At 37.0% G+C, this 72,089-nt stretch overlaps 5 protein-coding genes and 1 long non-coding RNA gene across 10 annotated transcripts; 4 read left to right on the top strand and 2 right to left on the bottom strand.

The window, feature by feature from the left end:
• Positions 1-3,834: 3,834 nt before the first annotated feature.
• On the bottom strand, positions 3,835-25,905 carry LOC129247965 (uncharacterized). 5 transcript variants are annotated; one of them, XM_054887353.1, is made up of 5 exons: positions 25,341-25,905; positions 25,181-25,286; positions 23,039-23,900; positions 4,516-4,809; positions 3,835-4,452 (listed from the first exon to the last, which is right to left on the bottom strand). In XM_054887353.1, the coding sequence occupies exons 3-5, from the start codon at positions 23,885-23,887 to the stop codon at positions 4,090-4,092; spliced, it is 1,506 nt and encodes a 501-aa protein (XP_054743328.1). In that variant the 5' UTR covers positions 23,888-23,900; positions 25,181-25,286; positions 25,341-25,905; the 3' UTR covers positions 3,835-4,089. The 5 variants fall into 5 exon arrangements, with proteins under 5 accessions (XP_054743328.1, XP_054743329.1, XP_054743326.1 ...); XM_054887354.1 differs by adding an exon at positions 25,019-25,124 and having other exon boundaries at positions 25,181-25,905; XM_054887351.1 differs by having other exon boundaries at positions 25,181-25,905.
• A 2,298-nt stretch (positions 25,906-28,203) lies between these two features.
• LOC129247968 (uncharacterized) lies at positions 28,204-29,698 on the top strand. Its single transcript, XM_054887358.1, has 3 exons — positions 28,204-28,440; positions 28,495-29,022; positions 29,090-29,698. Exons 1-3 carry the CDS (start codon positions 28,360-28,362, stop codon positions 29,555-29,557), a joined length of 1,077 nt encoding a protein of 358 aa, XP_054743333.1. The 5' UTR covers positions 28,204-28,359; the 3' UTR covers positions 29,558-29,698.
• A 10,879-nt stretch (positions 29,699-40,577) lies between these two features.
• LOC129247966 (X-ray repair cross-complementing protein 5-like) lies at positions 40,578-43,736 on the top strand. The gene is made up of 6 exons (XM_054887356.1): positions 40,578-41,032; positions 41,100-41,195; positions 41,246-41,454; positions 41,523-41,648; positions 41,707-42,388; positions 42,455-43,736. Exons 1-6 carry the CDS (start codon positions 41,018-41,020, stop codon positions 43,403-43,405), a joined length of 2,079 nt encoding a protein of 692 aa, XP_054743331.1. The 5' UTR covers positions 40,578-41,017; the 3' UTR covers positions 43,406-43,736.
• Positions 42,385-44,764, bottom strand: LOC129247969 (uncharacterized). The gene is made up of 2 exons (XR_008582587.1): positions 44,012-44,764; positions 42,385-42,715 (listed from the first exon to the last, which is right to left on the bottom strand). It is a non-coding gene; the product is annotated as an uncharacterized LOC129247969 (long non-coding RNA).
• A 2,155-nt stretch (positions 44,765-46,919) lies between these two features.
• Positions 46,920-48,401, top strand: LOC129247967 (uncharacterized). The gene is made up of 3 exons (XM_054887357.1): positions 46,920-47,143; positions 47,198-47,725; positions 47,793-48,401. The coding sequence occupies exons 1-3, from the start codon at positions 47,063-47,065 to the stop codon at positions 48,258-48,260; spliced, it is 1,077 nt and encodes a 358-aa protein (XP_054743332.1). The 5' UTR covers positions 46,920-47,062; the 3' UTR covers positions 48,261-48,401.
• Positions 48,402-51,814: 3,413 nt separating this feature from the next.
• Positions 51,815-54,547, top strand: LOC129248377 (X-ray repair cross-complementing protein 5-like). Its single transcript, XM_054887903.1, has 6 exons — positions 51,815-51,921; positions 51,989-52,084; positions 52,135-52,343; positions 52,412-52,537; positions 52,596-53,277; positions 53,344-54,547. Exons 1-6 carry the CDS (start codon positions 51,907-51,909, stop codon positions 54,292-54,294), a joined length of 2,079 nt encoding a protein of 692 aa, XP_054743878.1. The 5' UTR covers positions 51,815-51,906; the 3' UTR covers positions 54,295-54,547.
• Positions 54,548-72,089: the final 17,542 nt, after the last annotated feature.

The raw sequence follows: 72,089 nt of genomic DNA on the forward strand, positions 1-72,089 counted from the left end.
ATTTTCCAAACTAAATTAATGGCCTTTTTAATTGGTTACACTTCGAGTGCCGAACCCTGTAAAAACATGTGGAGTAATTCTTATATGGGAAAAAATCCGTAATACCGTCAAAACATCAAAAAAAGTGTCAGAAATCAGCGCAAAATTTGAACTAAAAATGTGGTGCAATGTTTAAAACTCTGCAAAAAATTAAATACAAAATAAGAAAACAAAACTTTAAAATAGGATAATGCACCTGTAAGCACTTCAAGTGTGGTCAAAACTTGGATTGGGTCCCACAACGTTGAAACTTTAGCATGGCCACCAAATTCCCCAGATCTGAACATTATTGAAAATCTGTGGGGATGGCTTGCTCGTAAGGTTTAAGAGAATGGGCAACAATTTGTAGACAAAAATGCTTCAATTCGAATCATTAAAATGGGCTGGTCTGAAATTTCATTGGGCTATCTGCAGAATTTGTACAAATCCATTCATCAACGTATTTACGGAGTAATTTATAAACAAGGTGGCAGCACAAACTATTCAACTTTAAATAATAAGAGTAAAAGAAACAAAATTTCCTAAATTTGTTATTATTTTTCCTTATTTGGTTAGTGCCTCTATTCAAGTGCTGAAGTTTTACTGCTGCGAAGTAACGTTAGATGGAATAATTTTATAATTTGATGCATGTTCATTTTCGAGCAAAGTACAGTCTTCACTTGAACTATTGCTTTGATAACCGGACTGAATATGTATTACCTTTTCCTTGTTTATTCCTAGCGTACAATTGGATTTTAAATCATTTTATATTAATAAAAATGTGAATCGGTCTGAGATAACGAGTGAGTATTTAAATTTTTACCAGTTTTATGGGTATTTTTTCGCATTTTTCATAAGTTGATAATATTCGGATGCTGGGTTAGAGAAATTATTTCCACGCTGGTGATGACACATTTTTCATCTCTCCATGTCGATGTTGATGAATGTTTTCCCTCTAGTTTGATAGTTACTATTAAGAGTACAACGTCTACTAATAAAATCTCCACACATCGCTCTCGTTAAATATTGTTACCTCAAAATGTTTAATTTATGTAAGACACATTTTCATTTTTATATAATTTCATCTTAGAACCGTCAGTGTAGATTTCAATATCGCATCTTCCAATCACATTCCCATTGCCCCATTCGGCTCTCGGTGGAAAACGTACCGTAAGGTCTTTCTTGAAGTTAAGATCGGAGACTGTGTAGTCCGATTTGTGTTTGAGCAGCGAGGGTCTCTGTAGGAGGATCTTGCTGTGACCGTACGATCTTGTTGTCCAGCTTCCTATGCCTCTGAGTTTCACCACGATGCATGTAGCGACTTTTTTTATATGTAAGTCTAATGGTAATAGATGAGTTAGTACATCGAGCATTTCAGTAGGACTGGTGCTAAGCGCTCCTATAGTTAAGATACACGCTGTTCTTTGTATCATGTTCAGCTTGGTTTGGTTGTATTTCTTTTCTATTGCGGGCCACCAGAATAGTGCCGCATATGTTAGTATTGGGCTTACAATGGCTATGTAGTTATGTAGTACCAATTGGATACTTTTTTTTGGAGACCCCATTTTTTATCCAACATTCTGTTACACGTGTAAAGTGCTATCATCGCTTTCTTTACCCTGTACTCTACGTTGGACCTCCAGCTGAGTTTTGGATCTAAGATATATATTTATATAATTGGTCCGTTTTTGGGTGGTTGGCCGAGCTCCTCCTCCTATTTGTGGGGTGCGTCTTGATGTTGTTGCACAAATGGAGGGACCTACAGTTTCAAGCCGACTCCGAACGGCAGATATTTTTATGAGGAGCTTTTTTCATGGCAGAAGTACACTCGGAGGTTTGTCATTGCCTGCCGAGGGGCGACCGCTATTAGAAAAATATTTTTCTTAATTTTGGTGTTTCACGGAGATTCGAACCAACGTTTTCTCTGCGAATTCCGAATGGTAGTCACGCACCAACCTATTCAGCTACGACGGCCGCCCGATCTAAGATAACCCGCAAGTATTTTGCCTGTTTTGTTAGCATAAGATTAACGCCATTTAATTTTGGAGGATTAAAGTTTGGTATCTTGGTTCTCTTGGTGAATAGCATCAGTTCAGTTTTGCTCGGGTTTCCACTTAAACCACAGTCTGTGGCCCAATTGCTGAGTAATCCCAGAGCTCCTTCCATAATCTCACTGATTATGCTTGGAAACATTTCTGTAACCATAAGCACTATGTTATCCGCGTACGCCACTGCTTTAATTCCCTTTCGGTTGCATTTGGTAAGGATATTGTTGACAACTAATAACCACAGCAAAGGGGATAAGACCCCTCCCTGAGCGGTTCCCTGTGGACAGAGTGTTTTACTGTGTTGCTGCCTATCTCACCGAGGTACTTTATTTGTTAACCTTCTTTACCTCCATGCCATCCTATAGCACCTTACTGATTAAATGAAAGCAGAAACACGGTTTTGGATTCTGTTTTGTAGAATTTAGATTTTTAAGAGTTTGATTATCCATATAATTCTTCGCTTTACAATTTGATTATCAAAAAGTTGTATTTGACAAAATCAGGAAGCTTTAATTTTAAAATGTTAACAAATTTGTAGTTGGGTAAAATGAAGTTTCAAGTTTTAAAGTTAAAATTTAAATAACAATTTAGATATCGTGTATATCTTTGAAGCCCGAGACAAGAAAAATAACGTTTTTAAACAATATTTTTTTTAGATTTGTTATCGGAATCATTAACTCCTACGGCACTACCTCAACGTAGGAGGCGTTGGTCGCTTTCATAAAATACTATTTTTTCGATTACAAGTATGAATGCGTGTATGTTTTATGCTTATTTAAAATGTGTTTAACTTGCGTTCAATTTAATTTACATACGTATGCTATGTTCCACACACTTAAGTTAAAATCAAAACAATACAGCGCTTAAATTATAAGGCAAATAATAGTTCAATTAAGTGATGGTCCTTTATAAATAAAAAAAAAAACAATGAGAAAAAAATATGGTGTATTTGTACAATGCTTAGTTTCTATTTCTAATTCAGAATAGCTTCTTTACATTGCTCAACTATAATGTGAATAATTACAGTTGTTTATGCTCTACTACAGTCTACCAAATTACGACTCCTCCGCTTATCTTTTTAGCTAATTATGTCGAATTATGAAATATTATTTAGCTAAAATGGTCAATCGGTCTCTTTCTTTCTGCGGTTACATATCACAACTAAATCACTTCCCTTATGAAAATAAAGTTTTAAATTAAAATATTATGAAAGTATGGCATTAATCACGCGGTCTATATAAAATAAAATAAAATTAAAAAATTTGAAGTTTGAAATTAATTTGAAAGTGAATGAACGCTAAAATCTGTTAGTTTATATAATATACGCATTATATGTTAAGTCTAAATCATTTATCATAAATAATAAAATTGGCTTAACTAAAACCTCTTGACGTGAATCGCCAAATACAAATATGGTTTTCTTCATAGCAGATTTTTCGTACATATTCTGCATTACTTTTTCGCTAGCGTAGAAAAAAAATTCTTAGCATGGAAATGATTTAGTTGTTGAGTCTACAAATTGTGAGCCTTATTTTTAGCTAGAGTAGCTTTCTATGTCAGCTTAATTGGTTTATACAGTTATGTGCAATTTTCTATCTGCAGTATGGAACATCGAGATACTTATATCGCTAAATAAATGTATAATATTAAACTGTATTCACGCTAAAAACAAAACAAAAACAACTTTCCGATTTCTTGCTTTACAACCGTTTGTCTTAGCGTACAGGTAATTTAGTGGTCAATAAAATATTTGTTTACCACCTAAAAAAACAAACATATTTGTTCTAAAAATTAAGTTTGATTTGGTTTCTGTAGTGCAAAGCAAAAATGAACTGTTCTACACAGACTAAATTATTAGTTATATGCGCTTAAAGTTATAATGATTTTTACTTCTTTAACTTAGGACAGAATTAATTTTTATTAATTCATGACAAACACCTCCGTGGCTGACATTTTCTATAACTTATATGCTGGCCGATCTTTGTTTGTTCCACATTTGCATGCACTTTTACACACAGTGCAATCAACTCGTGGTGGTGCTAGTCTTGTTTTTTGGAGATTCCACAGTTGGCGCTTCTGCCGCCGCCCCGTCATGTTCATTATTTTGGCCATTGGTGCTGGGCAGTGCATCCATGTCGGGCACATGTACTGGCGGCGGTGGCGTAGCACCTTCGGCGCGCGCCAAATTCTGGCGCTGTTCGTAGATCTCATCGACCAGCTTCTTAATGAATGGATGATTGAATTTGCCCTTGGTGGAATCGAAGAACTCTTGGTGTTTTAATAAACAATTATCACGTTTCTCATATTCAAATGCCTGCATTATCATATCAAGTCGGTCAAGGTCCTTAACGAATTTTGATTCGGCGCTCTCGCCTCTTTCATACTCCTATGAATGGTAAATAGTTAATAATAAATAACTGTTACATTCTATATTAATATGTGATTTTACCTCAAATAATTCCATAATACGCTTGCCGCGTGGTTCAATCAACTTGCAAATATCTTCCATTGCTTTGAATTCCATAGCGCGTTTGTCCGTTCTAGAGACACCACAGAACGGCGTGAGATCACCCACAACACTCTCAGCCAGATCGTGCACTAACGCCAACTCCATACAACGTATCTGATTCAGACCTTCGCTACCATCCAGTAGAAACGTCATCATGCTCATCCGATACATATGACCCGAGATGGATTCGGGGTCGCTGACGTTGCGCAGCACCCAGCCCGTACGTTTGGTATGCTAAAATTATAGAGGATAGATTGAAATTGAATGTAATTAGTAAGTATATCACAATTGGAATATAATCTACGTTCGCTTTACATAATTATGTACGCAAATGAACTGAATTAAGAAAAAAAACCAGTAACATACAGATGGTAAATTATTTTGTTATTGGCGAACAAATTATAGCTCGCATAGTAATATACATATGTATGTACATATAATATGTTGATCCTACAACGCCTGAATATCAGCATAAGGTACTCGAAGAGGCAAATTGCATCAGTTGGAGAATTATGCCAAATAATAATTATCTAATATACACAAGCCTTAAGGGCGCCGGAAATTTTTTCACGCCCACATTTATACACTAATATTTGGTATGCACAGATGTATGTGGGCATGTACCCCTACGTATAGGTGCATGTAACAGAGTCGATAATATTCTACTTTTATTAACCTTATCAATTGTAACTTTACTCTGCTTAAAACTGACATTTATTAAAGCTACCTGTTCATCGGTTTGGCGAAATAATTCAATAAGCACACACGTAGACATGTGCACGTGCATACTTATATTTGCTTTTACTTAGTCTGGGCAAATAATTTTATTATTATACTCAGTTAAGTAATAAATGGTTTTCATTTATCAGTATATAAAGTGCATATACAGCCGTTGTAAAATACTTAAGAACGATGCGACGCGCATTTTACGGCACTTTTGCGCCTGCATTTATTTGCTGTGATCACATTCATTGAAATGCGTGCATTTATCTACATATTTTTCTTGAAGGGTTTGCATTGGTTTTTTGCTTTTTAGTAGGAGCACTGATATTTTTGTGAGAAATAAACTTAAGAACGATTCGATCTTCGTCCAAAATTTTGTGAATTTTTTTTCTGTTTTATATTGTAGCTGGTAAGTATGTGGAGTATTCCTAGAGCACTTTATTTTAGTTGAAACGATTCAATAATGTGAAAGGGGAAAACTGCATCGCAGCTCTTCGAAAAGCAAACATAGAGTTGCAAAAGACTGGATTATCCTACAGCGTTATTTCAACACAACTAAACGATTTAAAAACGATGGCTCTTAATGCTTTGAAATTGCTTTGAAATACTTTTCTGAATATAAAATAGCAGAAAACGTTCCCAGAACAAAAAAAATTCGAAAGACTGCTAGCCGGTTTGATAGGATGATCGATAGATTGTCAAAACAGAATCCCAGAAAGAGTGCTACTGACATCCATCGAGCAATTTTTGTTCACCTTGAAAAGCCAAAAACGAAAATAACAGTTGCGCTTCGATTTTCAGAAGCAGGGCTTCACGGTCGACTGGCACGGAAGAAGCCAGTGGTAACAGCAACGCAATGACAATGCCGAATTGAGTTTGATCGAGAGCACACGTCCTGTACTTAAAATCAGTGGCGCTATATTTCATTCAGCGATGAAACGAAAATAGAGTTGGTCAGGATAATAGAAACTACATACGTGCGACGGCGAGAACGTGCAGAGTTCGACCCCAAGCTCAAGGCTCAATAACGGTGTGGGGCTGCTTTTCGTGAAATGGTGTCGAGCCAATTCATCAGAAGGTAATATGGATGCAAACAAGTGCGTTCAAATACTTTAAAATGTAATTCTACCTTATGCGGAAGAGAATTTACCGGTGATTAGGAAATTTCAACAAGACATTGACCCAAAGCATACTATACTTCTCGTGTTGCAAAAAAGTTTTTCGCAGGCAATTTGATCAGTATTCTGGATTGGGCATCTACGAGTGCCGACTTAGATCTAATAGAACATCTGTGGAACGACGCAAAAAATGCACTCAGTACGCAGAGTATCAAAAATTTGGATAAGTTATTTGAAAAGGCCACGGCAGCAGCATGGGAGTCCATTCCTGTTGAACGTTGTAGAGGTTTATTAATGTCAATGCAAAGGTGCTGTGCAGCACCAATAAAGCAAAAACGATTTTCAACAAAATATTAAAGTATTTTTTTTTTTAATAGCTTACAGGATAATAAAACTGATAATAAAAAGCAGCGCTAGCAGCAGAGGATTTCGGCTGATATTAATGTAAACTTTTCCCTTATGCCTGTATTTTTTGTGATTTGAATATTATTTTGCTTCGTTCTTAAGTATTTTTCGCGAAGGATTTTCGAATTATATTCACTTTTGTACCTGAAGTAAAAAAATTTATATTTTTCTTAGATAAAAAAACCGATACAGATTGAAAATATTTTAAATTTATAAAATAAAACCTAATGTGCAAAACATTTAAGTGATTTTATTGCAAAAAGTCTCAAATGGAAATAACAGGGTATCGTTCTTAAGTATTTTCCAGCGGCTGTATACAAGTAGTTATATGCTATAGATTTCGCAACAATTGCGCGTGCCAAGTGCAGTCTGATGCAATATGTGTTGAAATAAGGTAATTGTAGTATATACATATAGAGTAGGCCATCAAACGCTTTAATCTTGAACTACTGATTTAACGTGTCAACTAAAATACATTGGTGTTAAGACAGAAATTTAGATTAACATCTGCGGTTTACGAAAAGTGCCGATTTACGTTTCAACAATGTTAGGAAGTATTCAAAATTTACTTGCAAAATGATGGATCATCTTCCGAAACTGCAAGAAAATCCGTCGAAGAGAAACACATATCTACCAATTTATGTATCAATTTGAAAATTGTGCGTTAAACTCGATTTCAATTGGATATAACAATACGTTCCCGTGCTCGTATAGTGCGTACATCGCAAAAAATCGCTACTGCTGCTGAAAGTGAACAATCGAGCACATCAACTCGTCGTCGATCTCAGAAATTGAACATTTGACGCATATATTTGCTTTGGTTTTACGTTTTGCCAACTGCAAGACTAGTCATGGAATGAAATAATATTACATAATTAACCGTAAGGATTTTGCTTTCAAATAAAACAACTCACATTGAAAAAATATTCGCTTCTTACTTACAGTCGTTTCAAGTTTTAAACGTTAGGTGATCCACCCTGTTTGTTGGGACAAACTGAGCAAGACAATAAGTAGTAATTAAAAATTGTGGTTTTTGAGTTAAGAATGACATTTTTGAGAATTTCATTCGGAATATTTATATGCTACGTATATACAGTTGCGGGTAATGGGATCAGGGCAGGTAGAACTGCAAGTGGCAGGTGTAGCAGAGAACGTCTAAAACAGAGAAAGTGAAGCTCACGTACTAAAATTCTCGAAGGCCATGACAAAGCAATAGGCCCAAATAGAAACAGCATGGGATTCAATTAATTTTTAGGATTGCAACACCGTTCATACAGACGACTGCCGTAGCCGAATGGGTTCGTGCGTGATTACCACTCGGAAGTACACGGATTCGAAACATCGGGCACGAAATACCTAATGCTAAAAAAGTTGGTCCTCGGCAGGCAATGGCAAACCTCCGAGTGTATGTCTGTCTTGAAAAATCTCCTCAAAAAACATTTGAGGTTCGGACTCGGTCTAAAGCTGTAGGTCTCTCCATTTGTGAAAAAATATCTAGACGCACACCACAAATATCAGGAGGAGCTCGGTCACACACTCAATCAAATAACTAACCGAATGGTAATCACACACCAACTCATTCGGCTACGGCGGCCAGCATAGATATAGTGCAGCGAATAAAGATCCAGCGGCTTCGTTGGCTGGGCATGTCGTTCGAATGGATACAAACGCTCCGGCTCCGAAATTATTCGATGCGGCACCAGCTGGTGGTAGCAGAGGAAGAGGAAGGCCTCCTCTACGTTGGAAAGATCAGGTGGGGAAAGACTTGGCTTCACCTGTTGTTGCCAACTGGCGCCGGTTACCACGAAAAAGAAACGACTTGTTAAACTCGGTCAAAAACGCGTAAGGGGTTAGCGCACATACTTGCAGAAGAAATCAGTTTTTTGCGTTCCAGCACTTTCTCCCAATTCCTCTCCCGTTACTCCCTCTTATAAGAGTTACTCAGCTCTACAGGTGGTGCACCGAAGAAGATCGCTGGAACGTAGCTTATGTGATGAACAATGAATATCAAACATTTTTGAATTTAAAAGCGTCAGAACCATGATAAGCTATCCCACTTCTTTTATATGCACTGCAAAATTCTGGTCTCTCCTACTTTTCTAGTATCGGAAAGAGCTATCAATTCCAATTATTGACAGCGCTGCATCGAATAACGTTATAAATACATACACATGTTATTTACTAGATACTACAACAGTGCTACGTACATATGCACATACATACATAAGTCTATGAAGAAGTATTACATGATTTGTTTATCTTATCGCGCTCCAAGAATTATAAAGATAAGTCATAACAACAAAAAAGTGCAATTACAAATGTATGACAAAAGGAAATGAAGTCTCATTTTCGCGTAAAAAAATAGAGGTATCCAATTACTGAACGCTCAATAATCGACTGTCGTCATTCAATAAATCTAAAGTGGTTTATGTGAAAAGTCGGGGATATTTATTTGTTTAAAAAATTAAGTTTTCTTTACTCATAGTCATATTACACTTAAATCGAAATTGCCATAGCAATTTATTTATCAACAATATGAATTAATGAATGACATTTTTAAAAGCGATTCGAATTTCATTTTTGTTAAATTGCAAATGACTTTGCCGTAGCCGAATGAGTTGGTGCATGACTATCACTCGCTAGTGATATAAAATATAGAGTGATGGCCAAATCATATGAAATTATTTCCCTATTATGAAATAATTACATATGTACATACATATTTATAATATTATACAATATATACAAGCCTTGAAGACGCATCTCCAAGGCATCTCATCGGGTAGTGTCAGCAATATTTTACAAATCTGTGTGCACAATAGGGGCCGCAACCTCTAACAATGAAACAAACACATTCAAATGCGACTTTCTCAGCAACCTTTAGAGTGTTTTAGAAAGGATAAAGCGGATGTTGTGAGTCGATTCATCACTATGAATGAGACTTGGGTCTATCACCATGATTCTAAATCAACACAAGAGACTAAAGTGTAGTGTGAACCTGGTTCTTCGGTTTCGAAACGAGTTCAGAAATCGGCCAAGAAGGTGTTAGTATCAGTTTGGATTACTTGCAAACTGGTGTATTACTTGAAAACTAGTAACCGTGTCAGCATAGCAGAAGAGCATTTTGACAATGACTAAAATCCATGAATGAAAGTTCGAATTGTTGGAGCAGTCCCAGTCTTCGCCAGATTTGACCCCCAGCGACTTCCATCGGTTTCCAGACCTAAGAAAATTCATGCGTGGAAAGCATTTTTCATCAAATGATGAGGTCATAACTGCTGTGAAAGCATATTTTGCAGCACTTCCAGATTCTTATAAATTGGAATCTCGTTGGTGGAAGAGTAGTAGAAACTTAAGGGAGATAATACTGAATAATAAAGTGTATTTTAAATCATAAAATTGTGTTTTTCTTATCGAAACGCAAAACTTATTGAACAACCCAGTATATACAAAATAATGTTATCAATTAGTTTTGTCTCCGATCTATGTATGTATGTATATGTAAACGCTGCATTTAGCAGTTACGTATTGAAAATTCTGTTGACGCAACAAAAATAATTAGCGAGAACACTTACATGCATACTGAAAGCGCACAGTACATTCTTATGTATGTAAATATCGTTTGTGCATATCCATGTGTACACGTAAACACTTTTGTTCGAAATAAGAGGATTGTGGAATATTGGGAAGTGTTGGCAATCTTTCGTTTGTTTTTTTATTTTAACTAATTTTAATATGAATATATGCCATTCTACCATCAAAACTACAATATATAAATCAAACTTGGGAAATTTGTATAAAATTAAAAAAAAAATTAACAAATTTAAATAAAAATGTTAAGCTTTTTATTTAGAATGTGCAGTTTTAAGCTCCTTCATTTCTAGTATTATGTTTAAAGTGGCTACAATTTTTTGATTGATTTTTATAATTTTTTTGCTGTTAGGTTTGAGCATTTTCCTATGTATAAAAAAGATTTCAAGCATTCGTTACATAATTAATTGTCAAATTGTCAAATCTTCTTAATATATATACAACAATCATATTATTTTGAGCACAGGCGTACATAATCAAATTTTGCCAAAAGTTCGCTCCTCATATCCCGTTTAAGAACTTCTTCCAATTCAATAAAAATAAGTTATTGTAAGAAATTTGAGTTTTAATACAACAGAGCACTTCACAATTAAGTGCAAACAAGTACTTGCCAGGGCAGTTTTAAATTTTTAAATTGAAGTTCATACAACTATTTACAAAAAAAAGGATAAATGTGGTTAATTCGCCAATGCTCTACTCTATCAATTACTGCAAGCAAACACGTTTCGTTTATCATTTGTAGACATATTTTTTCTACTTAACCCCTTTTGAATTATCACTGAATTATAAAAAATGGATGCAACGCTTCCTATACGAGTATCATAGCCCTTTAAATTCACCAATTGATTATCCAATTGTACTTTATATGGAAAAGAAAAGTTACGTGAACTCGTCATAGTTATAAATTTACGAGAAGCACACTGGGATTTTAATCAATAAATTATTATTTTTTTTATTTCAGACTCCGTTAAACGATTTTGACAACCGAACATACCTATTCACAATATTGCGAAATATAGTTTTTCAGATCCACCATTTTCATAGCGGATTTAATAACTTGTTTTTCCGAAAGAAATCAAACTCATTTTAATATTGGAGGTTGAATTAGTTTTAAAGGTGACACACAGATGGCGCTATTTATAACTTTATCGTGTTGGTAATACTGAATATATATTCATGACAAAGCCTCATCCCTAGGCTTTGTTTATCGGTATCTGTCATTTCGCTGAAGTATAAACAACGCAGTGTTTTCGTGCTCCGAGTATGTTAACTTTCCTGCCGTCGAAACGCAATTTGCGGGAAGCTTTGCTTTTCTGCTTCAATTTAAAAAAAAATACAGCCCAAGCCCGTAAATTGCTGCAGGAGGCCTACCCAGACCATACTCCGTCGATTTCAACATGTGAGTACTGGTTTCGACGATTCAAAAGTGGTGATTTTCACACCGAAGACAAGGAGCGTCTTGGCCAGCCCAAAAAGTTCGAGGACGCGGAATTGGGGGAATTGGTAAACGAGGACTCGTGCCAAACCCAAGAAGAGCTTGCTGAATCATTGGGCGTTGATAAATCAACCGTTTGCAAGCGTCTAAAAGCGATGGGAATGATCCAAAAGCAAGGACATTGGGTCCCGTACGAGTTGAAGCTGCGCGACGTCGAACGGCGATTTTTTACGTGCGAATTGCTGATCGAGCGACAAAATCGGAAGGGTTTTTTGCATCGGGTGGTGACTGGCGACGAAAAATGGATCCACTACGATAACCCAAAACGCAAAAAATCATGGGGTTTGCCCGGCCACGCATCAACGTCGACGGCCAAGCAGAATATTCACGGCAAGAAAATCATGCTCTGCATTTGGTGGGATCAGGTCGGCGTCGTATATTTTGAACTGCTCCAACCGGGCGAAACAATCACGGGGGATCGTTACCGACTGCAATTGATGCGTTTAAGCCGGGCATTGAAAGAAAAACGGCCGGAAACGGTAAAAAGGCACGACAAGGTTATTTTGCAACATGACAACGCTCGGCCGCATGTTGCTCAACCTGTGAAAAAATACCTTGGAACGCTTGGCTGGGAAGTGTTACCCCACCCGCCGTATAGTCCAGGCATAGCTCCCTCCGATTATCATTTGTTCCGGCATATGAGTCTCGATTTGGCGGACCAGCGGTTCTCCTCGTACGAGGCTACCAAAATATGGGTTGAGTCATGGATAGCCAAGCAGCGGCCAGAATTTTGGAGAAACGGCATCCGGAAATTGCCCGAAAGATGGGCGAAAGTTGTAGCTAGCGATGGCCAATACTTCGAATAAAATATTTTGTACCGTTTTTTCACAATAAATCCCCAAATCTTCGAAAAAACCCTTTAAAACTAATTCAACCTCCATAAAATGTATCATATATTTTCCAAAATCCGTCAAAGACATTGACGAACTCTGGCACATGTAAAAACAAAAAACTCTGCTAAAAAATAAGCTCGAACTTGCAGGGTCTTGTATGGAGTGAACATTGTTTTACGAGTATGCTGCAAATATAAGTTGCTAAAATTCTATGTCCCATTCAAATGGCTGCCAAATTTGTATGATAAACTTTTGAAAGAGATTTGTAATTGACTGACGAAATTCTATAGTTTCTTTCTATAATTTTGCTATTAAATGCTAAAAATACTGTTCAAACGAAATCCATTTTCGAAACGGAATAAAACAGGCCCTGTGTGAGGTATTAACGAAATACTCCTTTATTTGAAAGCCTGGTATGCATACCAGTTTGTACGAAATAGCACATCATTCAAATGTTCGCTAAAGCTTTGCACGGACACGGTCGGTTCTAAGTTACCGGAATGACCCGGATTTATATTCGGCCAAGGACTTGTCACTCTAGCATCATTCCCAACACATTTAATATTTATATACATATATATATATAATTGGCGCGTACACCCTTTCTGGGTGTTTGGCCGAGCTCCTCCTCCTATTTGTGGCGTACTTATTGATGTTGTTCCACAAATGGAGGGACCTACAGTTTCAAGCCGACTCCGAACGGCAGATATTTTTTATGAGTAGCTCTTTAATGGCAGAAATACACTCGGACATGGATCTGAAGTCCAAATTTACAATGGTTAATCACACCATCTTGCTGCACAATTCACGAGTGATAACTCTACCCTCAAAACCTTGTCATGGTAACATCTTGGACTGAATAATACATAACAGATTCGACACTGTCAAAATAGCGTATCAAAATTCAAAAGAAATTAAATTAAGAAATTAAAAAGAAAAAAAAGCAACAATGGAAAGAGGTATAATAGAGAACTACGTCCAATTTGTTAAATTAAGTAATAATTGTGATCCATTAATCGTTATATAAAATTCACCAACAATGTTGTGATTTCGACAGCAGCCAATTTTCCTAATGAGCTGAATTCAATGAACGAACACGCGCAAAAATTAAACAAAAAAAAAATCGCGTTATAAGCCAAATAGAAAATGAGAGATAGAAATATATATATGGCATACTTGTATAGTACTCACTACATTCCTACACGTATTTGCATATATGTATTGAGAAATGTAGAGAAATGTAGTGAAATGTCAAACTACTCGGTAAATATTCCAGTTCATGAAATAATTCATACCAGCTCAAAAGTGACTAGAATTACACCAGTCAATGACCAATTAGAGCTGTATGCAAAACCAATATTCAGCTATTACACTGAATGGGAATGCTTCAAACGTTGCATGCACGCAATGATTATTAGACAGCATTTTTGTTGGAGTGAATTATCTGCTTTTTTGTTTACAGACACTGACTTGCTCATTAAATGATGCTGATGCACAAGCCTGATTAAAAATGTATGAATGAATATCATTAATAGTAGAATATCATTGAAAAAATATAGAAGACGACGAACTACTTCAACTACAAGGCAAACTGTTATTAAGAACTAGTAGGTTTGACTGCAGGGATATTATATGAAAATAGCTGGTATACAAGTATACACAAATGTGTTTATATATGTACATATATACATGAAATGTGCTAAGTGACAGAAAAGACCCACTTAAAGCAAATATAAATTATGCACTAAACACTTATGAGTATATCGAAAGTCATAAGAACAAAATTTGTTTATGCATACATACACACATGTATGTACATATAGGTGCATATATGTATATACATATACAGCTATGGACAGAGAAATAGCACCCCTTTAGTGTTCTCTATACGAATTGTTATTTCATAGAAGACTAACTGATATATTCGTTCATATTTGTATATCAATATTGATCAATAAAGCACGGGGGGCTAACTTGAAAGTTTGGGGATAATTTTCTTGGAATAAATGGCAATATGGATAAATTTACTTATCTTGATATTTTCAAACATTCGCTGGAGCCCTATTCCTTCCGAGTCAATGGCACTTATTCAATTTTGATAGCGATCTCAAGCATACAGCAAAAGCGGTGAAGAAGTGCCTTTTAAAAGAAAAAATTGCAGTTCTCGAATGGCCAGCACAAAGGCCCGGCCTTAACCCTATTGAAAATCTGTGGAACGATATTAAGGTTAAGGTTGGGCAAAAAAAAATTTCCCAAAGTGTACAGAAAGCGTCTATTACTTTGGGAAGATGCCAAAGTTAACAGAAAGTTTACCACGCAGGTGTAAAGCGGTTTTAACAAAATAATGGATACCCAACATACTACTAATCAAGTGAGTAATTAATAAAAAAAAAATTCAACAATTTGAAGAAACTAATTTCTCTTATAAAAAATATCTGCCGTTCGAAGTCGGCTTAAAACTGTAGGTCCCTCAATTTGTGGAACAACATCAAGACGCGCCCCTCAAATTGGAGTAGGAGCTCGGCCAAATATTTTATTTCTAATTTCGGGTTTTCTTGCAGATCGATAAAAGTGCGCTATTTCGGTATCCAACTTAAAATGGAATACGTTCTGATTTTTCCTTGTATTTGTGGATATTGATATATATTTTGCGTTTTGTTTAATAATACTGAAATAAAAGAATAGATTTGTGCAAAAATAAACTTTTTTCATCCAGTACAAATAATCGCAACTATATTTTATTGTGGGTAAGACGCTATTTCCATTTGTGGAACACATCAAGACGCACACCACAAATAGGGGGAGGAGCTCGGCCAAACACCCAAAAAGGGTGTACGGCGCGTATATATTATAGGCGCTATTTCTTAGCCCACAGCTGTATATATAAGTATATACACACATGTATGTACGAATGTCTATGAATGTAAACCAATGCACCTAAACATTTTTTGTGACTGATTATGACACAAAACTTCTACACTTTTTAATAAAAATATATGTACACGCTAGTAATTACGTCACAGCTCATGAAATTTTAGAAAATTTAGAAAAACAAAATAAAATAATATAAAATCCTACTTTTAGAATTTTTTTTTCGCATGCAAAACGTTTTTGTGAATTGTTCTTAGTTGCAATTGTTTTGTTTTTTTTTTTTGGTTTTGGTGACTTTGGTCTTGGCCTTCAAAATAACAAAACAATGTATACGAGGCAAATGAATGAACGAAATGTGGCACAAGCATTCTTGAAGAGTAAATATATGTATTGTATATGCAGGTACATACATACATATGTATAATCTTCGCAATTTTTATTTTTATTCAATACATGCAAAAAAGTAAGATATTTGAACTGTTTGAAATGTTGTTTAAAGTAGTCCATTTAATATGTTAAATGAAAATTTTATTAATAAAACAAGCATTTTTAACATACATACATACACACAAATGTATAACAGGTTGTTCCTACAATGTTTAACCGACTTTAATTAATATATATATTTAATGCACAATTTTTGTTTTACTTCTACTTTATTTTTACTCTATGTAGGAAAAAGCGTTCAGATGAAAATAAAAAAAAATTTCAAATAAAAACAAAAAATATGTTCAAATCAACAAATCGAGTATACAACAGAATTGAAGAAAATCTTGCCCGGATCCTAAGGAGTTTTGTTATTGGAAAGTGGTGTGAAAATAATATAATATATACATTTTTTTTCTAAGCAATCTCCGATCTGCTGTGCCGTTTATTATAGATTTTACATATGCCTTTATATGTCGTATGTTTTTGCCAGGCATTGTGAGGTTCAGCGCACTAGATAGGGCTAGTTTACTGGAGCGGCAGCCCTTAGTCGGGAAAAATTAGAGTCAATCCGGTCCTAGAACCGGTTGCCATGGGGATGACACCGATGGCTTGTATTCAAAAATGAACGACAGTCTCTCCAGATTGTGTGTCCGACACACCGAACGATACTAGCCACCTGTTCACATACCCTCTCAAACACTACTCACCTACCTAACACCCCTTTCCTCTGACCCGACCTCTCGAAACAGCACGCTTCTTATGCCTACAGTTAGAAGAGTTAGACGATGGAGATCGGTGACTACACCGCTCTGGCAGGACCGAGTGCACCGCTACAACAACAATATTAACAACCCCAAATACTGGATGTCTGCTCTCCCTCTTGATGCATACAACCGCAATTGCAACTAACGTCCAAAACAGCAACAATGCCCTCAAATCTCTAACCGTTAGTACTTGAGGCAAGGACAAAGAAACGTTGCTGGTGACATTTAAAGCAATTAGACCTTCGGTTCTGAATTATGTAGCACTTATTTGGTCGCAGTGGAAGAAGCTCCATACCCAAGGATAGCCACGCGATGTCTCCTGATGTTTCTTTGTGCATTTTTTTTTTTAACTTAGATGGATCAACTTAAATGGATTCATAGATTCAAAATCAAAATACAGCATAAAATGACTTCACAGATAAATATTAAGATAAAAAGAAAAGGCAACTACAACGATAAGGGTAAAGAAAAATAAAGATAGAGATAAAGTAAAAAGTGCTCATGTAAGTTGGTCCGAGATCGGCGATTTCCGAGACATATTATACACATTTTTGACGATTGGCGTAACAGAACGGGATCATTGGTTGTTGTTGTTGTTGTTGTAGCAGCAACGAGATCGTTGGTATTATCGCTTTGCTGCTGCATTCGAGACTGGTTTGGGTCCATAACCAGAAACAATTTTTTTGGCCGCCAACTGTTGTAGTGGTACTGAAAAAGTGCCAAATTTTCTCTTTTTTACGTTCTATTTTGGAAAAACCAGTTAAATAACTTTTTTTGAAGCATAATGCTACCTTTAAATCGCCGTATAGTACGACCCGGTGCAATGTCTACATTCAAAACTTTTTACTTCAACTTGTTACAAATATCTTGAAGGCGATGAAAACCATTTATTTTTTCAGAAATTTTGCTTTGTTCTGTTCTAAGCTATGACCTATTTAAAAAACCTTATACTTTCAACAAATCTACGTAGCATTTGATGTTGGCTCTTAATTCCGTTGGTTGCTATGCTATGAGACTCTCCGGGCACCAAATCGCTAACAGTCCCTTCCTTCCAAACTTCGATTAAAATACGACGTTAACTAAATTTCTTTTCACTAATTTAAGCTGTGAAATTTCGTTTGGTTCTAAATATCTCAATTTCGTATGTCAGTACGAATACTGTATTGTAAATTGTTTAAACTTTTCTCGTGGTTCTCGTATTCACATATTCTATATAGAAGTATACATATACATATGTAGATATTTGTGTTCTCAAATAATATACTAGCGCATACATATGTATGTAGATTTTTGTTGTATTCTATGCATAAAGAGCGCGTGCATTTATTTTTATAACAAACGGATAGCAACAAGAAAAATGAGAGTGATATCTAGTAACAAAGCACATATTGTATAGGAGAGGTACGAGTTATTTAGAGAATGTGTGAGTTTAATGATAATTATTTATGTAATAACCTAGACGTTATCAACGACTCTGCCCGCGAAATATTATTTATTTTATAATAACATAACCGAAGCCAAGCTGTCTTTTTGTCAAATAAAGAAAGAGCTGGCCGATTTGAATTACATGTACAATTGATAGCGTCAAGGTTACGTCAATCGAATATATGTACCTTAAATTACAATTACAGTAATCCTAATTTAGAAAAAATTAAAATTATAGGAATAGTATTATAATTTTAAAGCACGGCGCGAGCGAGAGGAAATCGAGATAAGTCACAAAAGGAATGACGCCCAAAAAGTGAAGTGCCTGGCATAGGTCATCCTGTAGAGACGAAAATTGTGATCTGGTAACGGATTCGCAAGGTGTGCTGAGATTGGGGAGGGAACACTTCTCCGAACTGTTGGCAGACGCAGGACCCAACATTTCTGCCTCTGAAGCTATTATCCCGCAATCCCCAATCAGGAATGATGGAGTGCCGATCCTGCCCCCAAGTCTTGCCGAAGTGAAAGTTGCAATGCAACGACTCAAAAACAACAAAGCTGCCGGAGCTGATGGCGTGTCTAGCGAGCTGTTTAAAATTAGAGGAGCTGAGTTGGTACGGGGCATGCACCGACCTATCGGCTTAATATAGCAAGTAGAAAGCATGCGCGGCGATTGTCTCAGTACCCTTTATCCTATCCTAAACAAACGTGACCCCACGCACTGCGCCAACTATCAGGGGTCAGCCTTATCTCTATCGCATATAAAATTCTAAGCTGCAATCTTACGCCTAACCTCTAATTGGGCGTACCAGTGCGGTTTCAGACCTGGTCTCTCCACTATCGACCAAATATTCACACTGCGACAGATCCTGGAGAAGGTTCAAGGTGATGGAAAAAGGTGAAATATTACATTTCTTCTTATAATCGTTGAAATTGTTCACATTTTTTTAAGAGTTTTCCAAATGTATTTTCAACTAAATCGATAAAGATCTCAATAAAATTTAGTATTTGTCTTATTTTATTGAGTTTTATTTTCTCCTCTGATAAAATAACTCAGATTACCTCCTTGCCTAACTCCAATATTCAAAATGGGGCCTTTCAATTGTCCCATAGTGTGCGACATACATTACACAAATTACAATGTGTGACAAATTACAAAACAAAAACAAAAACATATATGCATTGAAATGGACATCGTTGCACATCGTAGCTGTTTCCTAGCTAGTCAATTATAATCTATTGTCCGCATCGGCCATTATCAATAAAGACATCAGACACTATAAAGCAAGGAGTACCGCAGGGTGGTGTCCTTTCACCCTTGCTTTTTAATTTCAATATTTCGAAACTCTCCCAGCCACCAGAGGGAGTCTCACTGGTCTCATACGCCGACGACTGCACGATAATGGCGTCGGGCAATGACATTGATGGCCTATGCTCTAAAGTAAACGACTACCTCGCCCGCCTTTCTCGCTTCTTCACTGCGAGAAACTTAAAACTTTCTCCCACTAAATCCACGGCGAGCCTTTTTACCACCTGGACAAAGGAGGTCAAGCTGCAACTTCAGGTGCACGTCGATGATACCCCAATACCGACGGTTAATAACTCCAGAATTTTGGGAGTCACCTTTGACAGCTTGCTCTCCTTCTCAGCGCACACAACCGCTATTGCAATGAGAGTACAGAACGCAACAAGGTCCTCAAGTCGCTCGCCGGCAGCACTTGGGGCAAAGACAAAGAAATGTTGCTGTCGACTTTCAAAGCAATAGGCCGACCGGTTCTCAACTATGCCGCGTCTGTCTGGTCGCCTGGAACCAGTGATACGCAGTGGACGAAGCTCCAGACCTGCCAGAAAACTGCCATTAGGACCGCGACAGGATGTCTCCTGAGGTCCCCAATTCAACACCTACACGACGAGGCTAACATGCTCCCTGTTAAGGAACACAACAAAATGCTCGGCAAGCAGTTTCTGCTAGGGTGTCACCGTAGGCCTCACCCATGCAGACACCTGCTCGAGCCCGAGCCACCTCCCAGGCACATTAGAAGACACCTCCTTAACTACGTGGACGAGATCCTGGACAAAACAGACAGACCACTCCAGGATCAGACCGTATACAGACAGGCCATTAACGACATCCATCTGGAGACCCTTACCACCTTCTTAAGCTCCCGACCCCCGAATGCCGTTATCGGAGTCTAACCACCACCCATCGCAGACGAAGAGCTCCAGCTTCCCCGAGAGTCCCGCGTAATCTTGGCACAATTACGTTCTGGATACTGTAGCAGGTTAAACTCCTACCTATCCAGAATCGACCCCGACATACTAAACATATGTCCAGCATGTGAAGGCACCCCGCACGACACTAACCACCTTTTCACATGCCCCAACAAACCCACTCATCTAACACCCCTCTCCCTCTGGACCCAACCCGTCGAAACAGCCAGTTTCCTGGGCCTACCGTTAGATGAGCTAGACGAAGACGACCGGTAATTACACTACACTGACAGGGCGAAGATACTGCTACAACAACAACAACAACAACAACAACAACAACAACATCATCATCATCAGACACTACAGATATCGCCTATCTTTATCGCACATCATATTAAATACTAATAAAAGTGCCTGCAGCTTTTACGTCTTTCTCAATTTGTATATTGCTATCAGAAAATAAGTAAAGGGTTTTCCTTTAACAGGTATTATATATCACTATCAAGAGATGATTAACGATTTTTTATGGCCGGAATTAGATGGTATTGATCTGGACAACGTTTATTTTCAACAAGACGGCGCTACATGCCACACAAGCAACGAAACCATTGATCTTTTACGGGAAAAGTTTCCGGACAGTGTTATCTCTCGAAAAGGTAATCACAATTGGCCACCGAGATCTTGTGATTTAACTCCTAGTGACTTTTTTGTTTGGGGCCACGTGAAAGAGAAGGTCTACGCCAACAGCCCAGGGTCGATTCAAAACCTCAAAGATGGAATTCGTGAGGCTATCGAGGACATAGGGCAGTATTTACTAAGAGAAATATAAAATTCATTAAAGAACAATAAAAAACATAATTTAGCAAAATCAATTGCAATTTAAATAGGATAATTAATTTGCACCGAATCTCTGTTGTAGTTTCTTATATTTTTTCGTAATAGTTCGGTTGCCAAACAGGTGCCAGACAATTGATATTCTTTCCTTGCATTGATATTCTTTTTTATTTTTTTTTTTTTAATTATTATGCTACCTCAAATATTTCTTTGAATGCTTCTGTAGACGACAGTTACTCCGTACAAGAGAACGCACCCCCTTCTTTTTCTTCTTGATTGGCGCGATAACCGTTTAATCGATTTTGCACGAGTTTAACAAAGCGGCCCAGTCATTTCTTTCTCGAGCTAACCCGCACCAGTTGGAAACGCCAAGTGAAGCCAAGTCCTGCTCTCAAACTCTCCAAGGGACGCCTTACCGGATATTGCAATCGTCCAAGCTTCAGCGCCATACGATAGGACGGGCATGATGAGAGCCTTATAAAGTGTTAGTTTTGTTTTATTCAATTGTCCAAAGTAGCACTTGTTGGCAAGAGAGATTCTGGATTTCAAGGCCCCTTCTTATTACGTTACTAATATATACATATTACATGTATATATACATATATGTAGTAGTTGATTTTGTAACAGCATAAGCAGAATTCCATATACATATACAGCCGTAGCTGGATGAGTTGATGCGTGTTAAGAGAATGCTGCTGGAATGTAGCCCTTGGCCGGATATAAAAACGGAACGTTTCGGGGGCGTAGCACCGACAGTCGGGGAAGCGTTTTAAACTCTCGCCTCGGGATGACATCAAGCGATTTCTTGGGCGCATGTCTTCCAAATTTCATATCAGTCTTCTATTGCCCTTTTTATGTATTATTTCAATAATGCTTCTAACGTTGAAACGTGGGTTGAAGCTGTATTGGGCTTTTCTAATATGCTTATGGATTTAAGTTGAGTTATTTTTCTTGTATTATAGATCAATTAAAATACATATGTACATACATACAATTCGCAGTTAATGACATCATACTTTGTTTGCCAAATTTATGCACACTGGTACACACATGCTTCACATGCATAACGAAATCAGAGTAAAAGTTTGCTGATTTATCGATTAAACACCAACATTTAACCTTTATGCCGCGGTTACCTTCCTAATAACGATATGAAACTTTCTTGATTTGACACTTATTTGTAGAACGAAAAGAAAATTTCGCCATGTTAGCGACAACGTCAGTCATTTACCTAGGTTGCGAACGCCTTATCGATTTGCCCATCAAAACAAACTTTATTCCTGCTGATATGCCCACTTACTCATGTATGTATACCTATATGAATGCCTTGTGTTCGCATGTGTCATTGCATGGAAAATTCGCAGAAACTTTAATTTTGCATTTGTACATAAATATATGTATGTACGCGTATGGCAAATAAAACCGGTTCGCGCATTAACTACAGTATACATATATTAAGCATGGTTTGAATGGTTCATGAATATATTCAAAGTATAATTTGCTCACAGCGGAACAGCATGGTTTTGTTTGGTATACATATGTATATACATACATATATATGCATGCTTCACTTTTCTCTATTGCCACTTTGTCATTGATTTCACTATTTCCACATTTAGTTTTAACAAGTCACTTTTACTATTGTCACATAAGCGTACACTGACATGTTGAAAACATTTCTACAGTTACATTGGTAGAAGAGAATTACTGTCCGATTTTTTGATTGGGTAAAAATCGATAGTCAAAAATGAGATTTTTACTAACCTTCAAATTTCCAATTAACTCCATAAATTTCAAAATTTGTCCGAATCCCGCATTGAAACACGGCTTATCGGATGAGTTTTTCTGCTCACTGCCATTACAACAGCTGCCATTCGAGTTGTTTACATCCTGTGTCGGATGTTGTCTATTTGTCGTGGCTGTATTTTGTTCATCCTGCTTTAGTGCTTTAGGTTCAGCAGCCAATGATGACATTGCGTTATATTGCGTTTGTTTATTTTTTAAACTTTGATTGCTTTGTGTGTGGAAATGATGGAGATGGTGCCGATAGAATTTATGTATCTGTTGAGAGCGTGTTGTTGTTGTAGATATTATTGATGGTGAATAATTCGAAGCTTGTCCGCTCGCCGACTTCAATGAATTCACGGGAATTTGGTACTCAGGTATAACAGTGACACTACCGTTTTCAGTCACAGACGAATCAAGACTGTCGCTACGTACTCGACTAGCGTGAAAGTTAACTTCGTGTACTTGTGAATGCTGCATTTGCTCTTTCTGATATGGTTGTTGTTTTTGTTGTTGACTAGAATCGATTGCCTGCAACAGCTGTTGCTCGTGCTCAAATTGGTGGGGATGTAGTTGTTGACTTGGTGAAATCATCGTGTCCCATAATATTAGCAGTGACGTCACAATTGTTGGTGCCAATTCAGTTGCACCTTCGGTTGTTTGACGAATTGGGGTTACCGACGCCGCCGTTGATGTTGTAGTATGGGTTGTTGAAGCAGCGACAACAACACGTTTGAGATTTTGTTTTACCAAATCCCCGCAGACGTTGCTAGCGCCGCTGTTTTGTAACTTGCGGAGAGCTTTGATCAGTTGCTGAATGGAGAGCATTTTCGCCAAGTTGCTGAAATGGGTAATGAAAACAGAGAATTTAATGTTTCTGAGAGAAATAGACGTATGTATTGTAATAATTATGTATATTAATTGATAAAATTCCCGCCAGACAATGAATTTTTATACATATCTATATGTACACAAAAACAAAAGCGGAAAATTCCATATAATTTACATACATATGTATGTATGTATGTCTTCGTAGTGTTAGAAGTGTACTACACCATTAAATCCATTTTGATTTAGGCAAGTTCGCCCCACCCATTCGACAATTCAAAAAGAATTCTACGCATGCTTTACTTACTAATCGCGGAACAATAGTACGCAAAGGTAACATCAACCAATTGTCTTCCTGCATTTGGTTATTTAAATTTGCCCTAAGAACACTACGATAAAAATTCCAGACCAATTTTATTTCACTCTTATAATTAAAACAATGTATAAAAATCGTTAAAAGCCAATTTCTGCGCTTAGGTGTATAAAAAATTGTGAATTTAATTAGAATTTCTTTTTGAAATAAATGGGTTTTCATTTGCAACAGTACTTTATATGATACAAGAGCCGCACTTGTGATATTAAAAATAAATAGTTTCTTCCTCATAGGAGAATTAACTAAATTCCATACATATAGTAGAGTTCAAACCAGTAAATGTAAATATGCACCTATTAATAAAGTTTTTCATCATCTTAATTAAACCAAATACGTAGAAATTGAGTGATTAAAACAAAAGCTTCAAAGCGCCATCTATTTCCGTTCACTACATACCACAATAATAGTAAATATTCAAAGTACAAACATACACACATATACATATGTATCACTAATCTGAATCGTCGTTTAGTAAATATTATTGGCACACGCGCGAGTTATTAATTTGATTTGTAAATGAATAAAATAATGCATCGCTTATCAATTTACGTTCGTCGATTTTTACATAATTCCCTCTCACCGAAACTCGTCTTGATTTTTTGATGTTACTTGATGAATAAGAAAACTTTATTCGGTTTTTTTCTGCGTTTTTCGTATGCAGCACGTGTTAACTCTTAAACTTGGCTAATTTCCGACACATTGTCTACAATGAAGGACACGAGTGCATGTCTAGCTATGCTTCTTTACTATCTGCCTACATTTTTGTATCTGCTTGCCTATCTCGTGGTTTTGGTGTTCATTTACGTTGTCGCCGACCGCCAAATTGCTGTTGGTTGTGACTAGCAAACAAATGTTCGAATGACGCTAAACGTATTAGTGAGGTAAATTATAAATAAACTTATTGTATATTCGTCGCTTACCTCTACCCTAACTGTTGGCTGTCTGCTTTCGTGTATTTTACAGCTCACCAGAAAGTAATCCGCCAAGTCGGAAGGATTTATGCGAAACGATTTTTTCCTTTCTTTTCTTTATGAATAGGATTTGAAAAGAATTAGACTTTTACTAAACTGATTACTATACCATTTCTTAAGGCTCCATACAAGTTGTTGAAAAAGAAAAAATAGCTGGGAGTACTGCGACAGCCAAATGTGCAACGGAGCAACGGTCGCTACAATAGTCAAATTATATACCGTTATTTGCATCACAGTTTCCAGTGTTTAGGCATGCGTCTTATCCCTCAATTGTCTGCCATTATCGCATACAGTCTGTAGACTAGTATTTTGTACTATTTTTGGAAATTTCTACAATTTTGCGGCTTTGTGTGGTTTATACAATAAATGGGTGGTTGGTTTTAACTGGTATTTTTGCTGTAGTCGAAATGCCACTCTTCAAAATATTGTAGGTCAGTATGCCACCCACTACCTGCTGTAATTTTCGTTCGCTATTGTCGACCGTGTTGAAAACGTCAGTTTTACTATTGCTTTTAATGTTAAAATTTAAAGATACCACTTTTCTCCTCAGCGTTATATTTTACTTTATTTGCAAATCTAATTAAGTGAAAAATTACAAAATTAAACCAACTATTCTACAGAGAGTGTTCGCAGCCTATATGAGTGCACGAAACAATTGGATTGCGAAACTGTGGACTCCGTAAATGCAGGGATGTTGAAATTGCCTAAACAAAAGGGAATTTCTCTACACTTATTCTAATGGCGCAGCTAGTCACGAGAGAAGAATTGCAGATAAATCCGTGTCATTAAAGTGCAATAAGTTACAGGGCTGTCGCATAGAATCCGTTTGAAACGTACCGTGGTGCCACAATGGAAGTATTGCCGCTTATATAAAAAAAAACAAATGTGCTTATTGAAGCGATAGGGGGTTTTATTCGAATTTATGATAGTCGTAGACGGTGGGTGCGACCATAACTGTAAGATCGGGACGCATATTCATTTTTCAGTACAACTTTTCTCTACTCTCAAGCTTTTATCCAAAAAAATAGGTGTGTATTTGAATTGATTTAGTTAATTTAAATTCCTTTAAATTCTGCATTTAGTTCGATGTAATTAAAACACCATAGATAAAAAACTTTAAGCAGTTGTCATTTTTAGGCGAACTTGCCGTACGGCAAAAGTAGAAAGTTGCCAGTTTTTGTGCATTCCGGAATGGCATAAAATAAATAAATCAGCTGGTTCTCAAAAAATGCCTTCAACTGAGATCATATGTTTTCAAAACATTCTTTTATGTAACATGGTTGCATAAAAAATTATTAAATGTCATATAAAAAATTCAATTTCGCATCAAAAAGTCTAAAAATTTTCCTAAAAATTCAGATATTTCTCAATAAAAAGCATTATTATAGCAAAGAAATATATTAACAATATTTGTTATTGTAAATTTTCCACGTTTAAAAAAACAGTATTTTGTATATTTTTTGACGGTATTCTATTGTTTTTAATGTTACCATAAAAATTCTAATTTGACATATAGTAGCAGCTCCGCCATTATGATCAAGCAAGAAGACATAGCACTCACTCACGCACTTGGTTGTCTGTCAAACTCAGACCAAGGGTGCCTGAAAAAAAATATATAAATATTCCAAAAATCTTCAAAGAAAGTGATATGGTTATAATTAAGTAAAAATGTAATAATTACTGTTGGTCATTGTAGCAAACATAACGCGAAAGTTGTAGGTAGGTATGTACATTTTTAGTGTTTTGCTGCTGATTATTCTGGCAATGCTCAAAGGTATCATTTGGTTATAAAAGATAAACAGTACGAGGCTTGCATTACGTCAACATCTTACTTGTGGTTTACACAGCCAATTTTTTAGACAATATGTTTTTTAATTCATTCATTTTTTTTCAATATTTCAATTTTTTTTTTAATTACAACAACTTTTTACATGCATCACTCAACGAAACCCAAATTTTATGGTATTCCGTTGATGATGGTATCCAGAAAATGAAATAATTTTCAACCTACTTAAAGTTATTTTTGATAAGTAAATGCACAGGTAAGGAAAATATACATATTTCATATCATTCCATATGTTGTTTTATAGTATATCGGGAGGGTTTTGAAATACGGCTTCTATTGAAATCGGAATTGAATCGAATCAAGACTGACTGGAATTGAATTCGATCGCAATTGCATAATCACATTCTGTAATCTTATCGATTTGGATATATTGCAAAATTCAGTGTGAATAATTGCAGTCAGGTACATAAGTAAAAAAACAAAAAGAAATGGCAGTGCGGATTTCGTCGGACGAAGCGATGTCATGGGGGGATATTCGTTGCAATATTCCGTTCAGAAACAACGAAATATAAGTGAAGTAGATTATTACATATTTTTTACATGCAACCCTGTGTTTTCTGTGTAATAGATAATTATTTTTACGAAGATGAAGGGAAACGTTAAAATAAAAACTAAATTAAATGGATGCCAGCAAAGAAAACAGGTTTGTAGGAATAATTGTAATAAAATTTTTGTTAGGTATTATTAGGTATGCATTCATATAATAGAAAAAAAAAACGTGTGCCCACAAATGCTTTATCCTCTTATTAATTATTATAAAATGTAATATCAAATTTCGAATGCGTATTGCTGCCATAATTTTCTGAAACCTCAGTACATGTCGTCTACGGATTTCTTCCAACTGTTAATACTAGTAGACAATTGCGCAATTAAATTAACTATTGCTTCTTGTTGTCTTTTCTTCATATCGTTAATTATAATTAAACAATCAAAAACCCCAAAATATAACACCAAACCCATTGCTAGGAAGAAAAACCTTTGAAAACAGTATTGTCAGCTGATTGCCTATTTTCAAGGTAATCTGCCATATGTGAACGGGTAGATTAATTTTATAGTTTTGTTGCTAATTAGTGCTTATCTGAACGTACTTTTAGCTTAACTAAAAATGAGTTAAGCACGGGACAACGATTATGCATTATAAAACTTATACCTTTATGTGGAGTCAAGGTTAGGATTGTGTTAATAAAAACTTTCCCACCTTCAGATCCGGCATCACCACCATTACGATAATATTGCGTCATGTTATTTATTATTTATTCAACTTGTTTACTGCTTCGATGTGATGTTTAACTCCAGCTCTACCAATCTTTTAAAATCAAAAACTTCCACACTAATTCATATTAAAATCACCATGGACAGCGCTGTAAGCATTCTTTGAATTTTCAAATTGGCAAAGGGATGAACGTCTTCACTGCAGGTACTAACGTCCAATTTCAATCCAAAAATATCTTTGGAGACACCTTTAAAAGATTACGAGCGGCTTATGAACGAGAAAGTTGAATCGGAGGATATAGATGATGACGATGTGTTGCAGAGTAATTATAAGAAAATATCGGCAGCAGCACGTGAAGCTCTATGGGAGTTGCTTTTTGGGTCTGATTCCTTAACGAAAGAGGATCAAGCTAAAATTGCTGCATTTTTAAATAAATTGAAAGAAGATGCATGTTTCAATGATCCATTTACGTATAATAACTGGATTACTGGTATCCGTGATGAACTATTGAAGCGACAGATGCTGGATTTTTGGCGAGAACATATGGTAGAAAAAGAATTGGGTCCTTGCTGGGCAAGAGATTCTGACTATTTTGACGATATGGAAGATCCAAGACCAGCTGCTTTCTATAATTATGCTGGTTGTGTTGCTCCTTTTGGACAAGTAACTGGGGAGAGGCGAAATTCTGCTATACCGGAAACGCCGCAATCTACCACAGAAGATCGTGTAGATGTACGTACAAACATACAATAATATAAGCATATATATACATATTTATATACTTAAATATTTCCTTCAGCTTGATGCAGATTTTGAAGCAGACATCTCTACTGATACGCCAGCTGATGACTACGAAACCTTAATGAATACAAAAGTTCGAGCAGATCAACTTGTCGAGGATGAAATCATTAAACGCAATTTTACCAAAATTGCAATTGTAGCGCGTGATATTATCTGGAAACTCTTATTTTCGAAAGAAACTGTTTCCGAAGAAAGTCAAACTAAAGCCGGCGACTTAGTATATAAGTTAAAAGCCGATGCATGCTTTTTTGACCCTTGGTCTTATAATAAATGGATAAGTTCGGTTCGCGATGAGCTACTCAAGCGCCAGATGGTTGATTTCTGGCGTGAGCATATAGTAGCCAAAGAATTGGGGCCTTGCTGGGCAAGAGATTCTGATTATTTTGACGATATGGACGATAAAGAGCCAGCGGAGTTTTATAATCGCGCTGGTTGTGTGGCACCTTTCAGCAAACCTGAAAGTTAAGGTGTAGAAATAAAATGAAAATATAATCGAATAGGTACACACTATGTGTAAAGCAGTGCGAAATCATTTGTACTGCTTTTCTTAAGCTACCTTGTAAATACAGCATAAATAAAATATACCAAAATGTTTCAACTCTTTCAAGTTCATGAGTATTAATATTGATTTTATAGTGCTAGATAAGCGATAGAAAGAATGGAAAAAAAAATACATAAACTTTCCATCCACCTCCACCATCGGATTATTCAATTCGATTAACAAATCTTAAAATTCTAAAAATTGTCCTAAGTAAACAACGGAATTGTGTTTTGTTAATAACTTTAAACGATTTAAAAAATTACGCTCCGTTTTTGGAATATTAATATCGCTACCAAAAGTTATCGATATAGACTAGTCGTAGGCAATTCAAGAATCTACTTATAATTGTGATGTACTGTTATTATTAATTATTAAATTAATTAAATCTTAATTATTAAATAAAAAGTATGCATATGATTTTGAATTAATGTTTGTAACAAAAGGAACTATTTTCGAAATATCCAGTTGTTATAATATCAGGCAGAGAACGTTTAAATACAAGAAGCTGAAGTCCCAGTCGATTGCTTTAACAAAAGTTGGGCGGGGAAAAGCCAGCAAAGAAAAAAATATTGTTTTTACGTAAAGAAATGAATTGGTTTCTTGCGCGGTAAAATAGGCTGCGTTAGGGATCGGGACTGTAAATAATTTTTGTTCGGTAGCTTGGTCTAAATTAATTAAAATTATGTCTAAGCCTTGGCTAACAGAGCCCTAACTCTTCTCGGCAACGGAATATTTGCGACAACTTGTTCATTAAAATTCAGAATTCACGTTGCGCGAATTCAACGTTCAATTTTTTTATTCGAGATAACGTTTATTTCTGATCAGTGATGGTAAATGGTTTTTTTGAAAAATCCCTACACAGCCCAAAAAAATTCCCTACTTTTCCCTACGAAATTCCCTACATTTTTTTCTCCTGTGTTTACACTATAATGAGGCAATTGCAACGTCAAAATTGAATTGTTTGCTTAAGATTTTTTAAAAATTCCGTACAGAGCTTCTGCAGTGCAATCAGTTCTTATTGGAATTAGATCCAGCAGTTTAACCACACGCCGCTCGCTTTCCTCGTCGAAAAATCTCACCATGAGACACATATGCTTATTGAGTCCGATGTCTGTGCTCTCTTCGATCATTATGGAAAATTTGTTTACTTTTAATTTTTTAACTAAATTGTCTTTTTCTTCTTTTACCAATTCATTTTTTATTATGCTGGTGCACTTCTTTCTTCCAAGCTCAGATTTTTTTATTATTTCAGAATCGGGCACGATTTCTTTTAAGAGTGGGATTAAATGGTCCACCACTTGCAGCGCAACATTATGCTCAGCGTAGAACATGCTAAGTCTTATTTCGAAATTTCTGGAGCCATTTGGTTTACTCGCTTTTTCTAAAAAAAGCTGTTTATTTTAGATGTCTTTTTAATTGCCTTAATATTTTTTGGTGCATTTTTGTTTCGGCGTGCTTCTGTAAATCAGACTTGCCACAGCTCAAAACTTTGTTGCACGCAGTGCATTTGCATTTGAATGGATCGTTAGCCACGGCTTCAAACTAGCCACTAAAATTTCGTCGTCAAGCCACTTATTATTGAACTATTGTTTCCGATACTTGCATTGTTTTTCCTGGTGTACCTCCGAAGAGTCAGTCGAAGAGCTCATTTCTGTAAAATATATACATTTTAAATATAAAAAAAGCTAAAACTAAATAATTGCAAACTTACTTCAAAAGTGAAAAGCACCAGAAAACGTGGGACAACTAACAATTTTCGCGCAAAGAAAAAATCGTGCTAGCGTTAACGAAGTAAAAAAGGCAATGCTGCCGTATTAACGCTTTTAAAAGTATGCTGCCATAAGGAAAAGAAGTCTGCGGATTTTTATTTTAAATAAACTTTTTTAATTTTACCCTGCTATTTTTAAATTTTTTCTGTCCTTCTTGAAAATTCCCTACATTTACAGAATTTAAAAAAAATCTGTACTTCTTTTCCCTACACCCACATTTTTCGACAAAAATCCCTACATGTAGGGAATTTTCCCCACATTTACCATCACTGTTTCTGATACGTGAAATAAATCGATATTCAAATGCCGATGGCAGTTGGCCAATTCGATTGCCTACGGAAACCAACGATTGCCAAAAGCCATGGCCAAAAAATTTCAGATGTGTGACCAATATCAGACTGTTAACCGACTCTCAGCGAATTTGAAAGAATCAGTTGATGGGTTGACATCACATGGATCATGGCCACGAATGATAAAAAGGCGTAAAATAAGGTAACTGTTTTCAGAAGACGGCACCCTTTGAATTAAATTTGCTTGCTACTGCGTCATCCGCGTAAAAACGCAGAAAAACTACATTCGGAGATATTTTTAACACGCGGCACTTTGTTTTCATTAGTTTGCTTTGTTTAAATGTCATAAATTACAATATTACCAAGCCATTCACGAAACTTTTACAAACATGTATATTTTCTCCTCCTTTTGTTTTTGTTGTTCGTTTGCTTTGTATTATTATTGTGGCTGACGTCATGATCCGAGAATATAGAAACAAAAGAAAGGGGAATTACTTGTTTACGAAGAGAAAGAGTAGGCGAAAACAATACAAACCACCAATTACAAGAAATGATACACACACACATACGTTTTTACCATGGCGTCATCCGCATAAAAACGGATGTGCTGCAGGTATAACAAACAAAACACCGAAATTTGTGCTGTCATCACCACAAGAGAGAGTGACGTAATAGACCCATCTCAGTTGGTCCGTTCCGTCAATTGCGACAACGAATTTGACTGACAGCAAAATAGATTAGGTGTATGTCGAAGGCCATGCCGGATTGCATAAAAATTGGCAACTTTCTACGTTTGCCGTACGACAAATGCGACGAAAACGACAACTGTTTAAAAGAGAACAATTTTGTATCGTGCAAATTTTTCTGGATGGTGTATTTTATTATATCAAATGGGAATATGGAATTTAAATTAATTGAGTCAATTAAAATACACCCTTATCTCTTCCATATAAGCTTGAAAGAGTAAGTAAAGAGAAAAGGATAACCTTAGCCAAGTTGTCCTCCAAAATGAATGTGTCCCGATCCCGATCCAACCCACCGCCTAAAACTACCATAAATTATTTTAAAACCCTTTTTCGTTTCAATAAGGATCAATTTTATAATATATTTCACAACCAACAAAAATTTGTTTATACCCCACGAAATATTGCATTTTCATTCACGAAAAGAACATCTGCTGCTTTTTGTTCAAAGCGGCAGTACTTTCATTGTGGCACCATGGTACGTTTTACACATAATGCGGTCAAATGCGCAACGGACACAAATATTCTATTGTGCCAGCATTTTAAGTGACGGCAAATCGATTATTTCAATCGATAACTAGATGAGAGTAGTTAGAAAAACCGGCTAAAGTTATCGACTTTCTTTCGGACCGTCTAATCGAAAAGTTTGTGCTGTGGGAACACAGATGAAAGTGTCGTACGGGAACACACCTATACCTATCAGTGTGGCCACACTGATTTCATTATTCATTATTCATTTTTATTCACTATTCAACTGAATTTAACGTCGTTATGATTTCAAAGAATTAGATCATTCGAGAAGCGTTCTTGCAACTACAAGACATAAAAATTAGAGTTCTTTTACAAGTTTTGTATTTCATCTTGATCTTGAGTTTTCATAGAAAATAAAGCGTGTTAATTTTAATATATAAGTATATGTGGAGTTTTATTCCCCCACATAATTGGTGACCCCTACAATTTACCAACACGCATCATGGAAACAGGGCAAACAGACATTGAGAAAACTGGCGATACTCACCCCGTCGTACACAGCGGAGCGTCCAACGAGGAATTTTTCGAAGCAATTAATACCTCCAGCTACAAACACCCTTGGCCGCACACATTGACCATTTCGAACGATTGGAGCTGCCACCGTTTTGGAGCCAACAAGTCCAATTATGGTTTGCCGCAATCGAGGCGCAGTTCCAGCTCAGGAAGATCACAGCGGACGCAACGAAATACTATGCAGTAGTCGCCCGCCTTGACCAAGACGCGCTTATGATTGTGGAAAACATCGTTGCGAACCCACCCTCATCAGATAAGTATATTACGTTAAAGGAGGCTCTGGTCAACCATTTTGAAATTCCGCAGGAGCGCCGGTTCAAAATGCTGCTGTCTGGAGTTGAGTTGCGGGAACGACGCCCTACTGAACTGCTGGCAGAAATTAATAGGCCAGGAGGGAACAATCTGGACCCAACATTCGTCCGCTCGATGTGGCTGGATCGACTTCCTCTACAGATTCAATTAGCACTCACCGCCACTGGTGAACAGGACAATGCTAAGCTCGCACAGACAGCAAACAGGCTTATGGCAATTCAGCGTGACTCCGAAAACCACTGCGTAATGCCAATCGCCCGAGAGACTGTCGCCAGCAGTGTTATACAGAAGCAACTGGACGAGCTAGCTAAGCAGGTCGAGAAACTATCACAGAAACTTAGCAGATCGACAGTGCGCGAAGACAGCCAGAAACGCTTCAACAGTTCGACAAACGTATCTCGCAGCACCACCGACAATACCTCAACATCCACGTGCTATTATCATCGGAGATTCGGCGAACGTGCCAAAAAGTGCACACAGCCTTGTGCTTTTCAGGGAAACGCCAGTCGCCCCCAGTAGACACGGCGGATACTGGTGGCAAGTCAATTCCTCGTCGATTATTTGTATACGACCGTACAACAGGTAGGAAATTCCTCGTCGATACCGGCGCGGATATTTCGGTTACCCCACCTTCGCGCTAAGACTAAACAACACCAACACAGTTTCCACTTCAAGCTGCAAACGGCAGCAAAATAGAAACGTATGGTGAGAAGGTCATCGTGCTCAACATCGGCTTACAGCGACCGATCCGTTGGATTTTCCGCATTGCTAAGGTGCCTTATCCGATCATAGGTGCAGATCTCATTCACGCTCTCGGGCTAATAGTGGACCTCAAGCGCGGTCACTTAATAGACCCCAACTCAGACTCGCACAGCATAGGATCGTACGCTACGGCTCCGGTCACGGCCATCACAGCACTTACTCAAACCAACAAATTTAAAGCTATCCTCAAAGCTTTTCCGGAATTGCTGGGTAATCCTCCCAACCTCACGGCATCCAAGCATTCCGTCAAACACTTTATACCAACCACTGGGCCACCGTGCGTACAACGCGTCCGACAGTTATGCCCGGAGCGCCTCAAAGTGGCCAAGAGGGAATTTGAACTAATGGTCGAGTTGGGACATGCCAGACCGTCAAACAGCCCTTGGGCTAGCCCACTGCACATGGCTAAAAAGAAGAACGGGGACTGGAGACCATGCGGCGACTACCGTAGGCTTAATGAGAAAACCATTCCCGACCGGTACCCGATAGCGCTCCTCAATGACTATTCAACAATTTTAGCAGGGAAAGTCATATTCTCCACCATCGACCTTCGGCGGGCGTTCCATCATATCCCAGTGGCAGAGGAAAATATACCAAAAACCGCTGTAATAACCCCGTTTGGTTTGTTCGAATTCGTTAGCATGCCTTTCGGACTACGCAACGCAGCACAATCGTTTCAACGTTTCATTAACGAAGCGCTCACTGGACTCGACTTCGTCTATGCATACATCGACGACTTGCTCGTAGCATCGAGTGATGAACAGCAACACATACAACACCTCCGATTAGTATTTCAACGGCTCAGCAAATACGGCCTTTGCATTAATGCGGAAAAGTGTGTGTTGGGAGCTGCTGAAGTAGATTTTTTGGGTTATCGGGTAACAGCGCTCGGGTCAGCACCACTTCCTACCCGAGTCAAAGCACTACGTGACTTTCCCAAGCCTAAAACGATTATTGAACTAAGGAGATTCATCGGAGCAATAAACTTCTACAGGCGACACATTAGAAATGCCGCTACGACACAGGCGCCTCTCAACGAATTTCTGAAAGATTCAAAGAAGAATGATCGGAGGCCAGTACCATGGACAGCAGAGGCAGACAAAGCGTTCGCATCTATCAAGGATCAACTCGCAACCGCAACTTTACTGGGGTGTGCCATCCGCTGAACTTCGTATCACTTGCGACGCATCCAGCACCGCTTTAGGGGCGGTATTAGAGCAAAATAACAATAACGTTTGGCAGCCGCTTGGATTTTTCTCTAAGAAGTTATCACCCGCGCAGATTAACTACAGCACGTATGATAGGGAGTTGACGGCTGTGTACGAGGCCATCAAAAATTTTCGCCATTGGGTCGAAGGCCGCGAGTTCGTTGTGAGAACAGATCACAAACCCCTCATTTTCGCCTTCCGACAGCAATCAGACAAATCATCTCCTCGCCAAATCAGACAGCTGGGATTCATAAGCCAATTCACCACCAACTTCGAGTACATTTCCGGTTCAAACAACAATGTAGCAGACACGTTTTCTCGCGTGGAGACTATGCACATGCCAGCAGTGATCGACTACGACGAACTATCGCACGCCCAGGCTGCGGACGAAGAGTTACAGTACCTGTTGATTCACAATGAAACATCGCTTAAACTGCAATCACTGATTTTTGGTCCTAATAGTCAGACTGTGTTCTGTGACGTCTCAACCAACAACATCAGACCATTCGTGCCAACATCGCTACGCCGAAAGATATTTGAAGCCTTACACAACCTCGCACACCCCAGCGGCAGGGTAACAGTCAAAATCATAGCTCAACGGTATGTGTGGCCATGCATGAATAAGGATGTAACTCAGTGGGCTCGCGAGTGTGTTCCATGCCAGCGCTCCAAAGTAGGTCGCCACGTACATCCGACTCCTGCCGAATTTCCTAGCCCAGACGAGAGATTCGACCACGTCCATCTGGATTTGGTTGGACCTTTGCCGGAATCTCAGGGGTACAGATACTGCATGATTATGGTCGACCGATTCACGAAATGGCCCGAAGCAGTACCCATTAGAGACATTACGGCAAACACGGTTGCCAATACATTCTACGGTAGCTGGATTGCTCGATACGGATGCCCCAAGCTGCTCACCACTGATCAGGGCACACAATTTGAAAGTGCGCTCTTTACGGCCCTATCTCGCTTAGTGGGTGGAAAACGCATTCGTACCACGGCATACCACCCTGCAGCAAACGGGTTGGTAGAAAGATGGCACCGCACTCTTAAGGCGTCAATCATGTGCAACCAGATGCCACAGTGGACTCAGGTTCTACTATCGGTACTTTTAGGCCTAAGGACCTGCTATAAAGAAGACCTTAAAGCTTCACCCGCGGAGTACCTCTACGGAACAACCCTCCGAGTGCCAGGTGAGTTTTTTTCAGACGGAGATCCACCAGTGGACTCCCAGTTTTTCCTCGAAGATTTCCGCACACATATGAGAAGAATCAGGCCAGCTCCAACAACACACCACGGTCGACAGAAAACGTTCTATTTCAAAGAGTTGTCCGCGTGCACACACGTATTTTTGAGAGTCGATGCAAACAAACGACCTGTCGAGCCACCGTACTCAGGTCCGCATAAAGTTATCAAGAGGTTGGATGAACGGGTCTTCACCATAGAAGTGAATGGCAGAGAAATAAACGTAAACATCGAACGCCTCAAGGCAGCCCATCTAGCCAGCAGCGAAGTTTTCGACTCTACATCCCACCGACGAGTTCTCATCAGACCAGGGAGTTTGCAGCCTTGCACCTCAATGAGCCTACCCGTACAACACTAGGTGGATACCCGCTCCACGGGTTAATCATGAGCATTAAACTCAACCTTATCGGCTCCCAGATAAGGCTTTCATTTGGGGGGAGTTGTGTGGGAACACAGATGAAAGTGTCGTACGGGAACACACCTATACCTATCAGTGTGGCCACACTGATTTCATTATTCATTATTCATTTTTATTCACTATTCAACTGAATGACCCGATTTACACGAGGAGACATCTGGAAGGGAGACACTGGAAATTCTCTTTTGATGTTTCATTCGCGTTCACACGGGTAAAAATGTTTCCGCGACATTTTGACATTTAATGCTTTGGCATCGTCTGGTTCGGATGCATTCTCGCACGCGCTTGCATGTAAAGCAGAGAGCGTTCGACAACAGTTTCTTAAATATATGAATGAAAAATGCAAACTGGTTAAATAATAAATAATTTGTTGTTTTTTTTTATTGAAATATATTTATAAATTCTTATACTTGAATAAAAAAAATTAAATTAAAAATACTTAATATGTAAATAATTAACATAAAATTAACTTGAGTATCTAGAAATGCAGTGAAAAATTAGAAATCAACATAAACATGTCCCATAACTATTTTAAATTATACCTACTTTACTAGCAAAAATAATCGTGCATTTCCCAAGCAGCGTTCGGATGTTTGTCATCGTTGTTATCTTCCGTTTGATTGAAAACCAACACGCAGAGAACGTTAATGAATAGAGAAGTCTTAATGACTGGAAAGTGTTCATTTTCGAGGGGTACTCGTCTCGCGAAGACAATTCACCATAGACAGATTTTTCAACAAAAATTAACAGTGAGGGGCTGAATTATGTAAATTTAGCAGCAGTCGATAAGAATTTGTTGGTGATTAGAAGCAAAGAATGTTAGGTAGCTTTTTAATATGACCTATATATTTGAATTTCTCCAAATCATCCAAATTATGTACATATGTTATGTCTGTCTGTCTGGTGTCTGTAAAACTTTGTTGAATTACCTTCAACTGAATCAAAATCCTCTATAGCAAACGCTTCATTACCAGGCGCACAGGAAGATGGCATATGCAAATGTAAATTTGTGAATTTATATACATTTGTGAATTTATATACATTTGCGCATATGTATATGCTGTGTGTATGTGTGCTCACCAGCCACAGCTCAAGATAAAACGGTAAAACTTCGCAAGAAATCCAGCGCGCACTCATGGCGCAGCGCACATTCATTGGCACAGCATTGTATGTACAGTAAGCTTGAAATGTTACAGGCATCTTCAAATGCTCTGATTTCAGAGTAAGTTTCTAACTGCAGATATATGCATATGTTTTGTGCACTTTTTATCAATTGAAAAACTACATACGTAAAGTAATCTACTAATTAACTATTTGCCTACTATCAGTTAACATAAAATAATTGTTTCCAAATTTTATCTTAGTATTAAAATGTCCGAATCAGACCTTTTTTTTAAGCTACTTGTTTTCTTCTGCAACTTACTGTATGCTCATGCGCGCACTTGACGCACATCAGCTGCGGCTGTCGAGCATTTAGAACGACATATTTACATACATATATTTTTGCATACATATGTACGATGCCGCGGGCACTCGACTTGACAAAAATTGAAGATTTATCAAATATTGGCAAATAATTCTTCGCGAAATATTCCAATATTGACTAATTTCAAATTGTCGAGAAAATTGGCATATGGGCGGCTCGTTTTATGAATGAAAGTTCTTGCTCTTAGAACTATGAGCTCGAATTTATCAATGAATTTTTTGAAGATGAGTTTTTGTTGCACAGAACAATAGTTGAAACTGTTCGGCGCCGCCGCGACTGTTCAGCGCTATGGCAACTAGAATGATGGCCGCTACGCCTGCGTCTATGACTGCATTTTGTTCTTGTAGTCGCTGGGCATAGAATTTTAGCTTTGAACGACATACGCATTTTGAGGAATAAAGCGAATGCCCTGTGTGTGCGGTTGTATGTACATGCATATGTGTATATTAATAAGCATTGTTTTGCTTGAATTCAATATTTATATTTGCATATGCCATCTTCCTGTGTGCCTGGTAATGAAGCGTTTTGTATACAGAATTTATTGATTTGATCAATTGAATGTACATAGATAGATATAGTTAGGGCATCAAGTGTGCATATACGCACATGCACATACGTCGATGCATATGCAGAAGAAGTTCTTTTAGCATTTGCAGGAATTCGATAATTCGAATATTTACTCCCTAATTATTGCATGAAATATGATAAGGCGAGGCTCGTGAGGTAGGTCATGTTGCTTCAGTGCATACATATGTATGCGTGCAACACTATATTTATTAAAGATGCAATAGAACTTAGTTGTCCCATATATGTATGCAAATACGTTTCTTTGAAGTTTTATTTTATTTATTTTAAATTTCAAAGTTTGGTACTATCTATAAAATGCATACATATATGAATTATTCCCTGTAATATACATAGGTAAATTTAAAAAACTCTCGTTTGGCACAGGACCAAAAAATGCATATTCAAATGCACATAAATATGATAAGGCAATGTGTCGTGAGGTAGGTCATTGTTGCTGCAGTGCGTGTGCACATACATACATTTCTAGCACTATAAGAATTGAAGATGCAGTTGAACTTTTGCACAAATATAACTAACAAAATATATGTATATATACATATATTGATATACATATATGTACATATATTCATCAATATACCAATATGCTCTTTGAATTTTTGTCTAAAATTAATTTCGACTCGAAAAATCAGTAAAAATTTTCATCAAATTTACTAAAACTCACACAACAAAATATGTGCATTAAAGTTACTTTGATTTTAAATATAGGATTTTGGTTGTATTTGTTTGAAAATATAAATTGAATAAATTTTCGTTTATCAAGGGAACATAAAAATGCACAAGCAAATGCCTTGCAAAATGCCGTCGGCATTTGTCAATTTGATTTCATACAGAAACCAAAAACTGAGCAGAGCCAATGTACTTGTACATAATTCACTGTAATCAGGTCTGTTAAGAACTTCCCCGCTGTCGAGTTAAGCGAGGTGAAATAGTGTTCGCGGTTTCACTTCATTTTTGACAATTCACACTATTCGTAGCTCGTGAGAATTCTCTATATTTAACGTTCTCTGCAACACGTAACTTAGAACATTCTTCCACAAAAGGAGAAAACGAATGAAGCAACTGTCAAAAATTGCTTAAGATAAGAAATACGAATAAGAAGAGCAAAGCGTGTCGCCGAGTACGGGAGACAAAATCCCTTCTCTCTTCCCCGACCGTCCTTCACCACCGAACAAAATGTTTCCCTTCCAGATGTCTCCTCGTGTAAATCGGGTCAATTTAACGTCGTTATGATTTCGAAGAATTAGATCATTCGAGAAGCGTTCTTGCAACTACAAGACATAAAAATTAGAGTTCTTTTACAAGTTTTGTATTTCATCTTACTCTTGAGTTTTCATAGAAAATAAAGCGTGTTAATTTTAATATATAAGTATATGTGGAGTTTTATTCCCCCACAGTGCTATAACAGACATTTGTTTGTATATGGCGGGAGGCTTAATTTCACAACAATTCTTACAACAGTCGATATTTATTATCATTACTTCCCAGATTTATATTTAAGTTTCGTTTGAATAACTTCCAATATGGCTGCGAATAAGGTACAACAAAATTGTTCTTTGCATAATTAGAAACAATCTCAAATAATGTACATTTAATAACTTTCAGGAGTTTCTTGTTTTCGTATTGGATATACGCCCAACCGCTAATGAAGATTTTAAACTAAAGTCGGTAAAGTTAGTAGCAGACATTTTGAAAGATAAGGTAAATGATTTGCACCTAAAATCGAGCTAATTTTAATGAATCTCTCCCAGATTTGCGCCGGTAGAAAAGATTTCGTTTCATTTGTATTGCTCGGTAGTGAAAAAACATTGAACAATATAACGCAGTATCAACAGCCACAATGTCCTACTTGGGAGTTACTGTTAAACTTCTATAAATTTGTAAATGAAGACGCTTGTGACGATGGTAAATGGTTAGATGCTCTTGTGGTTGCGATGGAGGTGCTCAAAAGGGGTGAAGAGTAAGAATAATCAAATACCTCAGGAAATGTTTTTTTTATAATACATCAATTGTATAACTTTATTGCAGATGTTTCAAATTTCAAAGATCGCGCATTTTGTTCTTTTGTGATTTCAATGATGCACCGAATTCATATGACATGTACGACGTTATTGTACAAAATGTAGCACAAACAGAAGTCGAACTGGTGATTATGTAGGTTTACTTGCTTCGTCTAGCGAAATGTTAACTAAACACTAATCCGTTTTAACAGCTCTGAGAATATACAATACGTCGATAATCCAATCAGCGGTCTGCCCAAAGTAATATTTCGTGAAGGCAAGAAAAGTAAGCAGCAGTTGAAAAATGAGGATTATGCTTTGCAACTTATCACTAATTGCAGCGCAAAACTGTATAACTTTGAAGAAGCTAAACGCTGTGTTTTCAAAATTACTAACAAACGACCGTGGGTGTGGAACAGCAAACTAACAGTTGGTTCAGAAATCACAATTAAAATATCTGGAGTTATCTATATGAAGGACGAGAGTAATATAAAATTAAAGAAATGCTGGGGCCAAGAGGATGAACTTGTTTCATTCGAACTGAACTCCTTTGTGCGTGGCACAGAAATAGAACCTAGTGAAACTGAACTCATTGAAGGTTACATGTTAGGTTCCACCCCGATACCATTTGATGAATCGCTAAAAGACGAGAAGGAACGCTATGAGCCGGCGCTCAAGTTCGTGGGATTTATGAAGCGTGACTCTATACCTGATGAATATTTCTGTGGCGATTCATTATACTGGATTGTGCATCAAAAGGGTATGAATGCATCAGCACAGAAACTCGATGCATTAGTACGCGCTATGACCAACACAAATATGGCGATGCTCTGCTACAAAGTGTATAGTGTCAGATTCAATGTGCCGAAGATGGTGGTCCTATTGCCAAATAAGGTAATAGTAATGCATTTATTCATTTTCATAACATAGTGTACATATGCAATCTATTACTTTTTAAAGCTCCATACCGATAGGCCTGCCTCACTGACCATGGTCGAGATCGCTTATCATTCGCAATATCAGTACTTTCAATTTCCACGCCTTCGTACTCTAAAAACGGAATGTACAAAAGAGCAAATCGATGCTATAGATAATTTAATTGACTCCATGGATCTGTCATTGAATCCTAAAGAGTCGGATATTCCGCGTGACACATGTCAGCCAGACTTATTACCTTTCGAGTCATTGCCTCATATTTATGAACAGAATGTTATGGATGTTCTGGAAAGGAAGATAATATCAAATGTTAAAGAAGATGAACAATTCGCAGAAATGTTAGAAGATAAAAATTTTGTAGAAATCTTTTGGAAAATACCCGAACTACGAGAAAAAGTTTCAAAACATGCCGCTAAAGTTATAAAATCGCTATTTCCGTTAGAAGAAAATGTACCCAAAGTGCCTACGAGTGGAAAAACTAAAGTAAAATCAGAAAATACTGAAAGTGGTGCGAGTACTTCGACAGAAGGTAACTCACCACAGATTTGCGATAAAGTTAGTGAAAATACACCTGCTGACGATTTCCGTCAACTTATACAAAACAATGTTTTAAAAATACAGAATCGCACAGAACGCGACGCAAAATTTCAAATGTACGCACAACAAATGCAAAATGTTATTTGGTATTTATTGTTTGACACTAAGGATAAATTAAACTATAAAAAATTGGAAGAAGCGTTGGAAATTTACCGTAAGCAATGCTATGACTTTAACTCATTTGATGAATACAATGAATGGATAAGCGAAGTGAAGAAAAAAGTCGTACCGAACAAGCTTCAAGATTTTTGGCAGCATGTAGTTGCTGAAAAGGATTTGGGGCTTTGTTTTGTCAGTACCGATTGGCTAGAGAGCAAACGTGCGCTGGAGAAGTTTTATGAATTGCCAGTCGACGACGTGGCAGAACACAACGAGTAAGGCTTCTGTACATCATTCATTTTTATTGTTAATAATTTTTGTTGTTGTATGCTAAAATTATAAACATACCCAAAACTTCATTTATAATTTGTATGCAAAGTAAAATATATAGAATAAGTAAATCTACTTTGGACTCTACGGAATGAAGCTGGAGATCACACTATGTGTCTACCTTTTGTGAATTTTCCCTTTTTCTTATTCCATTTTTAATTTCCAATGTAAAGAACTCACAGCTGTACGTGAAACTTGTAACTTTTAATGGTTTTCTGTTGGTTTACTTAATTATTTTTCCTTTTCCATCTCAACTAATAAATACTACTTTGAAGTTTAATGTTGTTTATATATATATATTTATATATTTTCAAAAAACGCGTTCAGAGCGAAATAACTTCCGTAATATTGCGGCCGCTAATCAGCTAAGTATCAGCAACGGGCTATCAAAAAAGTAACAGGGTCGGAATATTGCTGTAATTATGAAGTGCGGTGAACACACCTATAATCTGCTAAACCAAACAACGGATAGCTTATAAGGGGTCAAATGTATTAGATTCTGGCACGTACACTTAAATCACCTTATTTATTCGCTACAATAGTCAAATTATATACCGTTATTTGCATCACAGTTTCCAGTGTTTAGGCATGCGTCTTATCCCTCAATTGTCTGCCATTATCGCATACAGTCTGTAGACTAGTATTTTGTACTATTTTTGGAAATTTCTACAATTTTGCGGCTTCGTGTGGTTTATACAATAAATGGGTGGTTGGTTTTAACTGGTATTTTTGCTGTGGTCGAACTGCCACTCTTCAAAATATTGTAGGTCAGTATGCCACCCACTACCTGCTGTAATTTTCCTGCTGTAATTGCTTTTAATGCTAAAATTTAAAGATACCACTTTTCTCCTCAGCGTTATATTTTACTTTATTTGCAAATCTAATTAAGTGAAAAATTACAAAATTAAACCAATTATTCTACAGAGAGTGTTCGCAGCCTATATGAGTGCACGAAACAATTGGATTGCGAAACTGTGGACTCCGTAAATGCAGGGATGTTGAAATTGCCTAAACAAAAGGGAATTTCTCTACACTTATTCTAATGGTGCAGTTAGTCACGAGAGAAGAATTGCAGGTAAATCCGTGTCATTAACGGTGCAATGAGTTACAGGGCTGTCGCATAGAATCCGTTGAAAATGTACCGTGGTGCCACAATGGAAGTATTGCCGCTTATAAAAAAAAAAACAAATGTGCTTATTGAAGCGATAGGGGGTTTTATTAGAATTTATGATAGTCGTAGACGGTGGGTGCGACCATAACTGTAAGATCGGGACGCATATTCATTTTTCAGTACAACTTTTCTCTACTCTCAAGCTATTATCCAAAGAAATAGGTGTGTATTTGAATTGACTTAGTTAATTTAAATTCCTTTAAATTCTGCATTTAGTTCGATGTAATTAAAACACCATAAATAAAAAGCTTTAAACAGTTGTCATTTTCGGCGAACTTGCCGTACGAAAAAAGTAGAAAGTTGCCAGTTTTTGTGCACTCCGGAATGGCTGGTTCTCAAAAAATGCTTACAACTGAGATCATATGTTTCTAAAACATTCTTTTATGTAACATGGTTGCATAAAAAATTATTAAATGTCATATAAAAAATTCAATTTCGCATCAAAAAGTCTAAAAATTTTCCTAAAAATTCAGATATTTCTCAATAAAAAGTATTATTATAGCAAAGAAATATATTAACAATATTTGTTATTGTAAATTTTCCACGTTTAAAAAAACAGTATTTTGTATATTTTTTGACGGTATTCTATTGTTTTTAATGTTAGCATAAAAATTCTAATTTGACATATAGTAGCAGCTCCGCCATTATGATCAAGCAAGAAGACATAGCACTCACTCACGCACTTGGTTGTCTGTCAAACTCAGACCAAGGGTGCCTGAAAAAAAATATATAAATATTCCAAAAATCTTCAAAGAAAGTGATATGGTTATAATTAAGTAAAAATGTAATAATTACTGTTGGTCATTGTAGCAAACATAACGCGAAAGTTGTAGGTAGTGTTTTGCTTCTGATTATTCTGGCAATGCTCAAAGGTATCATTTGGTTATAAAAGCCTTTAAGCTAAATACACACCAGGCAACCGTTGCAGCAACACGGCCATGTTGCTGCAACCGTTGCCTGAAATATCAAATAAATTTAATTTTTGGGATAGGTTGCTGCAACCGTTGCTTCGTGTGTATCATTGTTTACTGCTTTTACTCGTTCAGTTCGTTGAAAACAAGCGAAGAAGAAGGTTCGTGTGGAGTAAAATAAAGTGAAAAAGGAAAAAATGGCAATTGAAAATAATGAAAATTATGTTAATTTTATTAACGAATATAAAACTTTTAGAGAGCTGTAGGATATAAGTAGTGAAAAATATAAAAAGTTATTGCCAGTCTAATTTCTGCTGATATTGCCTCTCTCATTATGGTATCTTGTTTCGTTATTTTGGCCTTTACGAAGCCCAACAATTTTCTAAACAAGGCTTCGTCCATCCTCATGTAATTTTTATAGTCCGCTGGCTCATTTTCCTTCAGTTCTTTCAGCAGCCTCTCGTTCGAAAATTCGCTTTTTTTTAAAAGCCAATTTTTGGACCAAATTTTCTTTCTCTTCTTTTGTTGCACCTCTTCTTCCTCATTTTCGTACAAAAGTTCGTCAATTATAATAAGAGAAGTAATTTTACGTATTTCGTCGATCATTTAAAAAATTTAATTTTACGTATCTTCCGCTTGTACCTTTCCTACACCACAGTTATACACAATACTGAGATTGAAGCAACGGTCGCAACGTGTTTCTTAAACAAAGGCAACACGTTGCTTCAACGGTTGCCTCGTGTATATCTAGCTTTAAAGAAAAACAGTGCGGGGCTTGCATTACGTCAACATCTTACTTGTGGTTTACACAGGCAATTTTTTAGACAATATGTTTTTTAATTCATTCATTTTTTTTTTTTCAATATTTCAATTTTTTTTTAATTACAAGAACTTTGTTTATTATTTTTACGAATAAGAAGGGAAACGTTAAAATAAAAACTAAATTAAATGGATGCCAGCAAAGAAAACAGGTTTGTAGGAATAATTGTAATAAAATGTTTGTTAGGTATTATTAGGTATGCATTCATATAATAGAAAAAAAACGTGAAAATGTTTATTTAAAATGTAATATCAAATTTCGAATGCGTATTGCTGCCGTTATTTTTGTGAAACCTCTAACTATTGCTTCTTGTTGTCTTTTCTTCATATCGTTAATTATAATTAAACAAACACAAGACCCCAAAATATTCCACCAAACCAATTGCTAGGAAGAAAAACCTTTGAAAACAGTATTGTCAGCTGATTGCCTATTTTCAAGGTAATCTGCCATATGTGAACGGGTAGATTAATTTTATAGTTTTGTTGCTAATTAGTGCTTATCTGAACGTACTTTTAGCTTAACTAAAAATGAGTTAAGCACGGGACAACGATTATGCATTATAAAACTTATACCTTTATGTGGAGTCAAGGTTAGGATTGTGTTAATAAAAACTTTCCCACCTTCAGATCCGGCATCACCACCATTACGATAATATTGCGTCATGTTATTTATTATTTATTCAACTTGTTTACTGCTTCGATGTGATGTTTAACTCCAGCTCTACCAATCTTTTAAAATCAAAAACTCCCACACTAATTCATACTAGAATCACCATGGACAGCGCTGTAAGTATTCTTTGAATTTTCAAATTGGCAAAGGGATGAACGTCTTCACTGCAGGTACCAACATCCAATTTCAATCCAAAAATATCTTTGGAGACACCTTTAAAAGATTACGAGCAGCTTATGAACGAGAAAGTTGAATCGGAGGATATAGATGATGACGATGTGTTGCAGAGTAATTATCAGAAAATATCGGCAGCAGCACGTGAAGCTCTATGGGAGTTGCTTTTTGGGTCTGATTCCTTAACGAAAGAGGACCAAGCTAAAATTGCTGCTTTTTTAAATAAATTGAAAGAAGATGCATGTTTCAATGATCCATTTACGTATAATAACTGGATTACTGGTATTCGTGATGAACTATTGAAGCGACAGATGCTGGATTTTTGGCGAGAACATATGGTAGAAAAAGAATTGGGTCCTTGCTGGGCAAGAGATTCTGACTATTTTGACGATATGGAAGATCCAAGACCAGCTGCTTTCTATAATTATGCTGGTTGTGTTGCTCCTTTCGGACAAGTAACTGGGGAGAGGCGAAATTCTGCTATACCGGAGATGCCGCAATCTACCACAGAAGATCGTGTAGATGTACGTACAAACATACAATAATATAAGCATATATATACATATTTATATACTTAAATATTTCCTTCAGCTTGATGCAGATTTTGAAGCAGACATCTCTACTGATACGCCAGCTGATGACTACGAAAACTTAATGAATACAAAAGTTCGAGCAGATCAACTTGTCGAGGATGAAATCATTAAACGCAATTTTACCAAAATTGCAATTGTAGCGCGTGATATTATCTGGAAACTCTTATTTTCGAAAGAAACTGTTTCCGAAGAAAGTCAAACTAAAGCCGGCGACTTACTATATAAGTTAAAAGCCGATGCATGCTTTTTTGACCCTTGGTCTTATAATAAATGGATAAGTTCGGTTCGCGATGAGCTACTCAAGCGCCAGATGGTTGATTTCTGGCGTGAGCATATAGTAGCCAAAGAATTGGGGCCTTGCTGGGCAAGAGATTCTGATTATTTTGACGATATGGACGATAAAGAGCCAGCGGAGTTTTATAATCGCGCTGGTTGTGTGGCACCTTTCAGCAAACCTGAAAGTTAAGGTGTAGAAATAAAATGAAAATATAATCGAATAGGTACACACTATGTGTAAAGCAGTGCGAAATCATTTGTACTGCTTTTCTTAAGCTACCTTGTAAATACAGCATAAATAAAATATACCAAAATGTTTCAACTCTTTCAAGTTCATGAGTATTAATATTGATTTTATAGTGCTAGATAAGCGATAGAAAGAATGGAAAAAAAAATACATAAACTTTCCATCCACCTCCACCATCGGATTATTCAATTCGATTAACAAATCTTAAAATTCTAAAAATTGTCCTAAGTAAACAACGGAATTGTGTTTTGTTAATAACTTTAAACGATTTAAAAAATTACGCTCCGTTTTTGGAATATTAATATCGCTACCAAAAGTTATCGATATAGACTAGTCGTAGGCAATTCAAGAATCTACTTATAATTGTGATGTACTGTTATTATTAATTATTAAATTAATTAAATCTTAATTATTAAATAAAAAGTATGCATATGATTTTGAATTAATGTTTGTAACAAAAGGAACTATTTTCGAAATATCCAGTTGTGATAATATCAGGCAGGGAACGTTTAAATACAAGAAGCTGAAGTCCCAGTCGATTGCTTTAACAAAAGTTGGGCGGGGAAAAGCCAGCAAAGAAAAAAATATTGTTTTTACGTAAAGAAATGAATTGGTTTCTTGCGCGGTAAAATAGGCTGCGTTAGGGATCGGGACTGTAAATCATTTTTGTTTGGTAGCTTGGTCTAAATTAATTAAAATTATGTCTAAGCCTTGGCTAACAGAGCCCTAACTCTTCTCGGCAACGGAATATTTGCGACAACTTGTTCATTAAAATTCAGAATTCACGTTGCGCGAATTCAACGTTCAATTTTTTTATTCGAGATAACGTTTATTTCTGATCAGTGATGGTAAATGGTTTTTTGAAAAATCCCTACACAGCCCAAAAAAATTCCCTACTTTTCCCTATGAAATTCCCTACATTTTTTTCTCCTGTGCTTACACTATAATGAGGCAATTGCAACGTCAAAATTGAATTGTTTGCTTAAGATTTTTTAAAAATTCCGTACAGAGCTTCTGCAGTGCAATCAGTTCTTATTGGAATTAGATCCAGCAGCTTAACCACACGCCGCTCGCTTTCCTCGTCGAAAAATCTCACCATGAGACACATATGCTTATTGAGTCCGATGTCTGTGCTCTCTTCGATCATTATGGAAAATTTGTTTACTTTTAATTTTTTAACTAAATTGTCTTTTTCTTCTTTTACCAATTCATTTTTTATTATGCTGGTGCACTTCTTTCTTCCAAGCTCAGATTTTTTTATTATTTCAGAATCGGGCACGATTTCTTTTAAGAGTGGGATTAAATGGTCCACCACTTGCAGCGCAACATTATGCTCAGCGTAGAACATGCTAAGTCTTATTTCGAAATTTCTGGAGCCATTTGGTTTACTCGCTTTTTCTAAAAAAAGCTGTTTATTTTAGATGTCTTTTTAATTGCCTTAATATTTTTTGGTGCATTTTTGTTTCGGCGTGCTTCTGTAAATCAGACTTGCCACAGCTCAAAACTTTGTTGCACGCAGTGCATTTGCATTTGAATGGATCGTTAGCCACGGCTTCAAACTAGCCACTAAAATTTCGTCGTCAAGCCACTTATTATTGAACTATTGTTTCCGATACTTGCATTGTTTTTCCTGGTGTACCTCCGAAGAGTCAGTCGAAGAGCTCATTTCTGTAAAATATATGCATTTTAAATATAAAAAAAGCTAAAACTAAATAATTGCAAACTTACTTCAAAAGTGAAAAGCACCAGAAAACGTGGGACAACTAACAATTTTCGCGCAAAGAAAAAATCGTGCTAGCGTTAACGAAGTAAAAAAGGCAATGCTGCCGTATTAACGCTTTTCAAAGTATGCTGCCATAAGGAAAAGAAGTCTGGCATGAAATCTTACTGCGTATTTTTATTTTAAATAAACTTTTTTAATTTTACCCCGCTATTTTAAAATTTTTTCTGTCCTTCTTGAAAATTCCCTACATTTACAGAATTTAAAAAAAATCTGTCCTTTTCCCTACACCCACATTTTTCGACAAAAATCCCTACATGTAGGGAATTTTCCCTACATTTACCATCACTGTTTCTGATACGTGAAATAAATCGATATTCAAATGCCGATGGCAGTTGGTCAATTCGATTGCCTACAGAAACCAACGATTGCCAAAAGCCATGGCCAAAAAATTTCAGATGTGTGACCAATATCAGACTGTTAACCGACTCTCAGCGAATTTGAAAGAATCAGCTGATGGGTTGACGAATGATAAAAAGGCGTAAAATAAGGTAACTGTTTTCAGAAGATGCCACCCTTTCAATTAAATTTGCTTGCTACTGCGTCATCCGTGTAAAAACGCAGAAAAATTACATTCGGAGATATTTTTAATACGCGGCACTTTGTTTTCATTAGTTTGCTTTGTTTAAATGTCATAAATTACAATATTACCAAGCCATTCACGGAACTTTTACAAACATGTATATTTTCTCCTCCTTTTGTTTTTTTTGTTCGTTTGCTTTGTATTATTATTGTGGCTGACGTCATGATCCGAGAATATAGAAACAAAAGAAAGGGGAATTACTTGTTTACGAAGAGAAAGAGTAGGCGAAAACAATACAAACCACCAATTACAAGAAATGATACACACACACATACGTTTTTACCATGGCGTCATCCGCATAAAAACGGATGTGCTGCAGGTATAACAAACAAAACACCGAAATTTGTGCTGTCATCACCACAAGAGAGAGTGACGTAATAGACCCATCTGAGTTGGTCCGTTCCGTCAATTGCGACAACGTATTTGACTGACAGCAAAATAGATTAGGTGTATGTCGAAGGCCATGCCGGATTGCATAAAAATTGGCAACTTTCTACGTTTGCCGTACGACAAATACGACGAAAACGACAACTGTTTAAAAGAGAACAATTTTGTATCGTGCAATTTTTTCTGGATGGTGTATTATATTATATCAAATTAAAATATATGGAATTTAAATTAATTGAGTCAATTAAAATACACCCCTATCTCTTCCATATAAGCTTGAAAGAGTAAGTAAAGAGAAAAGGATAACCTTAGCCAAGTTGTCCTCCAAAATGAATGTGTCCCGATCCCGATCCAACCCACCGCCTACAACTACCATAAATTATTTTAAAATCCTTTTTCGTTTCAATAAGGATCAATTTTATAATATATTTCACAACCAACAAAAATTTGTTTATACCTCACGAAATATGGTATTTGCTTTCACGAAAAGAAGATCTGCTGCTTTTTGTTCAATGCGGCAATACTTTCATTGTGGCACCATGGTACGTTTTCCACATAATGCGGTCAAATGCGCAACGGATACAAATATTCTATTGTGACAGCATTTTAAGTGACGGCAAATCGATTATTTCAATCGATAACTAGATGGGAGTAGTTAGAAAAACCGGCTAAAGTTATCGACTTTCTTTCGGACCGTCTAATCGAAAAGTTTGTGCTACAACAGACATTTCTTTGTATCTGGCGGGAGGCTAAATTTCACAATAATTCGTACAACAGTCGATATTTGTTATCATTACTTCCCAGATTTATATTAAAGTTTCGTTTGAATAACTTCCAATATGGCTGCGAATAAGGTACAACAAAATTGTTCTTTGCATAACTAGAAACAATCTCAAATAATGTACATTTAATAACTTTCAGGAGTTTCTTGTTTTCGTATTGGATATACGCCCAACCGCTAATGAAGATTTTAAACTAAAGTCGGTAAAGTTAGTAGCAGACATTTTGAAAGATAAGGTAAATGATTTGCACCTAAAATCGAGCTAATTTTAATGAATCTCTCCCAGATTTGCGCCGGTAGAAAAGATTTCGTTTCATTTGTATTGCTCGGTAGTGAAAAAACATTGAACAATATAACGCAGTATCAACAGCCACAATGTCCTACTTGGGAGTTACTGTTAAACTTCTATAAATTTGTAAATGAAGACGCTTGTGACGATGGTAAATGGTTAGATGCTCTTGTGGTTGCGATGGAGGTGCTCAAAAGGGGTGAAGAGTAAGAATAATCAAATACCTCAGGAAATGTTTTTTTTATAATACATCAATTGTATAACTTTATTGCAGATGTTTCAAATTTCAAAGATCGCGCATTTTGTTCTTTTGTGATTTCAATGATGCACCGAATTCATATGACATGTACGACGTTATTGTACAAAATGTAGCACAAACAGAAGTCGAACTGGTGATTATGTAGGTTTACTTGCTTCGTCTAGCGAAATGTTAACTAAACACTAATCCGTTTTAACAGCTCTGAGAATATACAATACGTCGATAATCCAATCAGCGGTCTGCCCAAAGTAATATTTCGTGAAGGCAAGAAAAGTAAGCAGCAGTTGAAAAATGAGGATTATGCTTTGCAACTTATCACTAATTGCAGCGCAAAACTGTATAACTTTGAAGAAGCTAAACGCTGTGTTTTCAAAATTACTAACAAACGACCGTGGGTGTGGAACAGCAAACTAACAGTTGGTTCAGAAATCACAATTAAAATATCTGGAGTTATCTATATGAAGGACGAGAGTAATATAAAATTAAAGAAATGCTGGGGCCAAGAGGATGAACTTGTTTCACGCGAACTGAAGTCCTTTGTGCGTGGCACAGAAATAGAACCTAGTGAAACTGAACTCATTGAAGGTTACATGTTAGGTTCCACCCCGATACCATTTGATGAATCGCTAAAAGACGAGAAGGAACGCTATGAGCCGGGGCTCAAGTTCGTGGGATTTATGAAGCGTGACTCTATACCTGATGAATATTTCTGTGGCGATTCGTTGTACTGGATTGTGCATCAAAAGGGTATGAATGCATCAGCACAGAAACTCGATGCTTTAGTACGCGCTATGACCAACACAAATATGGCGATGCTCTGCTGCAAAGTGTATAGTGTCGGATTCAATGTGCCGAAGATGGTGGTACTATTGCCAAATAAGGTAATAGTAATGCATTTATTCATTTTCATAACATAGTGTACATATGCAATCTATTACTTTTTAAAGCTCCATCCCGATAGGCCTGCCTCACTGACCATGGTCGAGATCGCTTATCATTCGCAATATCAGTACTTTCAATTTCCACGCCTTCGTACTCTAAAAACGGAATGTACAAACGAGCAAATCGATGCTATAGATAATTTAATTGACTCCATGGATCTGTCATTGAATCCTAAAGAGTCAGATGTTCCGCGTGACACATGCCAGCCAGACTTATTACCTTTTGAGTCATTGCCTCATATTTATGAACAGAATGTTATGGATGTTCTAGAAAGAAAGATAATATCAAATGTTAAAGAAGATGAACAATTCGCAGAAATGTTAGAAGATAAAAATTTTGTAGAAATCTTTTGGAAAATACCCGAACTGCGAGAAAAAGTTTCAAAGCATGCCGCTAAAGTTGTAAAATCGCAATTTCCGTTAGAAGAAAATGTGCCCAAAGTGCCTACGAGTGGAAAAACTATAGTAAAATCAGAAAATACTGAAAGTAGTGCGAGTACTTCGACAGAAGGTAACTCACCACAGATTTGCGATAAAGTTAGTGAAAATACACCTGCTGACGATTTCCGTCAACTTATACAAAACAATGTTTTAAAAATGCAGAACCGCACAGAACGCGATGCAAAATTTCAAATGTACGCACAACAAATGCAAAGTGTTATTTGGTATTTATTGTTTGACACTAAGGATAAATTAAACTATAAAAAATTGGAAGAAGCGTTGGAAATTTACCGTAAGCAATGCTATGACTTTAACTCATTTGATGAATACAATGAATGGATAAGCGAAGTGAAGAAAAAAGTCGTACCGAACAAGCTTCAAGATTTTTGGCAGCATGTAGTTGCTAAAAAGGATTTGGGGCTTTGTTTTGTCAGTACCGATTGGCTAGAGAGCAAACGTGCGCTGGAGAAGTTTTATGAATTGCCAGTCGACGACGTGGCAGAACACAACGAGTAAGGCTTCTGTACATCATTCATTTTTATTGTTAATAATTTTTGTTGTTGTATGCTAAAATTATAAACATACCCAAAACTTCATTTATAATTTGTATGCAAAGTAAAATATATAGAATAAGTAAATCTACTTTGGACTCTACGGAATGAAGCTGGAGATCACACTATGTGTCATACCTTTTGTGAATTTTCCCTTTTTCTTATTTCATTTTTAATTTCCAATATAAAGAACTCACAGCTGTACGTGAAACTTGTAACTTTTAGTGGTTTTCTGTTGGTTTACTTAATTATTTTTCCTTTTCCATCTCAACTAATAAATACTACTTTGAAGTTTAATGTTGTTTATATATATATATTTATATATTTTCAAAAAACGCGTTCAGAGCGAAATAACTTCCGTAATATTGCGGCCGCTAATCAGCTAAGTATCAGCAACGGGCTATCAAAAATGTAACAGGGTCGGAATATTGCTGTAATTATAAAGTGCGGTGAACACACCCATAATCTGCTAAACCAAACAACGGATAGCTTATAGGGGTCAAATGTATTAGATTCTGGCAAGTACACTTAAATCACCTTATTTGGACGAACAAAAAATGTTCTTCGTTTTCGTTTCCATTACATGTTTTTAATCCTTTAATTCAATTTTTAAACCTAGTTTTCTATTTATTATATTTGTTACGAGAAAGGTGTAGAATCTAAATTTCCCATTTCTAACACTTAGTGTATAACTGTAATTATAAGATTTTTGTCACAATGAGTCCAAAAGGAAAGGAAACCACAGAATAACGGCGTAAAATAATAATGTATTTATTATACATAACACTTAGTCCTGATAAAATACAGTTGTTTGGTGACTGGACGTCAATACTTTGTGTTCTCTGTCCGTCTTTGGAATACCTTACCTTACACAATTGAACGTACCTATAAAAGAAAGATCGTGTTTCAAAAATAAATTTGCTTCGCTGCCTTGCCGAAAATTGCTGAATGTACTCAAATGGTTCCACATTATTTAAATCTCTTCCTATTGATCCCTACTCCTACTACTACTATTTTTACCTCACTTTTCTTTTAATACTTTCTCAAACTTATACTTCTTTACTACTATCTGTAATTTTAATTTTAATTTTGATTTTACTGTTAAGCCTTTTATGTAAACTATTCTTAAGGTCAATCATTGTAAAAATAACCTGTGGTTGTATGTTTGACTTTAATAATAATAAATAAATAAATAAAAGGAAAGTCGCTTGTAAAGATCGCAGAAATGATGAATCGAAGCCGTTTCACCATTCGCACCATTTTTAACCGCTTCAAAGGGCAAACGAATTTCACAAGTTTGCAGCGAAGTGGTCGTCGCAAATAAGCAGACCGAGAGCGATCGCAATTTGTGCGAAAAGTGGAAAATGATTCGAAAATTACATCAAACCAGATCGCGGCGGAGCTAAAACAAGATTTTGGCAAAGAAGTCGATGCCAAAACAGTTAGACGAGTACTGCATCAGGCTGGGTACAATGCTAGGCGGAACCAATCAAAAGAAAAGGGTGGCATATGCAAAACAATTTGAAAACCAGTCTCTTAGCTAGTGGGACAATGTATTGTTTTCAGATTAAAGAAAATTTAATATTTTCATTCAGACGGCCGCATAACTGTGTGGCGAAAACATAACACAGCTTACGCTGTAAAAAATCTAGCACCAATTGTGAAATACAATGGTGGAGGATTAATGATTTGGGGTTGTATGTCTGCTGCAGGTGAGAGGGGGGAGGCTTGTATTTATTGAAGATCTAATGGGCAAATCAGTTTATTTAAACATATTGCAAGAAAATCTAAAAAAATTGCAGATCAGTTGAATCTACCAAGGTCCTTCACATTTCAGCATAGCAATGACCGTAGGCACACGGCCCATGATGTGGCTTGCTTATCACACGGAGGAATTGGAACGACGAGTCAGAAAATGTGCGATTTCCACCAAGCCTGAATTGAAAGCAGCATTAAATGAATAATGGCTTAATTTTGGCGAAGAATTTACGAAAAAATTAGTGCACTCAATGCCGAATAGATTTAAAACCATATTAACCCTATACGCATAACCTTCGTCGAATCGTCGAACAGAAGATAGAAATATCGTTGTGATCTCAAAAGAGAGCGTTTTATAAAAACACAGATTATAAAAAAATATACTAACAAAAAATTAAATTTATTGTTTGTTTTACTTAAGATATACTTGGTTAATAAAACTGTGTGTTAAAACTTTCAGAAATATATATTTTCTACCGATTTTATATATCGCGAATAATAGCTCGTCGAAATGACGAATGGTTATGTTTAAAAGAGCAGCTTAGAAGGTTATGTGTATAGGGTTAAAAAGGCCTTCCAACGCCTCCAATTCTTTCTTAAAATTTTTGAACATATAAAAGAACAGTCCTTATACTTTTGTCAAGCAAATATTGCTGTACTTTTACTTTTCTTTTAATTTTTGGTTTAAGCGCTGTGAATTTTCAAAAATTAAAAGTTGATTTTTTAACTAAAATGTATAAGTATGCGTAACTTATGTGGAATAAACAGGTTATGTTATTGTTGATTTGAAAAACTTGATATTCCATTGTCGTTATTGTGCCTATACTTATGTCCGTCACTGTATTTTCCTTTATTAACCAAACGGCAAAACGGACGTGTTTCGGATCACTCTGAGAAAAGTTGTTAAATTAGTGATATAGAAAATCCAAATATAAACAAATTGATATTTAAATAGAAATAGCGACTCTGTATCGGCGGTGAACCAAATTTATGCGATTTTTAATAACTCACTTTAAATTGAATTGTTAAAATCGGTTAAAGTTAAGAAACAAGCAACGGCAGCTTTGTACAATATCACAAACGAAACAGTGAAATTAAAAGAACAGCAGGGAGGAAAAAAGGTTTACAAAATCAACAAAGGTATCGCTGGCATAGCTTAAAATGAGGAAGCACTAAATGTGAAAATTCGCGCAAGGAGATATAAATGAAAGGAGAAATAGAGAATAATCGTTTATTAATGGTAGCACTCATTACGAACTGCCAGAGAGACGGCTGTAAACATGGAAATCCCCACAAGATGGAATGAGAAACATTAAAAGCAATCAAATTTGATTACCACAATATTTACATCATCTATGATGCAGAGAAGAATACTTGCAGGTGCAGACGTTACTTCCGTTCATAACATAATGGCAACGATCCGAATTCGACTAACATCACAGACAAAATCTCATATTGATATAAAAAATTGAAAAATGGCGATATCAGAAATGAGTGGAGAAAATCCGTTCGAATGCTGGAATAACACTGCTGAAAAAGTATCAAGCGATTGGAGAAGTTACATGATAGTTTTAACTGACACGAAAAACTAACTAATGCAGGGATACGGTACACTAGACAGGACTAGTTTACTGGGGTGGCAGCCATGGGAAATGCAATTTAGCTCTGGATACTGTAGCAGGTTAAACTCCTACTTATCCAGAATCGACCCCGACATACTAAACATATGTCCGGCATGTGAAGGCACCCCGCACGACACTAACCACCTTTTCACAGGCCCCATCAAACCCACTTATCTAACACCCCTCTCCCTTTGGACCCAACCTATCGAAACAGCTAGTTTCCTAGGCCCGAAAAAATTAATGATTTTCAATAATTTTTTTTTGCTGGTCAATTGCATTATTTTACAAAAATAAAAACATAACGTTAATACATCGACTTGACTTTAGCAAAATTTCAAAAAAAAAATTAATAATTTTAAAAGTTATCGCTGTTTGTGTGGAGCCCGTTTCTCCAGAGGTTCCTTGCGGTGATCACCACCTTGGAGATTCATCTAAAATCAACCGGACAAGAGAAATTAGTTTTATTAATAGATAATCTTGTGCCTGATCGAAGCTTTTTTTTCAAAATTAGCAATATGGCGGCCTCAGGAAATATTTTACAGATTTTCGAGAAAAAACCGACAATTAATTGTGTAAAAAGAATCGACATTTTTGAAAAAAAATCCTTCGATCAGGCACGACTTTTTTATTTTTTTTAAAAGCAGTATAAATTTTATTGAAATCTACCAAGCGGTTTTTAAGTTACAGTGATCACCAGTTCAAAAAACATAGTTTTGAGAAAAACGCTTTTAAAGTTTTGCTATCGATTTATGTACAGTTACACGAATTATTTAATTACTTACACTGTATCATCTATTCCTGGACCATATAACAGTTCTGCAGCCGTCATAGCAGCTTCCAAAATATCGATTTTCTGTTGCCTACATCAAAATGGACATTCATAACAATAAAACCCGAGAAGTCGGTTGCTTGCAGCTGTTGCTAGCTACTTGCTCTCGAACGCTCCGGAGGGCTCGAGCGCTCCTTATTGAATAACTCCTAAAGTATTTGTCGGATTCACTTCAAATTTTCCCACAATATTTGTAAAATACTGTACTTTAAGAAAATGCAAAAACTAAAAATCCAATTTTTTGAAAATTCTGTCTACCCTTAACCCCTTAAAACTTTTCATCATACGGTAGGCATTGGAAATTTGTGTTACTGTATCAAATTTCATTATCTTAGTTCTTGCGGTTCCAGAGAAAAACTATGAAGATTTCAGTTTATATGGGAGGTGCCATGCCTCCTTTTTCAATGCCTATCACTTTTGACTACGAGACAGATATTGACAATTTGTGTAACTGTATCGTAACTTGTGGTTCGAGAGAAAAGCGAATTGGAGATTTCAGTTTATATAGGAGGTTCCAATACCTACCTTTTTTCACCATAAATACAGTATATATAATTTATTTATTCATGCAAAGTTGAAATTCCGTAGTTTAGTTGGTTTTAGAGAGAGTTTTTCATATTTTGTTTTATATTTATTTAAGATGCTACGCCCCCTATATGTCGGGGTTAACATTTCTGCGCTCAAGCAAGTTATTTCCTTCAAACCGTTGCATGTATGATAGAAATCGGACGAAAGGGGGTTTAAATATTTTAGTGTGGCTTATTTATGCCGATGACCCCGAGACAAGAAAGTGTGTGTGTTTGTATATACATAAGTTCTTGTGTTTGGAAATTTCGATTGTTTTCGCTGACTCTTCCTCTACAAAGACAAGTAATTTCTGAAAGCATTTTAATTTGTCAAACAAATAAAAGCTTGTATATTTTCAGCACGGTGGCATCTTCCGAAAACCGCTACTTTATTTTTCTCGATTTTGAAAGCCAACTGACGTCATGTGTTGTAATAATACAAAACCAATAAACAAAACTAACAATAAATATATGTATAATATATTGTAAATATTCAGTGAATGGCTTGTTAATATTGTAATTTGAAGATTTGTGACTATGAATTTAAACAAACTAATGAAAACGAGGTTTCGCGCGTTAAATTGTGAGAGTACGAATTAAAAAAATATACCTCCAAATGCAGTTTTTTTGCGTTTTTGCTCCGATGACCCTGAGGCAAGAAAGTGTGTGTATGATGTTTATAATTTTTTTTATGTTTGGTTGTTGTTGTTGTTGTAGCAGCATAAGATGTTTGGTATTATGTTATGTTTGGTATTTCGTATTGATTTCGCTTACTCTTTCTCGTCGAAAACATGTAATCTCCCTTCTTCTTTTTTGCATATTATTGAGACATGACGCCCCAGCGAATTCGGAAGACACAATCTTGTATTCTATTACTCTTGCGAAAAATTTACATTTTGACAGACTTCCCACGAGAAAAATAGTTTCATATCTACATAGGTATCAACGGCCTGAACAACGACCGACTTAATGACTGTATTCAACTAACCTCACTTAACATATTTTGTTTTCACTACATTAGTCACTCTCTCTGTCAAATCCCCTATGACGTAACAGCCAAATTTACTCTCACAATTTCGCTTTGGATATTTAAACCTTGTAATATTGGACGGCCGCCGTAGCCGAATGGGTTGGTGCGTGGCTAACATTCGGAATTCACAGAGAGAACGTAGGTTCGAATCTCGGTGAAACACGAACATTAAGAAAAACATTTTTTTATTAGCGGTCGCCCCTCGGCAGACAATGGCAAACCTCCGAATGTATTTGTGCCATGAAAAAGCTCCTCATAAAAATATCTGCCGTTCGGAGTCGGCTTAAAACTGTAGGTCCCTCCATTTGTGGAACAACATCAAGACACCACAAATAGGAGGAGGAGCTCGACCAAACACCCAAAAAGTGTGTACGCGTCAATTATATATATGCTACAATATATATATATATATTGGGTATACCTACGACTATTAGGCGTATTTCACTTAAAACAATGTTGACTACGGCCAAATCTAGATATTTTCTTACTTGTTAAAGCTTAAAAAGGAACAAAAAGATATTTATATTTACTTTTTCACACTTTAACTATGTTAAGTTCAATGTCCGACTTGTACCACTTTTACTAGGTATGTGTCATGACCAGTATGGAAGAAAATGTGTATATATATGTATGTGTGTGTGTGTGCTTAAGCAAACATTAGCTGTTGTTTAGCAAAGCTTGGAGGAATATGCAAATAGATGATTCTGCACATTCCTAACACGCTTTTTATCGCCTAGAGCTGGTTTAAATGGTTCAATGAACTCATTTCTTTGATTAATAATTTTTTAACTAGGCATGTATGGATCTTGAGTTGAGCTCAAAGCGATTTAAAATTTGTTTAGATCTCCAAGCATGAACACACAAATAATATACGGCATCAAATTTATTATTATATACATACATATGTATGTACATATATCCATATGCTTACTAATGACTTCACTTAATTTTTCGGGCAATGCTTTCGGTTACTCGCTGGTTATAATGGACGGTTACAAAGGTTCATTCATCCATTTCATGAACGTAATGAAAACTACGTACGTATATATGTACATACAGTGGCCGACATAACTATGAATACCCCTTGAAGAAATATTTTGTTATGGAAATAAGTCCGTAAGCTGCTCTCTCGTGATGACACGCAAATAGTAAGGGAAATTAAGAAAGACCCGACAACTTCGGCAAGGTTTATTAAAGAAAGTCTTCAAATTAATGTAAGCGAGCGAACAATTCAGCGGAGAATTCGTGAAGAGGGGTTTTCTAGTCATTACAAGATTAGGAAACCTTTCATCAGCAATAAAAACATGAAAGCGCGACTAGTATTTGTCAAAAAGTACTTCAACATGCCATTGAGTTTCTGGGAGAGGGTTATATGGAGCGATGCGGGTAAGTTTGAGTTTAAAAATACAAAAAGAAGAGAAAAAGTGTGGCGAAAAAGTAATGAGAGGCTCCAATCAAAGTGCGTGCAAAGCACAATTAAGCTTGGCGGGGGAAGTGTGCTTATCTGGGGCTGTTTTTCCTATAGCGGTATATCAGATCTGGTACATATTGAAGGAAAAATGACTGGGGAGTCCTACGTCAATATGCTAAGCACATTCCTAGAGCCCTCGGCACGAAGAATGGGTCTTGGACACAATTTCATCCATCAACAAGACAACGACCCCAAACATACCGGTCGCGTAGCAAAAGAATACTTTAGACAAAACTCAATAGAGCTTTTAGAATGGCCCGCTCAAAGCCCCGACTTAAATCCTATCGAGCACTTATGGCAATATTTAGACGAAAAAATCGATCGATCAAGTTGCCGCTCAAAGAAAGCAGAATTTTTTCAGAACCTGCAAGAAACCTGGAATAAAATACCTGAAGAGCTTCTAAAGAGATTAGTTTACAGTATGCCACGCCGCCTTTTGGCTGTAATTAACGCAAAAGGCGGCAACACTAAGAATTGAGCCATTTGCATAACGTTATTACTTTTACTATTACTAGTAGGGTACAAGGATACGCAAATTTTGTCGCTACAAGTTTCTGGGCATTTATAAAAAAAATATGTATGAAAATAATATTTTGTTTTTGGAATTGAAATATTTTGATTTGTGTTTTTATAATGTTACTATATTATAAATAAATTAATAAGTTAATCGAAATTTGAATGATTCGGAAGTAGTCGAATGGGTTGGTGCGTGATTACCATTCGGAATTCACAGAGAGATCGTTGGTTCGAATCTCGGTGAAACACCAAAATTAAGAAAAACATTTTTCTAATAGCGGTCGCCCCTCGGCAGGCAATGGCAAACCTCCGAGTGTATTTCTGCCATGAAAAAGCTACTCATAAAAATATCTGCCGTTCGGAGTCGGCTTGAAACTGTAGGTCCCTCCATTTGTGCAACAACATCAAGACGCACACCACAAATAGGAGGAGGAGCTCGGCCAAACACCCAACAGAAGTGTACGCGCCAATTCGGAGTAATACTAGACAGTAAATTGCTGTGGAAGCACAATGTTTAGGAAAGGGTGAAAAAGGCGAGTTATGCGTTGTACCCATGTAAAAGAATGCTGGGTTTTACTTGGGGTCTATCCCCCTCTCTGATGCATTGGTGCTACACGGCAGTAGTTAGACCGATATTGCCGTATGCGGCCTCAGTATGGTGGAGTGCGACAAGAAAACTGACATACTTAATGCCACTGGAAAGGATTCAACAACTCGCTGCTCTGTGCCTAACAGGAGCGATGAAAACCACTCCAACGGCGGCGCGGGAAATGATACTCAACATGCGACCTATTGACCTTATGGCGGAAGACCTGAACGGTCGGTCAAATGAACTCTATCGTTTTGGCAGTTTACGAAATGCTCGGAAATTGACCGCTTTCGGCCAAGTGAAGCAACTCCTTCACTCTCTTAAGTCTGACTTGTTGCTGCTTTGGTGTGAGATCATGTGACTTTTGGATCTTGAAAGGCTTGACTTTGAGATCATTTTCAGTTTGCGGCGGATGCTACGGTCAAATATTTTCAGTTCTTTCGCCATTTGATTGGCTCTTCGTAGGGGACTTCGATCAAGTCGCTCCTTCACTTTTTGAACCATTTCACGTGACGTGCAGTCTTTTCCACCTCCATGACGTTGCGCGATGCTACCAGCATCATTGTAACGAGTAATGGTGCGATATAGAAAAACTTTATTTAATTTAAGGAGCTCGGGCTCACGAAGAATCGCTGGTTGTGATTTTCAAGCCAAATACAATGCAATCACACTGTTACGTTTGAAATCCATTACTGATTTTCTTTTTTCGCGTTTACTCTTGGCAAAATGCTTCGGCGTGCTTGTAAACAATACTATGAACTGTCATTTAGCCAACTAACAGACGTCTGATGTCCGTGTATCAACTGCGCGAGCGGTCTGAAGTTGGTTACTTCGCGTACCGGACCTTGTACTTCTGCTCAAATATGAACGAGACTTTATCAATAATATGAAATATGGCAAAAATAAATTTTTTTTTTGGATGATAGGACTGTTATAAGCTTACATGGCAAATTTCAGCGTGATATATCACATAGTTTGTTTTCTGTGCTACTGTAAACAAGTCAAGCTCGAGTGTGTTCTTCGAATTTAACGATGGAAATTCAAGTTGAACAAAGAATTTGTTTGAAATTTTGTTATTCCAACAAAATTTCGCCTTCAGACGCCTTAAAAATGTTGCAGACAACCTATGGGGACTCTGCTCTATCGCGTGCACGTGTTTTCCAGTGGTACAAATCGTTCAAAGAGGGCCATACATCGGAGGAGCCAAAACCCAAAAAACCACGCCAAAGTCGCTCAAAAATTAAGGTTATGCTGACTGTTTTTTTCGATTACGAAGGTGTGGTGCACTCGGAGTTCCTTCCGCAGGGCCGATCGGTTAACGCTGAATATTATTTAGACGTTTTAAAGCGTTTGCGCGAGAATATTCGTCTTAAAAGGAAGGAATTGTGGGACAACAAGTCATGGTTCTTGCATCACGATAATGCACCAGCTCACACATCACGTCTTGTTCGCGATTATTTGAACAAAAATAATGTTAATATCGTTCGGCAAGCACCGTATTCGCCTGATATGGCTCCATGTGACTTTTTCCTGTTTCCCAAGCTCAAGTTGTCGCTTCGTGGAAAACATTTTGAGACAATTGAAGTCATAAAAGAGAATTCGAAGAAGGAACTGAAATCCATACCGAAATCAGCCTTCCAGAAATGCTATGATGATTGGAAAAAACGTTGGCATATGTGTATCGCCTCCAATGGTGATTACTTTGAAGGAGATAAAATAAAAATTGAACAATAATTAACCGTTTGTGTTTTATTAAATCAGTCTCGTTCATATTTGAGCAGAAGTATATAAGGTTTGGCAAGCCATCATAAATCGTTTAACGCCAGAACAACGCTTCTGTTCGCGACGTTCGTTGATCACCTCGTCTAATAAAACCAACTAATTCCAACAATATATCTGTTTCCTATTATCATTTGAAGTTCTCAAGCTCTTAAAATAACACCGAATACACCGCCATATGAACACATCACAACCCAAACTGAACTTATTAGTCATTCACTAAAATTAAAAATATCAATATAAGCAGTTAAATTGCAAATTGTAAGTGTACCTGATAAGATAATATTCACATAATTATTTCATATAATTCATTCATACATAATCATACTATACACTGGCACTCATAGTGCGTAATTGGGCCATCACTCTAATTTGCTGAATGGGTCAAAAATTCTCTCCTACTAGATATTGGGAACGAGAGTAACTTAAAACATGGAAAAAAGTATATGCGATGAGATAGACTATGTATGTATTTATGTATGTTCTACCGTTTTAACGAGTAGGTAAACAGAAAAGTTTATTCAGAACGAATAAATAAATGTAGCTGTATTTAAACCATATTTATTTAAAGGCAAATAAAAGACAAAAACAAAAAAGTGGGTTAGTTTTGTATACTATACCAACAAATTTATACTCTTCTGTAACTCTATAGATAGCAGAAAAAGCGTAATTATGGATATTTGTACAAATGTTACAGTACTGCTATGCATGAAGAAGGGCATAAGTCAGATTTTGTTGTTTTATAGTACCATATGTAATTCTCAATGTGCAAATAAAATTTTTATATCCGTGTACTTGCCCACGGATCCACTCTATGCTATCCAAAAGACTGCTTACCATGGACAGAGAAAGCGATGAAGGAGCCAGGGTTGAGGTTAAGAAGGGTTGCCCACAAGGCGGTGTACTCTCTCCCCTACTTTGGTGCTTCGTGGTGGACTCTCTTCTTAATGATCTGCAGGAAATTGGACACATCCAAGCCTACGCAGACGATGTGTGGGTATTAATCTCAGGACGATCACTTGAAGTTATATGCAATAAAATGCAGATAGCTCTATATAAGATTGAGTATTGGCGCGAATTGCATGGTCTTTCGGTGAATCCTACAAAAAGTACTTTAGTACTTTTTCACTAGGAAACGCAGTACGGTAACACTGCACTGGGTAACACTGCAACTGTTTTCTGGGGTTAAATATTTAGGAGTAATCCTAGATAGTAAGCTTACCTGGAAGAAGCACGTCGAGCAGAAGGTCTTTCGAACACTAAAAGTCTTCTGGCAGTGTAAGAGAACCTTTGGCAAGACATGGGGTCTAAGACCGGCGATAGTACACTGGCTGTACATCACCCTGATTAGACCCATTATTACATACGCCTCTGTAGTATGGTGGAAAGTCACAGTGGTTAATTCCAGAGTAAACCCCCTAAACAGGCTACAGAAATGTGTGTGGTTGGGTATCACAGGTGCCATGAGTACGAATCTGGTGTCCTTAATGCCATTCTGAACTTGCAACCTCTAGATCTTCAAATTCGAAAGGAAGCAATGAAGGCAGCGTACAGGCTCATGTGAAACGGAGTCTGGGGAAATGAACACTGTCAGATATACCACCAGTTGTCGGAGCGGTGCACATTGTTCTCAACGCCGGTGGACAATCGGGTGCCTGTCGCTAGCTTCGGTAGAAAGTATGATTTTTTGATCCCAGATAGAAATCAATGGTTAAGTCCAGAGAACCCATTAACGGGATATCAGCACACTTTCTACACCGACGGATCCAAAACCAGTGATGGAAGCGGATCTGGATGGTACTTAGTCGAAGACACTAAGTACTCCTTTGCTACAGGACAGATGACTATTGATGACGGTATTCCTTACGGAAGTCTATGCCATCTTGAATGTGGCGTACTGGCTAATTGAGACACAGTGGCGAGGCAGCAGTATTGGAATTTGTAGTGAAAGTCAAGCTGCACTGAAAGCCCTTGCTAACCCACGTTGCTCTTCGAAGTTAGTCGGTGAATGTAAGACAAAACTGAACAGTGTTGCAAAACACAACAAAGTTAGTCTTATTTGGACATTGTGGTATTACAGGGAGCGAGTTAGCTGATAAATTGACCAAGTATGCCACTAGGCCCTGAACCCTTTCTAGGTGTCGATTCCGCATTGATTCAACTATGGATTGGCGACTTCATGAGGTCTACCCACAGAGGTCGTTGGTCTGAGTTGAACTCGTGCAGAGTAGCCAAGTGCTTTGTGAAATAACCAAGCAGGAAAATAGCGACCTTTCTCCTAAAACTCAGCAGAAAGGTCCTGAGAGTACTGGTGAGTGTAATCATTAGGGCACAACGCCTGTGGTCAGCATATGGCTACCATGGGGGTCGTCGGCAGCCCGATATACTTATCCTGTCTTGAGGATGGCGACACTGCAGAGCATTTTCTCTGTAGCTGTCCGCCGTTTTCCAGAATCAGACTTAGGATATTGGGTTGCGAGTATGGATAAAGTTCATACTCTTTTTCTTCCGTATCTCTTAAAATTCATCAATGCATCCAAGAGATTTGTGGAAGAGTGGCCTTAAACTAATTTATCCGTCTTATCATCTACTTTTTATTTTTCCTATCTCTATTCTATCAATGGTCTACTCACTGAATGCTTGGACTTGTCCAACCCCCCACAAATCTAATCTAATCTAATCTACTCGTCCAAACTTGACACAAGTATTGCACCCCAAGCAATGATTCGACCTGAGTAAATGTTTTTGAGGTCGGATAAAAACCACGCCTTTTTTATATATTAGACCAAATTGCCGCCCATCTGCGAGATGTTACAAGCTACAACTTTTCCAAAAATTAAAAACTGACATTCCTTACTTGCTCTATTTTAACTTCTTATGCCTAAACATATGTTTAAATACTTTTCCAAATCAGCTTCATCGTTGAAATGAGATAAATAGAATTATCATAACATTCTAAAGAATCGTACAAAATGATTTTTTGGGTCTTCTGTTCAGATAATAATCAAAAATAAGCGGGACATTCCTTATACTACATTCACATATAAGTCTAAGATTATCTACTTCTTCGTGCTTAACTCCCAATTCGTAATTAAAAGGTTAGATTACCTATACAAAATTTCTCTCCCGAAATCTGAGATTATAAAATAGGTTCTGGATTATTACCGTACTTCTTTACATACAACCCTTTACATACAAACCAAAAACTCCGAAATATTCCACCAAACAAATTTCTATGCAGAAAAATTTTCCAAAACAGTATTGACAGCTGATTGTCAATTTTGCGGTACTCCGCCATATGTGAACGGGTAGATTAATTTTGTAGATTTATTGCTAATTACTGCATATGTGAACGTACTCTTAGTCAATTATTGCTTAAGTCAACTAAAGTAACATTTTATTTTTACCACAGACTCATGTATATATATACATATGTACATATATGTACATATAGAAATGTTACCATCTTAATTTGTTTACTGTACATACCTACATATATATGTAGGTGTAACATACGCCTGAAATGACACAGATGTTTGTTACTTTAAAATATTTTTTTTTAAATTGTCAAGCTTACAACCTTTCACATATGTGTTCCACAGTGTATCAACTAACATATTTACTCAATATTTAATTAATCACACTTCTTGTCTAATGTACCCAAGAATGTCTCTATCGTTCTTGTAATATAACCACATTTCAATGAGGGCGTCGACCTTACCACATAACATTTCAATTAACAGCCTTAGTCTTAGCAAACATCACAGTTGAATTCCATCTCAATTTTGAAAATTTTCTTGTGATAAATTTTGGTAGTTTCTTGTATTTCAAGAAAAAAGCGTATGAACTTATTCACAGCACGGTGGAACTTTTCTTTGTGTGATAAACAGCTGTACAATAATTTGCTGTGACTTGTGTAATAAAGTTATGTATGCGCTTGTACTTGTATCATACTTCTTGCTAAAGAGTCTAGAGGAGAGAGGGCAGCAAATCGTTGCCTATGCGGATGATGTTGCGATATTAGTAAGAGGGTAATTTCCGAGTACACTTTGTGAAATCATGCAAGATTTCCTAAAAAAGGTTGAAAACTGGTAAAAAGCAAATTGAACAAGCCTCAACCCTAACAAAACTGACCTCATCTTATTTACTAGAAAACTTAGAATTCCAGAAATAACTCCTCCGACGCTAGGTGGTACGGCACTTCCGGTTAGTGATGAACCCGGTAACTCAGATTGTATAATAGTGAAATGTCGAAGATAGAGTAAGAAGAGCGCCGACAATAGCACTCTACTCTTGCCAAAAGTTAATTGGATCAAAGTTTCATCTTTCCCCCTCTCTTATATATTGGCTTTACACAGCGATAGTAAAACCAATCATATCAGAGTCCAACTACCACCTATCGCAGACGAAGAGCTCCAACTTCCCCGAGAGTCCCGCGTAACCTTAGCACAATTACGTTCTGGATACTGTAGCAGGTTAAACTCCTACTTATCCAGAATCCACGCTGACATACTAAACATATGTCCGGCATGTGAAGGCACGACACTAATCACCTTTTCACATGATCCACCAAACCCGCTCATTTAACACCCCTCTCCCTCTGGACCCAACCTGTCGAAACAACTAGTTTCCTGGGCCTGCCGTTATATGAGCTAGACGAAGACGACCGGTGATTACACTACACTGACATACGGTGTACTAGTATGGTGGCCGGTTTTAGATAAGGAATTTATCAAAAAGACTATTGAAAATGTACAAAGGATAGCCACGACTTAGGACTTTAGAACTACATCTTCAGAGTCACTAAACCTCGTGTTCGCCTAATTACCTATAAGCAATGCGGCAAGCAAACAGCTTCCAAGTCAGCTCACAGATTAAGAGAAATCGGTTTACTCAGAACGAACCCTAGAGGGCACTCGTCAATTTGAAAGGAATTCTTCTGTATTCCTGGTATAACGGAAGGACATTAACTTAAATAATTCCTTCTTTACGGCGTTTCCGGCGAGGAATGGATAACAGCCTAAGAGCAGACCTTCCTCTTGCTCTGCTACCACCAGCTGCTACTGCATCGAATACTTCCGGAGCCGGAGCGTTTGTATGCATTAGGACGACATAACCCAGCCAACGAAGCCGCTGGATCAATATTCGCTATACTATGTCTATGCCATCTTAAACGTCCAATGTATGGGCATGTAAATGAGTTTTATGATGAAAGAAAAATTGTATCAGATACCCACTATAGAAGCACTTATTCCCTGCTTAGTAAATATGTAACTTGGCAAGGAAAGTGTTAGTACGCATTTAGTATGCCTTTAGAGTGAATGTTGTCTTGGCACAGGGTGATAAATTCGTGATTACCACTGAATACGTGCATCCTTTCTTGGGTGTCGGCATGAGCTCCTACCAAAATTGTGGCAATGCTACACAATTAAGGCGACATTTGATATTAGAGAAAACCTTTTCTATTATTTGGTGTTTCATGACCACAGTGGGTTCGAACTCGGGCCTTCCTAAATGGGAGTCACGCACAAATCCATTCGGCTATGTCAACCGTATGTTTGCTTTACATTAGTTAAACTTATGTTAATAGTTATACGAATGTCTCGTCTTAAAGTAAGCTCTCCCAGATCGCATTGTTACAACTATATACTAGGCAAAATTAATCTCCATATCGGAGGATTTATAATTCGTTCCCACGACAGTCGGTTCAACGTGACTGGAACGACACGGATTTATATCCGGTCAAGGATTGTCTCTACAGCAGCATTCCGAGTGCATGTATGGGGAATGTTTATATTACAACAACAACAACAAAGGATTAATAATTTTCGCAAATGGCGTTGTACGTCAATCATATTTGACACAGGGTAGTGGAACTACTTGTTACTTACAACTAACTCATCAATCAGAAATACACCACAGCCACGTTAGCAGACGACACAGCCATTTTGTCGGTTGTTAAAATGCAGCCCGCGTCAGTCTGAATGGACAAAGGCACGGCACGGCGCATAAAATTAGATGAAACAAAACCGGTACATATCGACTTTACCTACAACAAAATCCTACATCACAACACCGTTAAATATTTAGGTAGAACCTGAGATACTAAACTTAAGAGGAACGAGCATGTTAAAAAAAAGAAGAGTTGAGTGTAAGGACTGCGTAAAAGTGGTTTTTTCAAAATTCCGAAGTGGTAACTGCGACGTGGAGGATGCCACGTGCGCTGGTCGTCCTGAAGTCTTTAACTCCGACGACTTGCTCGAACTAGTGAAAGCTGGGCCAAATTTGACAGTCGATATGATAGCTCAGGGGTTAAATTCATCGCATGGAACAGTTCACAGGCACCTGGTTCAGTTGGGAAAGCTTTCAAAGCTGGGAAAATGGGTTCCCCATAGACTTTCCGTCGCCAACTTTGAGCAGAGAGTGAATGTGTGTTCTCAGCTGCTGCAACGGCTTGAAAATGAAAGTTTTTTGAACCGTATCGTTACTGGTGATAACAAATGGGTCCTTTACAGTAATCCTGTTCGCAAACGCCAATGGTTACATAAAGATGAAACACCAGAACCGACCTAGAGATGGGCTTCACCCCAAGAAGATTCTCCTGTCTATTTGGTGGGAACCAAACCAGACGATAACTGCTGATTATTATTCCCATCAGCTATCAAGCCTGAATGAGGCACTTAACAAAAATCGACCGTTTTTAGTGAATAGACGCAAAGTTTTGTTTCACCACGACAACGCAAGACCTCATACCGCAAGGCAAACATTAGGCAAGCTGAAAGAGCTCGGATGGGAGCTACTGCCGAATCCACCATACACTCCGGATATTACACCTTGTGATTATCACCTTTTCCGTGGACTTCAATCCCATATTAGTAACAAGAACTACTCCTCAAAAGAAGCTATAAAAAGGGATATCGAAGCGTATTTTGGCTCCAAGGACAAACAATTTTTTGAGCAGAGACTTAAAAATTTGCCTAAACGTTGGGAAGACATTGTAAATAATGAAGGAAAATATATTATTGATTGATAGATACTTTAGGCATCTTTTTTATTAATTTTAAAACCACCTTTGAAAAACGCACGAACTTATGGACTGACCTGGTAGATGTACATCTGCCTTGGGCGGACATTTTTTTCTATACGAAGTTTTAAGAATAAATTTCGAAACTAGTTACTCTCTCTTATGGGGACACTCCGTTAGTTCTTAGAGGAACCAAGTTATTTTTCATAAAAATTACAAAAATCTTCTATTGAGCGGACGTGAACCTTTTATAAAAAGAGGTTGTCTGTAAAGTCGGTTTACTGACGATAGTTTAACGTGACAACGTCATAAGAAAATACTGATGGAATGGTTGCATTTTTCAAAACAAAATTTTAATTTTTTTTGTTTGATAGATATTTTGTATGGATGTAGAGAAGGAGGTAAATGGAACCACAATGGAATTGATCAAGTTACATTTACACAAACGTGACAAATGTCGAAACATTTATCAAATTCATGAAAGATATGTTCAATTTCGATTGTGCATCAGACGTTAATAAGTCAACAACACTAAGAGGCACCGATCGATTTGACTTTTTCAAGACACATTACACT

Source organism: Anastrepha obliqua, chromosome 5 (genome assembly GCF_027943255.1).
Source record: "Anastrepha obliqua isolate idAnaObli1 chromosome 5, idAnaObli1_1.0, whole genome shotgun sequence".
Lineage (NCBI taxonomy): Eukaryota > Metazoa > Arthropoda > Insecta > Diptera > Tephritidae > Anastrepha > Anastrepha obliqua.

Excerpts from the sequence above, each read along its gene's own strand:
- LOC129247965 (XM_054887350.1), bottom strand. The coding sequence starts at position 24,576 with ATGATGAAAAACTTTATTAATAG. Across the intron at positions 4,810-23,038 it reads AGTTAATTGGAAATTTGAAG|CATACCAAACGTACGGGCTG; the intron begins GTTAGTAAAAAT and ends CTATAATTTTAG. Across the intron at positions 4,453-4,515 it reads GTATTATGGAATTATTTGAG|GAGTATGAAAGAGGCGAGAG; the intron begins GTAAAATCACAT and ends TACCATTCATAG.
- LOC129247968 (XM_054887358.1), top strand. The coding sequence starts at position 28,360 with ATGTTTAACTCCAGCTCTACCAATCTTTTAAAATCAAAAACTTCCACA. Across the intron at positions 28,441-28,494 it reads AAATCACCATGGACAGCGCT|GTACTAACGTCCAATTTCAA; the intron begins GTAAGCATTCTT and ends TCTTCACTGCAG. Across the intron at positions 29,023-29,089 it reads CCACAGAAGATCGTGTAGAT|CTTGATGCAGATTTTGAAGC; the intron begins GTACGTACAAAC and ends TATTTCCTTCAG.
- LOC129247966 (XM_054887356.1), top strand. Across the intron at positions 41,196-41,245 it reads CAGACATTTTGAAAGATAAG|ATTTGCGCCGGTAGAAAAGA; the intron begins GTAAATGATTTG and ends AATCTCTCCCAG. Across the intron at positions 42,389-42,454 it reads TGGTCCTATTGCCAAATAAG|CTCCATACCGATAGGCCTGC; the intron begins GTAATAGTAATG and ends TACTTTTTAAAG.
- LOC129247967 (XM_054887357.1), top strand. The coding sequence starts at position 47,063 with ATGTTTAACTCCAGCTCTACCAATCTTTTAAAATCAAAAACTCCCACA. Across the intron at positions 47,144-47,197 it reads GAATCACCATGGACAGCGCT|GTACCAACATCCAATTTCAA; the intron begins GTAAGTATTCTT and ends TCTTCACTGCAG. Across the intron at positions 47,726-47,792 it reads CCACAGAAGATCGTGTAGAT|CTTGATGCAGATTTTGAAGC; the intron begins GTACGTACAAAC and ends TATTTCCTTCAG.
- LOC129248377 (XM_054887903.1), top strand. Across the intron at positions 52,344-52,411 it reads GTGCTCAAAAGGGGTGAAGA|ATGTTTCAAATTTCAAAGAT; the intron begins GTAAGAATAATC and ends ACTTTATTGCAG. Across the intron at positions 52,538-52,595 it reads GAAGTCGAACTGGTGATTAT|CTCTGAGAATATACAATACG; the intron begins GTAGGTTTACTT and ends CCGTTTTAACAG.